The sequence below is a fragment of the Zosterops lateralis genome (assembly GCF_965231275.1).
Source record: "Zosterops lateralis genome assembly, contig: HAP1_HAP1_SCAFFOLD_57, whole genome shotgun sequence".
Classification (NCBI taxonomy): domain Eukaryota; kingdom Metazoa; phylum Chordata; class Aves; order Passeriformes; family Zosteropidae; genus Zosterops; species Zosterops lateralis.
Window position 1 is genome coordinate 59137 of NW_028154609.1, and position 72089 is coordinate 131225.

The 72089-nt window shown below is 39.4% G+C and overlaps 1 protein-coding gene and 2 long non-coding RNA genes across 3 annotated transcripts; 1 reads left to right on the plus strand and 2 right to left on the minus strand.

The window, feature by feature from the left end:
- Window positions 1-13830: 13830 nt before the first annotated feature.
- Window positions 13831-16120, minus strand: LOC310923458. The gene is made up of 2 exons (XR_014592593.1): window positions 15328-16120; window positions 13831-15233 (listed from the first exon to the last, which is right to left on the minus strand). It is a non-coding gene; the product is annotated as an uncharacterized lncRNA (long non-coding RNA).
- A 2323-nt stretch (window positions 16121-18443) lies between these two features.
- On the minus strand, window positions 18444-20143 carry LOC310923459. Its single transcript, XR_014592594.1, has 3 exons — window positions 20000-20143; window positions 18772-18834; window positions 18444-18671 (listed from the first exon to the last, which is right to left on the minus strand). It is a non-coding gene; the product is annotated as an uncharacterized lncRNA (long non-coding RNA).
- Window positions 20144-21576: 1433 nt separating this feature from the next.
- Window positions 21577-46360, plus strand: LOC310923461 (F-box only protein 15-like; the record flags this gene model as incomplete). The annotated part of the gene is made up of 10 exons (XM_083885458.1): window positions 21577-22108; window positions 25437-25550; window positions 27452-27556; window positions 31088-31321; window positions 31572-31781; window positions 33574-33703; window positions 35986-36068; window positions 37209-37354; window positions 42741-42865; window positions 46091-46360. Exons 1-10 carry the CDS (start codon window positions 22089-22091, stop codon window positions 46358-46360), a joined length of 1437 nt encoding a protein of 478 aa, XP_083741584.1. The 5' UTR covers window positions 21577-22088.
- Between the last annotated feature and the right edge of the window lie 25729 nt (window positions 46361-72089).

The following is a 72089-nucleotide window of genomic DNA, read 5'->3' on the forward strand; positions in this document are numbered from 1 at the left end:
TTGTTGATCACTCTATTGCAGACTGGCACCAGGAAGACCAAAAAGACAGAAGCTGGCAGAATAGGATAAAAATTTTATGAGATAAAACCTCTAATTCTTTACTTTCAAGTCCCTCTAACACCTGTATTTGTACATCTTGACCTAGCTTGAGTGGGGACCTTGGACATGGTGACCTCCAGAGGTCCCTTCCAACCTCAACTGTCATCTCAGAGCTTTTTACTTCAGGGACAAGGGTCAGGCACTTCTACCTCCAGTGAAGCCCTTGGAAGAGCTAAGTTGGGGTGCTCCTTCCATTGGCTCACCAGGGCTCCCCCACTGTAGTGTGGGGTGCCTATTTTCTGGGTCTCCATCTTTAGTACACTGGACCCACATGACACATAGACCCCGAGGTTCAAACCCACTTCCAGCACTTCTTGCTCCTCTATTCAGCTGTGTAGGCCTGTGTAGAATCCTTGTTGCCTGCCCTGGGACCAGACATACCACGAGAGCACCAGGGATTTCAGCCATGCCAAACATTGCCCAGATTTTCTGACCACCTCCTGAAGGCACACGCCCTGTGCTAATCCAGCTGGTGTCTGGTGAAGAGCACGGTGCTCTGGGGGCTTGGAGGCTCCAGCTCTCCCCTCATGTCCCCCCAACAGCTCTCCACAGTTTGCCCCAGGCATCTTGCCTGAGGGGGCTTGAAAGCTGAGGAATTGCTGAGGAGATCCATCTGGGTGTCCTCCACAGCTCTCTGGGCTTTTATCTGCTCCTCTTTTCTCAGCACCAGAAAAGCTCCAGCACTTTGCATGTCTCTCTTGGCAGGACATGACATTGGGCACCATTGAGCCAGACCTGCAGGAGCAAAGAACAGCAGCATGAGGCAGGTGCCACAGGCAGGCCTGGAGGAGCCCATCAATGCCCCCTCTCCCTGGAAGATGTCAAGGACTCGGCCTGTGTGCCCTTCTGCCTCCACGGGCTCTGCTCTGCCTGCATCCAGCACTGTTGCTTCGCGTATCTGTCTCTCAGGTCAGCTCAGCGCCAGCTGGGCCGCCCTGCTAGCTGTGATACACCCAACAGCACCTTCGCGTGGGTTTTTGGCTCCGCAGCCCCTTTGCCTTAGCTGTCTCGGCCGTGGTTAGAAAGAGGGGACACTCCAGGCTCAGGGAGAAAAGGTTTTATTCGGGTAACTCAGGGAGCAGCCCCTGGTTCCAGGCCTGTGCCTCTGGGGAGTGACCCCGGGCCTCGGTTACAGGGGGTTTTTGTTCCCCCAAATCTCAGGGGTGGACACCAGTTACAGAGACCAATCACACAAAACCAGGTGGGTAAGGTCAAAATGCAATACACAACATTAACAAATCAGGTGAATTTGGGATGTGGTCCTGTGAGACCCACCAATCCCTGTCAGACACCTCTCCTGAAGGTTTTGGGGCCTGGGGGATGGTGGACATGTGGGGGAGAAGTACAATGGGATGGGGGAAAACACAATAGGACGATCGAAACCCAGGGCAGAGGATTAGAGTTGTCTTGGCAACTCTTATCAACCTCTGATAAGCACATTCCAAGACAGTAGCTTTACCTGGCTAGGGTTAAAGTCCAATTTACATCAAACCTACAACTAAGAAACTTATGATACTATTCCAGCACCCCCACACCGCACTGGGCCAGACAGAGTGCGATGTGCTCGCTCTGCAGGCAGCTGTTCCAGCTGCTCGTGTGCTCGGTGCCAGCAGATGGCCACTCTAAAGAGTACACGGTCCCCTCACATGACCCCTGCCACAGCACCAGGCCCAGAGGGGAGCCCCAGTGCCCAGCTGGAAGCTGCACTGGCAGAGCACATTGGCAGAGTGCTGCAGCCAGCTTGGCGTTTTGCTGGCTCCCGCCCTCAATAAACACTCAAATGCCTTCCAAGAGTTGTTTTTTGTTTTATTTTCAACACCAGAGACCTACCTATTCTAGGCAATGCTTTCCAACACAGTGAGCTGCCCCAGGGTGTGTATTTTGCAAATGGAGAGCGAGCATTAGGAGCAGAAAGGTTGCACTCCTCCCTGCCACCAGTAGACACATATTAGGGCAGAGCACAGTACATAGGTCTGACTAAACTTATCTGGCTCCTTGAATTCCTGGAAGATGTCATCCCCATAACTGTGCGTGCTCTGGGGCCCTCTGCATCCAAAAAGATATAGCATTCCATTGGGTTCTTCACTTCTTAGCTTAGCTCCACTTTGGGGAATGGACTATTCTTGCAATATATTTTATATTGTGTCTAAATAGCTGTGGACACAGAAAGCCATGGAGCTAAAACTGCCACTAAGACAAGAATCAGATTTATTCAGATATTGTAGAAATACTATGGCATTTTAATTCTATCCTTAGAATCACTCTGAAATGAATGTGTAGTCCAAAGCAGCCACAGTACAACCTCTCTTTCTGCCACCACTCACCATAAGTCAGAAGATGACTATAATGCTTTTTACAGCTTGAAGGAATGACCCAAAGCCACATTTAGATTTTGTTGTGACAGACCAGGAGAGACAAAGAGCATGTCTCCAGCATCTTACTGCAACTGGCTCTTTTCTGATGTCGTTTTCTGACACTTGTTTTATAGCTGTTCAGCACTTTTGTTGCCCTCCAGTTCACAGAAAGGCTATTCCCTGTTGCTTGCTCTAAATGCTGTAGGAAAGGGTGAGATGCTGGAGAAAGGCTATTTACAAAGCTCCAGGGGATCTTCTGCTGCCCAGCAGGACATCTACATGGATATGACCCAGCAGCATGGGGCATGGTCACCCAGAGGTGCTTGGGTGCCCCAAGGCATTTGGCCTGTGCAAAGCAGACAAGTGCAATCATCACTTTTTTATTTATTGGAAAAGTTTACCTGGATTTTCATGAGAATAAAAGGGCAGATTTCTGCTGCACAAACTGTCTGCAGGCAAGTCCAAATCCCTACTTCAAATCTGAGGTTGCTGGAGCTGATAGAAGGTCTTGGTACTTTACATCAGGCAGAGGAAAAGCAGTGACATATTTTTTCCTCAGCCTTGGCCCCAAAAATGGGCCAACTATCTTGACTGAAGCTTTTGGAGTACGGGGGAAAATCAACTGATAACAGATGCTCATTGTGTAAAATTTAATTCCAAGTTGTTAAGCAACTGTAAGCACAACTTTTTCAGCTTTTATAGCTGGCGCTATTACTTTGTATTCATCAAACAATAATTGCTAATTCTGTTTGCCTTCTGTTCTCTCTGTATGCTTTTTGTTCTATTCCAATTTCTAACAACACACAATGCCATCAAATTTGAAGTGCAGCAGCTGGAGACAAAGAGAGTGTCATTAATGGAACGATTTTCATACAAATACCATGCTCAGGAGCTAATTGGGAAGTTCACTTACCTGAAAGATGGAAAACTGCTTGGCAAACAAATGTCTTCACCAGACATATCTCCCTGCTCACAATAGTTTGACTTCCTCATCTGTCACTTACGAGAAGAGATAGACTATACTGAAGAAAAGCATTAAATCAAAGTGACTGAGGTCCATAACTCCTGCTCATGGGCAACCCACAGATCCTTCTCCAGGCTCCTTTTTCACAATACCTCAGAGTCCCCAGGTGCTGCTGGCCTCTGGCACTGCCAGCAATGCTACATGTGAAGGAAGATGGGGAGGAAGAAGAAGCGCTATCAGCCCAGGGCGACTGCCTACTTGGCTGGCTGTGCTTGTGACTTTTGTTGGACCACAGCTGTAAAGGGCTTTTTTGTCCAGTGCTAATACTTCTGAGACACCTGCTGACTCACTTACAGAGCTAATGTTTTACAAAGAGAAGCCAGAGCCTACCAAAATCAGCTTCATGAACAGGAGATATAAATATTGTGACTGGAAAATGCCATGATGCCCTGAGTCCACCCCACGGCTTTTCTGACTAAACTACCTGTCCTACACTGTGGCTGGGCTGCATCTGATACTGGAGAATCTCAGAGAGGTTTTAGAGATAATGATTGGTGTCTGAGAAGGTCTGGACAGCCAGGGAATTACAGACAACTAAAACCAGTTTCCCTGCTGAATAGGAGCTAATCTGTTTACACTTGGCAAGTTTGCATAAAAATGAGTAGCTCCTGTGAAGGTAAATATCATATATGATATTTATATCATATATGATATATGTGTTATATAAGAATACTCTTATATAACACATTTTTCTATGCAAACTCCAGGCACAATTATAGTAAAATTCAAATTTTAACAGAAGCATAAAAAATACGTGCCATATGAACATACAGTTGCATGTGCTCATGCAGTTGCCTCTGTTGAGTAGCAGTGTATGTGGAAATATTTGTAGAATCCATTAAATAGGACAAAAATTAATATATATTTGTTTAGCATTGCACACTATCGTGACACTCTTCCCAGTAATGTATTTGTTATTTGGCTTCTCAGGGCTGCACTGGAAATGCAGCCCCAGGAAATTAAAGATGTGAATTGAAAAGTCAAGAATTAAACCTCATTTAAAAACATAACACAGACGCTCCTACCCAGAATTTCAGTTTCCTTAATACAATCTGCTTTAGTTCTCCTTGGAAATTAAATAAATTAAATTAGGGCCACTTTAGGATTTTTTTTTAAATTCTGAATGAGCATATCCAGATAAAAGTGTAAAGAAATTAAACTAATACACCTTAAAAGACTCATTCACATGCATTTTCTTGAGGTTGCTTGAAGCAACCTTACCTGATTCACATGTGGAACTCAGGGAAGATTTTAAAGACTGACACCTACAGCTCCTTTCTTATCATTTATTTTTCTCTGTGTGTTTTTGCCCACAGTCAGCAGATGTTAAATGAGTGCCCATTTCTCAACTCACTGACTTAATTAAAACTGCAATAATTTGCCACTGAGGTACTGATTTTGGGAAAGTGTGATATAAGGCTGGATACCTAGCAGGGAAAATGTTGCTTAATATGTAATATCATGGGGTTTTTTCTTCCCTCAAAGACACAAAAATGAGGTGTTGTTTTATATTCACAGTGTATATATACTCGTGTATATATACACTTGAGTAATTTCACAGGCAAAGAAATGAAGGAACAAAATGCCAAAAAGGTCTCCCCAACAACAGAAGTGTTTTCTAGTTGGTGAATAAAGTAGAGGGAAGCAAAGGCTTAAGAGGGGATGGAGCTTCAGTGTCCAACATGGCAGTGAGCGGCTTAGCCACTGGACTGTCCAGAGAATCATAGGGAGGATTGCTGGAGTCCAGGGCATCCCCTTGGATGACCTGGGATCCGAGGAAAGGAGCTTGAACCCTGGACAGGAGGGTGTGGAGCCAGTCCACAGGGGTTGGAGACCTTGGCACAGAGCCCAGGAAGACACTGGCTTTGATTTTAGTCCATGGGAGAGGCTTCCAACACTGAGAGAGGAATTACAAACCACAAAAGTGTGAAAACAATAATTTAGCACATCACAAGATGAAAAATTTAGTAGTTTTGGGGTTCTTAGAATAGAGGTAAGTGGAGGGACAAAATGGAGGAATTAGGGTGGTTCCTTGAGTTCCTCTCCTTCTTCCTCTTCCTCCATCTTCTGAGGTGATGATGACAAAAAGTAGTCTGAGACGATTGGGTCAAAGTAGAAATGACCCTTCTAGTATAGGCACTAGGCATTGGTATGAAATTGTAAATAACCAACATGTAGTTATCTGTATAAAAGCAAAGCGACACTCCATCAGCAGTCAGTCGCCTGGTGTCCCAGTCACTGTTCAGATCTTGGCTGGTGTGGAGAAAAATTTTGAGATATCAAATAATAAACAACACGAGAAACCTGAAAACGAGACCTTGAAGACTCCGCTTTTTTCCTTGTGACGCGACTCGGGGCTTTTAGAGGGCCAAGGACTTTTAATCATTTAATCACCTGAATCACCCAAACTGAGAGAGGATGGTGATGTGCCACCCAGAATTTTGTGACAACGTACTAGGGAGCACCTTCTGGGACTTCCTCATACAGTGCTGATGGGAAGCACCAAGCCAATTACCAAGCACACAGACCTCTAGCTTGTTTTCAGGGATCAATATGTGAGAATTTTGCAAAACAGGTCATGTCATGGTGGGTATTTGCAGCTTCTGGGTCACAAGATAAGGAGCTCAGTGTAGAAGGAGGTTTTGCAGGGGGTGACTGTAAGGTAATTTTGTGATTAAGCTTATTCTTGGGTAGCTGATCCTGGTCATACCCCATGCAAGTGAGGACATGCTGGGGAAACACACAGAAAGGGAAAATTGAATAATGAATTTTTAAAAAAATCTGCATGCTTTGCATGAATGTTCTTTGAGGTATGGGTTTGTCTTTGACACCACAGCAGGTCAGTTACCCATGTGTCTGTCACCTTTACCATTTTTCTTACCAACTCCTCGGATTATGGAAGAAAATATTTATATTTTGTACTATGAGGCTACAGACTACCATTGTCAATCCTGTTTTTCAAAGAGACATCAAAACTCTCTCCTTAACAGCTATTTATCATGAACTGCAAAAAAGAAGTTGAAATTTGTTGTCTATGAATGTTGAGTGAAAATACCATGTTCACATCAAGCATTCACAAGCTCATTTTTAAACATTAAAACACACTATATTCAGCATAAAATACAGTTTACATTAGAAACTTCAGTTTTCATTACTTGGAAACAAAAGCAATGGGCCCTGAAATTATGACAGCATAGAGCCGCAGCTATAGGGCCATAAATGAAGTGCTACAGGGAGCACTGGTCTGTGGTATGGTTTCTGAAAACTGATGAACTGCAAAAGTTGATGAGGACAGAGGATGCTATCTTGTTAAAAAGGTCTAATAATTAAAACAGATATGGAAATAACCACTGTGGGTTTGCCTCACACTCTGAGGGTCCAGCCTGGCAGAAAAGTGCCTGTAATTAATTTCAGTGAGACTGCTTCTCGAAGGTGTTTTGTAAACCAAAAGGTTTAATAAAGAAAAAATAACAAAATAACAAACTTTGCAGAAAACAAATAATAAGTTGTGCATAGGCACCTGAGAAACCTCAGACACCCTGCTAACACACCTTGAAAAGCCTAGAGTTCCCTTTTGTGCTCTTTCTTAAATTCTTAATATTTTAGGAGGGATAACCTGGCTTAGAGCCAATAGAGAGGGATAGAGGGTTTGAAGAACAGTGACAAGATCCAATAGATGCTTCTTTCTTGGCCCTCAGCCAACCCTTGTCAGAAGGGTAGGGAACAATCTGGGCTCTTTACCTTAAGGGGTGAGCCTTAAACTTTCCCTTTATGGAAAACACTTGCTGGGTGTGAGAAATGCTTTACTACAAACTACCTTTCTTTGCACTTTCCTTTTTGTTCTAAGGCTTTCAAGCCAAATGTTCTGGCAGTGCAAAGCTGCAATTCTTTGGTGTCTAGGAAGGTGGTGCTAAACTACAAATTATGGAAAAAGCTGAGGGAGCTGCATACCCTGCAGCTAAAGGACTTAGTGATGGTTGTTGCCGTTTCTTAAAATCCAGAAATCCAGAAAGATTGCAGAAGGAATGCTGTAGGAAGTAAAAAAAAAAAAAAAAAAAAAAAAAAGGAGAAGGTGAATAAGCTTAGGATACTATTATTTATTATCTCCTGATAAGTTCCCAGTCCAGTGTCAGGAAAGCTCAATCCTTCCTGCAGCATCTCTTACTTTTATTATGTGAGAATCAAGATCTGCTTTCAACTTTGTGGCTTCTAGGCTGTTTATAATGTAGAGTGATGTATGTGCACATAGGACTGTGCCTGCTGTTTGCATCATAAGCAAGCTGCATCCAGCTCAGGATAAAATATATTTTATTCTTCATATGCATAAAGAATTTCATTCTGTCCTCAAGTGATGAGTTTTGTTCTGCTATGCATAAAATTCTTCTGTTTGCTGTTTTTAACCTGAGTTTAAAACTGAGCTTCTGCTTCTGGTCACATTCTTTTTCAAGTCTGAAGATGTTTTCACTAAAACCAGAGATTAATTGCAGTGCAGGCATGTGGGATGTCCAGGAATACCAGGCTTGGGCTACTGGACACTTCCACCCTTCATCATCAGTGCTAATATTCTCAGTTTACTATGAAACTTCCTACATAACAATGGATTTTTTGGAGGAATGGCTTGAGATAAAGGTCAATAGTGTTTGTTTCCCTAATGTTGTGACACGTTATCAAACAATTTCTTTACTCATCATTTTGATAGACAGAAGTGATGAAATCTTCTTCCTGGAAAAATAGTTTCAGGTACTGACTTGAAATGTGTTTAGAAATCAAGGGTTTCTGAAAATTGATCCTTCTGGGGTCCTCAGACTCATTGTTTTCTCCTGCTTACCTGACCAGGCTGTCTGCAGCTTCAGTTCCTTACCTGATTCTCACAACATTTGCAAGAAGTGATTATTATAGCAGAGAAAAAGACAACAATACTCACTCCTGGTCCACAGAAGAGAAGGGTGATAGAATTTATCATACAATCAGTATTTTCTGAGTGCCATCTGTGCTCACTACCTATCTGTGTGATGAAAAAAAAATAAATCTGTATCATTACTAATATGTCCTTATTTCTACTAAGGAAATTATTTCAGTGTGAAAGTGTGATTTGCACATAACCCTGTATGAAGCAGTGGTAATGTACAGGCTGTTCCAAAAATACCCATGTTATTTCTGGTCTTTAAAATCCAGTGACATCTGCATGGAATTGCTTCAGAAAGCATGGCCTGAGGGACATGTGTGGTATGCAGAGGTCTGAAAGACCTGCCTGCAGTTGGTCGCTTAATAAGAGGCCAACCAGCAAACGGCTTCTTATTCCTTAAGAAGAGATGAATTAGAGAAGAATTAGACAAGAACCATTCCTGGGGCTCCAAGGGTGAGGAGAATGTACTTTTAGAAAGCATCAGATGTCTGCCATTTGAAAGCTGGAGACTCCCATGAGCAGGACACCAGCTGGCACAGCAGCAAAACCCTTTATAAAAACCATCACAATCACCTCAACATGGATATGTATGTGCTGGTTGCTCCTGAACTCTGTGACAAGGGACAGCAATGTAACCACATCCAAATGGGCACATAGCAGAGTATTTAATCCTCTCACAGAGCAAGATTGCTCACTGATTACAGCATTACCTGGTAATGTTCACAGAAATGTGCTAAATGTAAAAACATTGATTTCAGTCCATGGAATCCATATTGTTTTCTTCATGTTTCATTTTTTTAAAGCATTAGTTTTCCCTTGATTTTGTGTATGCATTGGTATTTATGTTGAGGTGTACAGTTATTTTAGAGGCATTATGCAGGAACACTGTTTAGGACGCACAGAGCTTGTCCTCTGGGAAAAGGAAGTCCCTATGTCACATCCCTTGTGGGAGCAGTACAGCATGACAGCTATAGCCTGTGGATAAATGGGGCTGACTGTGACATTGATGGTTGCTTTAGGATACTTCCCACACGAAAAATGCATGTTTTTACAAAAGCACAAAAGCCATGTTCACATACTTCCACTTCTAATCCCATCCCAAAGGCTGACAAGCTGACAACTACCAGCAAGGCAGGACAACTTTACTGGCCTTTACCATTATAATGCAGGATGGCTTATCAAGAAGGAATTGCCATCATGATTCACTCAGTACAGAAGAGATTAGAATTGACTGGCTCTAATCTTAGCACAACTCACATCCTTTTGCTTATCTAATTTCTTCATAACTCACCTTGAAGTATTTGCCACTGAGAGATACCTGGAGCTTTTGTAGCTGTCAGTCATCCAACGCTTGGATGGGGTGCGGGATATCAGCTAAAAATGAAGGTGTCAATCGGACCCACCACCCAGAATTCAAGAGTTGTTTGTTCCATTCCTATGAGGATCACAGTGCTCTCAGGACCATCTCTGGAGACCAGCTCTGCAACATGACTTGGTCAGTAATGGGAAGTGTCTGTTTTGGAATGGCCCTAGAAGCTGGTTTATTTTGATGTTACCTGAAAAGCTTTCGAGATGAAGTCAGGAACATAAATATATACATATATGGAGATATGTATTTTTTTAAATCTGTGTAATATATATTATGCAACATATATGCTCTACATTATATATTTATAATGTTTTTATGCATGGGTCTATATATGTATAAGGGCAATGAAGCTGACAAAGGGTCTAGAAAATATCTTACGATGAGAAGTTGAGGGAGATTAGCTTTTATTCTGCTAAATTAAATATAGGTAAAGGAGAGACATGCAGACACACAAGTTAAACACAGTAATTTGAAGGAAAAGAGAAATACATGCAGATGCTGGAAGGAGTCCCCACAAAAAAAGGTGTTAAAAGAGAAATTCAAGGAAAATAAGTGTGAAAAATACAAAAAAGTTAGCACAGCAGGACACTTTGCATAGATGTTTTCAGGGAAAAATAGTTGTAGATTATGAGGCTTTTATGCTCAAGGCAGTTGATAGAAAGCTGCTGTTTTAAATCTTGAGATGTCTCAGTTATTTCTCCCCAACACTATTATCCTAACTCCAGTGTCAGACCCCTGAATGTGGTTCTTTGCAGCCACACAGAGGAGACAAGGGCATCTGTACCTCACCAGGTATCACACCAAAAAGCAACTGGTGGCATTTTGCAAATCTGCACTCCGACACTGGGATTTGTCTCTGTTTTATTAAAACACAGGAAAATGCATGGTCCCAGACAGCATACAAGATAGCAATTCACTTCCAGCTCCTCTACAGAGGTTGTAGCACTAATGAAGCAAATCACATCTCAGGGAATATAGCCATGATTTAGTACGTGTATAACTGTAATAAAATGTTGTTATGGCTGAGATTGTTATGTTTTTAATGGAAAAAAAGAAGAATTAGGATTGAAATTGAAAAACAACCCAGTTCCCATAAAGGGTAAAAATGTGCTTGGATAAAAGGTTAATAGAGTTAATTGTGGGGAGTAATACAAGACAGCAACTCGTGCTAGAGAAGATAATTGTGATTCTGATAAAGGGGAATTGTAATTAAATAGAGGTTGGATAAACACGATTATCCTGAAAAGGTTTCCCAGCACAGTACGGGAAGGTTTTAAGATGTGGAGGCAGACGCCTGTACGTGATCTGGAAGTCGAGACACCACTGCTGCCAGCCCTGCTAAGTGCTCACCACTGCGGCACACTGCCCACGCTGCTGCTCTGGCCAGCAAAAGGCAATAAATTGAGCTCATTTTGAAGTTTAGTTCACCTGCAACACTTAACTGGCAAGTGATGTCCCTGTCTTGCTCACAACCCCCAAGATTTCTCATTTCTGCTGGTCCCCATTTCCACCCCCATCCTGCTGTGGGGGGAGCAGCTCTGGGTGCTGGCCAAGGTTGATCTGCTGCAGGGTGGCTGCGGGCTGGAGCAGGTGAGGGCATCCCTCCCATACTACGCTTTTTCCAGAACTGACAGAATTTTTTTACATGGATATTAAAACGAAATGCAGTAGTTTGATACTGAACCCTGAGAGGCAAACAGAGGCTTTCCACACTGATCTCTTTTACTGAAATGGGTATTTGTGATAAATATTTTTGATTAGCTGAGTTACAAATGTTCTACAATAACCTATATAGAGGAAGGGAATCAAATACAGCATATTTCTCCCAAGAAGAACAAAATTCCAAAAAGCTTTTTTGTTTCCTTTGTTTCCTTTAAATTGCAAAATATTTTCGCTACATTTTCAACTTTTAAGTATATATCATTAAAAAATATAAATAGACTGAATTTGAATACAGGATGGTATTAATTCACATTTTTCTAGAATTCCTATACATTATTTTACAGAACACATACACAATAAAAAACCCTGAGAATTTACTAAGAAAAACTATCAAATACTTCTGCTGTTCAATTATTTATTGTACTGTTTGGAATCACTGTATACCATAACAACATACATTCCCAGATGCCTAAGGAAAATTTCTACTGGAGTTCTATTATTTCCTATTTGGAGCAAGTGAACATCTCTCTAGGGACTCTCTAGGGCCTTTTTTCCCCCTCTCAAAAAAAGAGGGTGAAGATCTTTTTGCTTTCAAATTTTTTGGCTTTGCTTTCAAACTTTTGTTTTTCCAGTGCCAACTGTACCCCAGATCTTCAGACAGACTTCACAACCCCATACGCAGAGACCAGTTGTGAGCCCTGTCACCTTTAAGCTTGACTTCTGTCAGTTTACAAGCTGGAGTGAATCATAAAAGTGGGCTTGGGTTCAAAATGTGTCCTTGATGATTTTTGGGCATAATCTGCAATGTTTGGTTGCTGACAATATACACAGTGGAATAATCCTGTAAGTATTAGGGTGGATAGCATCTGTTGTGATAGTGAATGAGACTGAGAGCAAAGTGAAAGCTGAAAGCAAACTCCCAGCACATTTTCTTTGGCTTTTTATCTCTGCATCTGGCACGTGATACAGTAATTGTCTTACTCACATTCCTGTCTTGTTTGTTTCTTCGCTTGTTAAATGAGTTTGTTGAAGTTTCTTGTATCAGATATGCATTTATTCACAACCATTTCTAAGATCATGACTCCATTGCCTAAATCAGTTGCTGAAACTTGAATTCTGTGCAAGAAATATTTAGGTAACAAGGTTATTTTTAAACTCAGTCATGCACAACAACACCTTTGCTTCCCAATCTACATTCATTTTTTTTTTACAAGAGCTTCTGTTTATCAAAGCTTATTGAGTGTTTTTTTTTTTTTGTTATTGGTTTTTTTAATTCATTTATTTATTTAATTTTCTTATTTATTTATTTATTTATTTTTTTTGTTTGCTGCTGTTGTTGCTGTTTGGATTTTTTTTAATATAGATATTTTAAAGTTTCCACTCAGTTCATTTCCTAGAGGGATTTTCTTTTTGTTGCTATACAGCAAGTATACACAGGATCTAGAATCAAACACAGGTCATAGAGATGACACAGTAACATTATTCCCATAAACCACCTCTAAGGATATTGGCTGCCTATGAAGCATACATAGGGTTTGGCATCCACAAAAATGAATGTAGAGATGGGAAACTTAAGACCAAGTTGTACACCTACTTAAAAGACATTTTGAATAGTCTGCCACACAGTGTTTCTGGAAAAACAACCTTTCACTGGTGAGTAACATATTTCCGATTCCTAAAGGAGGGGTTTTAAGAATACTACTTTTATTTATTCTGCAACAATCAAAACTGAACTCTGAAAAATGTGTTTAATTTCTATGAAAACTTAATTTCTTTGGCTCTGACTTGCTAGCAGTGATTTTTTTCCCCAATACTTGAGTAACAATAACATGACACATTTACTTCAGAAAGTAACTGGCAGATGCTGTAATTTTGTTTTCCCAAGGGAAAAAGAAGTGAGAGCTTTAAAAAGGAAATAGTGAAATGGTTACTGCTTGTGTTTACCGACAACTGAAGGTGAATCTTTCAGTTATTTTGCTGTCTCCCCAGCCTAACAGCCTCCAGTGAGAGGATGGAACACTGAGCTCTGCCATGGAGAAGGATCTCTGCACGACTTTCTGGTAGTACAATGATCCAGTGAAGCAGGGGCAGCTCCATATGGAAAACTGAGGCTAACACTCTTTGGAATTACCAAAGCGGTGTTCTAAAACATTGTTTAAACTCAGTGAACACAGCTATTCCCCTCCAGTGCAAACTACCACCAGGAAAGATGATACTGCACAAGAGATCAATGTTCAGTATTCCAAATGTCTTGTTCAACTAATCTTCACCTAATTTTGATTACAGTGTCTCCATAGATGCATTTGTATGAAACAGAATTTAAGAAAGCTTTGTAAGCATGGGTGCCAGCCAAGTCCACAAAGCGAACTTCAGCCTCAGGAGAAATATGGAAAGAAGTAATCAGTTCACATATGACTTCTGTTAGCAAAAAATGTTTGACTTTTATTTCTGCAGACAATCTATATTTCTAAAAAGCTTTAACACTCCTGAAGTTTCAAGAGGCTTAAATAATCTTGCTGGTGATAGGTATCCAGCTAGTAGAAAGTTGACAAACAAAGCTAGAAGTGTTTTTTTTTTTTTCTTCACTGATGAGATGTTCCTAGAAAAAAGATTACAAAAAGCTTCCTGCAATGAGATTGGAAAGCATTTGAGCCTTGTATTTGTAATTCATTCAAATTAAGAACATTAAGGTCAGATAAAGGTGGATTTCTTCTGCTACTTTTTCTGTCTTAATTTTATCAAGAATATTCTCAGCTTTTTCACAACACAGGAGAAATTATGTCCTTCACAGCTGTGTCCCTCATTCATGAAATATAAAGAAGCATCCTGGTAAATCTCAGCTAGCAAGGTGATGCAGGCAGTAAAAGAAAATAATGTGGAACATTTTACGGATCAAAGATGCCATGATAAACACCACAGGTGTTTATCAGATGTAGATACAGACAAGGTGGCAAAGAGAAGTTTAAATTAAATATTGTGGTTTTCAAAACATTTTGAAGGTGATGTCCAACCCAAATCTCCCCTGACAGAGGTTGAGGCCATGTCCTCTTGTCCTGTCACTAGTTGCCTGGGAGAAAAGGCCAACCCCCACCTTGCTACAACCATGCAGAGCAGCATGGCAAACACCGGAAAGAGCAGATGGTAGTGATGTTCTGCTTGCTGGTAATTTATTTAGAAGACACCAATATTAAAGTGTTTATCTTCAGTTGTTTGCCATGGGTGTGTGTGCCTCCACCATTCCTACCCTTACATGCCTAGATCTCTTTTGCATCACTAACATTCTTACTTTACCTTTTTACTACAAAGGTATCCAAAATGAAAACAGTAGAGTTCTGTCTACAGTTAAACTACCTCTTTCTTTATTGCAGTGGTAGTGGGAAATCCAAGCCAAGGAAGACAAAAAACTCCCCATCCAAACCTAAATCCTTGAAAAACTCAGGTTTTGGGTGTGCAGAAGTATTATCGATCATTAGACTGTTCATTAGGAGGCATTATTTTCCTATGTCAAGAATATCTTCCATGATAGTTCTGCTATATTTCATTGGTTTCACTTTAAATCCCTTATCTGTTATTATCAAAAGTCCTTAGTGGAGGTCCTGAGAGGCTACTTCCCATAACACAGCCCTGAAGCTGTGAGACACAATTGGCAACACCACACAATTCATGTGTAGCCTGGCTACAACATCATTATCCAATGTGAGATAAGGCAGCAGCTTTGATCGTTGGCTATCTGTTGTCTTCTATAACAATGGTTCTTCTTGGATAGGTCTCAACGTCCACAATAATATAGTGAACCTTGAATTTTCCTGTTTCAAGATTCTGCAAAGAAAAAAATTCAGAGTGTTTTTTTCTCTTTGGTAGTTTAAATTCATGACTTGTCAGGTTGTCAGGTGTATCAAGCAATTGTACATACCTCTTTGACTTCCACATGGACCGTTCCCTGTTTCCCTGATTCAATGCCCTCAATATAGAACTTCAAACGCATATGTTTCAGTCCGTCCTTTACGTAGTCAATGTGACTAAAAACAGCAACAGAAAACAAAAACCCAACCACCCAGCAAGAATACAGATTATATGCTAGTTAAGACTTCAAATTTAAACTTACTTAGAGGAGTTGCTTACTTATTTTGTAAGAAAGTGTATTCCAGTGGTGTCCTTACTCTACCTTGGGTTCCTTCTCTACTGCTCCTCTCAAGCTTTACTGTCAGTGCCTAAGGACTAGTGGAGTTAGAAGAGCTAATTAGCTGCTGAGGATTAAGAGATGAAATGCTTAAATGTCCTCACCCCAGTCCTCCCCTCAAAACTGAAAAGCAATCCAGTGCTGAAGACTATGGAAATGCCTTGTATTAATTCTAAAAAACCCCAGATTTGAAGCCTGACATCTAGAAAGGGACCCCACATCACCAAGAATTCCAGAGTTATTTTAGGCACCTAAACTAAGTTATCAAACCGAAACACACACAGCATATTTTTTCAAATTAATTATTAGGTTGGTTAAACCACATCAAAACAAACAGTTTACTATGTGCAAAGTTACTTTGGCAATAATTTTGTTCTGCTGAAATTGTGTAACTTTGGCACTGATATGAGATCTCCAACCTAAATGCTGGTATTCAGACTGGAGTTGGGTTGCGCTCAAGTATTAAATAAATAGCACATCACTTTCAAAGTGACCACTTTGGGAAACTAATGACCCCATTAGAGTTCTGGTTTATGTTTCCTACTGAAAATATTAACTGCTGCTTAGCACCAATCTCTTATGTCCATCAGTCATGCCCAGGTACACACTGTGAAATAAACTTCCAATATAGTTTAAAGTGACATGATGGTAGAGAGAACAAATATGAAAGAAGAGCCTTACTGCAGTAAATTTACATTCAGGGTATTCATACACAAAAAAAAACCTGTAGATTTTTGAGACATTTAAGGTCATTCTTATACTGCAGATGCAAACTCTACAATCTTACACAGTTCTCATCTCAAAAATTTATTTAAGATACTAGTCATTCAAAATAATGGAAATTAAATACTAGGAAAGCTGATTCATAGTACATTTACTTATTTACAGACAGGTGCTCAAGATGTTTGTGCACATTGATTTCATTTAGCAGCTTTACTTTAAACATTTTTTCACTGAGTCTGGTGAAGAGATAGAGCTTCAATGATTAAAAGCCACTTTCCTCAGACCTAACAAGGAATCTCAATTTCATGGTTCAACCTCTGTCTGGGCTTATGTGTCTCATCCTATATGAAACCTCACTGAATATATTCCTGCCAAATAACCCAATAAAGGCAAAGCAGAGAGGACTTACGTTTTGTAAGAAATAGTTTTCTTGTTTCTTTTAAAAGGAAAGTAATAAAAAGACACACTCATGAGAGGTTAAGGTGATAGACGTTCTGTTAAATATGCAGTAGAGATGCTGCTTCAAGTACCAAAAAGCATCCTGTGTATCAGCTCAGTATAGTTTCAGACTGTAAACTTCTGTCAGATTACTGCTCTCCTCATGCAAGCCTAGGCCTCTGCACTACTGTTTTCAGGCTCATCCCATTTTCTGGAGAGCTCTATGTTTACCATGATGACCATTGCTTGTTCTGAGGCATTCAGAATTGGCATTTTATATTATATGTACACTGTACTTAGTGATATATGGCACACAAGAGGCACTGCAAAAAAACTTCTATGTTTGATCAAAAGTGACAGGATATGTTACATACAGTTCATCACTCTAGAACTAACTTGTGATCCAAAAATATCTTTGCTGTGCAGAAACTGATGTCTTTATGGGGCAAACACCAAGGGGTATCTGACATGCTGTAGTCTTCCTCTTCTTGTTGCCTCTCCGTAACCTTTGATAGATTCACCAAAAACACCAATTACCTACAAGAGAAAAGAGGTTTGAGCTGTCAGAAGGGATAACATACAAACAGGTATTCCAGTATCAGCTCACGCCTCTGCTGTGAATACACCCTCTTTTAACAAAATGCCCCTGGAGAATCTAACATGTCAAGAATAGGAGTGTTTATGAAAAAAAAAGAATTTAAGAAAAATGCCTCTGTATTCCAGTCTTTTTTTTACAGTTCTGTATTAAATGCCTAAAATAAATCCTATTGATATCTTCTATTTGTACTGTTCTCTGAGATGAAGATGTGGAAATTGACATTTTGTGTAAAAAGAAAAAAAAAAAAAGCACAAAATATTTGCCTATGTCTCCTCCAAGAGAATGTTTCAAAGTTTAAAATGCAAATGCATTCCCCTTCCTATTATCTAAAAACCACGACTGAATAAGAAATTCAGTAATTTTTTTTTTTCAGATCTATAAAATCAGAGTAGATCAACATAGTCTTAAACTTACTTTAAATTTGGTTAGAAGAAGAGAAGTTTTACTGTGCAAGTACTGGAAAGAAGTATTAATTCTACAAACTTGTTCCAAAGCAGTCTTTTTATTGTTACTAGAGCAACGACTTGTCACTTCATTTCTAGGTTACCTTCAAAGGCATCTGCTACAATCTTTTCTGAAGGATGTTTTGTCTGAAGTAGTGTTTTTTAAAATCTAGTTTCACACTGATTTTTTTGTTTACACCTAGCTATGATGACTGTGTGATCCCATGACTGTTCTCTGCCTGTTTTCCTGTTAGCCAAAGGAATGCTAACTGTGCTTCAAATGAAGAATTTCAATTCCTGGGTATCAGTGCAGTGCTTCACAGAATGACAGAACCATAGGGAAGTGTCACAATAGAGTAAGAGTGTTGAGAAAAGGCAGCAGGTTAGATCTACACAACTTAGTGGGACTAGTTGCCTCTCTGACATGGAGAATTCAAGTTCTATATTTAGCAGGCACTTAGGTAAGTCCCTAAGAGTTTCTGTATGGTGACACAAGCCCAGGCTCTGAAAGACAGACTGTATTTCCATCAGTTTTTATGCTGTGGCACACTCACTTGGCTTCTAGCAGGCTAGTTCAATGCTTGCACTGACCTGTCCTGATGAAGGCTCTGCTCTGGAGCTGACCCAGCCAATCCCAGCTAAAAGCACTGGCAGAACTGCTAAAGCACCACACGGGTCTTCAAGTAGCTTGTGAGATTCCTAGTGTGAAGTTTTGACTTGAAGAAAGGCAGTAACTACTGAGAAACACAAACTGATGACTGAAGTTCAAAAACCAACCTCGGGGTGAGATCTGCATTTCTCCAAGGCATCTCCATAGATCTTATTTGGACTAGAAGAAGAGAATAGCTCTTTAAAAATCACATAGAACAAGCCACCTGTAACAGAGACAACAGCAGATGAAATGAAAACTTATGAAACCAGATGGAATTAACGAGAAGTGTCTTCTGATAAAGAATGTAATTTAAAAAAAATAACCTGTAACACCAATTCCAACAAGCACCACAATAAAATAGGTAAAGTCTCTTCCAGCTTCTTTCACTGAAATAAAAAAGATAATAACACATAAGTTGCAGCCTTGGATAACACTTGTATGCCTTTCTTACATAAATGCTCTTCTGTTAGTCTGTAGTTCAAACAACGTTTTACCAGAAGAAAAAATTCCAGTAACAGTTTCCATAATGCCACATTGCTGTAAAACAGGCCAAGGAACATCTCTTACATTGTACAGGTCATGCTTACATGTCAGTGTTAAGCCTTATTACTTTCGGTTTGCCAGATGTTTGCAAGATCCAAAGTAGCAATGACTGCTACTTCTTGGGTACATGAGAGCTAGATTTTTTAGGAACTAATGAGGCATTTAGCACTGCAGTATTCACACTACCACCTAAACGCACAATCACTGCAATCCTTATGCAAAGAAAAGAAGTAAAAATAAAAAAGTGAAAGCTTAAAAGTCACACACACTGAAAATAACCGGTTTTATGAATTAGCAATCAATAGAACAGTAAAAGGGGCAATATTAGCCCCAAAACAATATTTTATTTATTAACAAAACTAACTGCTGTTTGATTAGTTTTTATCTTTCAATTTTGATCTAAAGTACAAGTGTCAGTATATACTTCAAAGTAAGTCATATGAGAGTCTCTCTTTCAAAATATTTGAGTATTTGGAAAGAGACTACTATCTTTTAGTGGCAGTGTGCATTTTAGTGGAGTACAAGTTAAGGAGGAAACGTTAGTAACTATTTCTCCTGCAGTCTTCTAATTAGTTGAAGGCGTTTTTTGTAAATCATTTCAAAGTACTTAAACTTTCTGAGGCTAATTATGCAGTAATCACTTTTCACTGAAGTGAATGAGTGAAGGCAATCCATCACGTGTAGTGACGATTTGGTTGGAGGTGAATTTATCCCAACAGCCCTACAGTCAGGCTGCATGTGATAGGTTTTCCTTCTGAAAAGGAAAATGAGAGTCTGCTACACCTTGTGCCTGATAATTACTTAAATCCACAGATTATTTAGAAGAAATCACATAATTTGTTCTGATTGTGCAACGCATATATAGAAATGTAATAGCTGCTCCAAACAATATGATGCGAAAAGAAACCGGCTCGGTGTGCTGAGATTTATTTTTTTTTTTTTCCTAGATACTTGATGTTTGGAACTACAAAACTTTAGCTGAGCAGCGTACAGCATCCTGCGCCTTACCTTTCTGAGCCGCCGACACCAGCGTCTCCTCGTTCAGTGCCCTTTGCACGGACACATCTTTGCTATCGCCGCCAGGCTTTGCAGCTTTCAGCCCTCCTGCCTGGGTCCCGATTCCCCGACGGGCGGCCCTGAGCAGCAGCTGTCCAGGAGGTCCAAGGTGGGCGGCGCCTTCCCGTCTCGGTCCTCTTCTGGGCGTGGCCAATCCCGGACGAGCCCCCAGTTGTTATGAATAAAAATGGGCGGAGAAAATACTAATCTCCATAAACGCCTTTATTAATCAGCTCTTATTGATATTTGCCCGAGGGGTTTGGTCGCCGTGGAGGAGGAGGGCTTTATCAGCTCTGCTGCATGCAATTCAACAGAGCTGGAGGACTGGCCCTCGCCTGGGGAGCAACCCCAGAGTCCTGACAGTTCTTTGTTTTCTCCTGTGGTCTCATCTCCGGTTTGGTCTTTTTAACTTACGGCTAGTAAGCAAAACCGGAGAAATTAGCTCTTCTGATTCCTCAGGGTCCACACGGCTGAGTATTAGTTCTTATCTGTTTTAATTTTACTTGGTTTTTATTTGATAAGGGTTTTTTTATGTCAGATTTCATCCCGAGACGCTTTTGGAGTCTTTAATTTGCATGCGGGATCACCGGGGCGGGCACTTGAAGCTCTTTGCGGCCATGTGGTAGTCTTTGCCGCAGCAATGGCGTTTCGGTCTCACGCTGCTTCACAGCGGCGGCAACGTTGTGGGGGTTTGGACCGGGGCTTGTGCGGTGGGAGGTGGAACGTGGCGGGTGTGGGGTTTTTCTCTTGAAGCGGGGCAGCGGTCCGGCCAGCTCGGGGACGCTTCATCTGGCCGAGGCGGCTGACCGCGTGGCGGCTGCGGGCGGCTCGTACGGGGAGCATGGCAACTGCGGGCAGACGGGGCGGCCGGGGCTCTTTTCTCCGCTCCGGCACGGGGAGCGGCTGCAGTCAGGCTGCTCTTCGGCTGGAACTCTTTGTGCTGAGCCTGGGGGGGGGAAAGCGGCCGGCTCCTTTCCGCTCCGGCGGCGGCGGCGGGGGTCGGAACCTCCCCGTGCCAGACGGCCGACTGCTCCGCGGCTGGAGCTCCACTGAGGCGGGCGGCTCCGCTGCGGCTCCCTCGCCCCATCTCTGACCCGGGGTGGGGGCGCGGCGCCTGAGAGTTCCTTGATGGGAACGGGTTCTCCGTTTTTAAGGTGGTCTGGGAGGAAAGGTGCCACGTGCCACTGAGGTGGCTTTCCACTGTTACATTGTAGGATAAACATTTTATTTTTATCAGGCACTGTTGAGGCCACACCACTGAGAGTACTGTGTTCGGTTTTGACACCCTCGATTTAAGAAGGACATTGAGTTGCTGGAGTGTGTCCAGGGAAAGGCAGTGGAGCTGGTGAAGAGTCTGGAGCACAAGTCTGAGGAGTGGCCGAGGGAGCTGGGGATGTTTAGCCTGGAGAACAGGAGGCTCAGGGGGACTTGATCACTCTGCACAAATGCCTGAAGGTGGGACTCGGCCTGTTCTCCAAGAGGAAATGGCCTCAAGCTGTACTAGGGAGGTCTGGGTTGGATATTAGGAAGAATTTCTTCACAGAAAAGGCAATTAGACATTGGAATGGGCTGCTCAGGGAGGTGGTGGAGCCACCGGGTCTGGAGGTGTTTAAGGAAAGACTGGAATCTGCACTTAGTGCTGTGGTCTAACTGCCGTGGTGGTGTTTGGTCATAAATTGTAAAGTAATCTCAGAGGTATTTTCCAGCCTAATTAATTATGTGATTCTGAGACCCGAGCCCACAGTGCCCGAGAGCTCGGAGCTCGCCGTGGAGCCGGGGCGAGGCTCAGGCACCTCCGCCGTCCCCGTTACCGCCTCCCCCGTGCCCGCCCGGCCCCGCTCCAGCCCCGCCCGCCCTCAGCCAGCGCTCCCGGCCCCGCTCGGCCCCGCCTCGGCCCCGCCCGCCCTCAGCCAGCGCTCCGGGCGCCGCCGTTCCGGCCCACCCCGCCCCAGGGCGTGCCCCGGGGGGTGGCTGCCCTTGTTCCTTCCCTGCCCTCCCCGCGGGCGGTGCGAGGCCGGCGCTGTCCCGTGCTGGAGCGGCCATGGCGACGGGCCGGGGCAGGTAACCGTGGGCTCTGCCGGCCCGGGGCCGCCCGCTCGGCCTTCTTCACCTTTAACGGGGAGGGGGGTTTAATTGTTTTCCCTCAGCTCCCATTGCTCCTCTGAAAAACTTATTTCACGTGTTGCACGGCTCTGGTTTCCAGCTCTCGAGTCTTCGTGGCGAGGGCTGTGGGCATGGTACTCTCCTCTCCTGGCCCAGTGGACGCCTTGCAGTGGAGAACGCTGGTGTTGCCAGGTGCACAGAGGCCTGGGGTTAACACTTTTTTTCCTGCCTGGGGAGCCTAAACTTCTGTGTCCTTCAGCTTGGAGGAGATGCTGTAATGGGTACCCACAAAGTTAGTTTAGTGGCTGCTTTATACGTCCAGGGTAGTTTGGGTTTTGTGATAAATAGGAGGGTTTCGCTGTGGAAGGTGTGATTACCATAATTCTTACAGTACAGGGTAGGCTTTCAAAATTTTAAAGCATCAGTCTTAGAGGCAAAGTTGAGAAAACAGATTTTTCTGCTAACCCATTTCTACAGCCTTAGGTTTCATAGCAGTTTCATTCCCCCTGCTGTTTTTTGGGTGGGTTTTTTTGCCTTTTTTCAACCTGCTAATGGATTGGGGTAATATCCACCCTTTAAAAATTAAATTGAAATAGACAGCTGAAGGAAAAAAAAAAACCCACAACCAACCCATCCAAAACATCATTGTAATTTTTCTTTTTCCCTGCATACGCTTACAGAGGTGGAGGAGACACGTTTTTTCACTACTTAAAACTTTGTGTACATCATTTGAAATGTTTCTCAGAAGACAATTGTTTGCTGACCATCAAAAAACCAAGGCACATTGCAAGTATTATAGGGTATGAAAATGAAAATACTGGAAAAGTGAGCCCCACAGGTTGAAAGCTAATGAAAAAGCAATTGAAGTTGTGCCTCTTGAGTAAGATCATCTCAGTTCTAGAAGTCTCTAAAGAGGGGGTGTAACAGCTGTCATTGACTTTCATCTTAGGCTAATCTGCCCAAACTGTGTCAATGCAACCTAAAAGCATTTTGTTAATGCTAATTTAAAATCTTAGCACACGCAGTACTTGAAAAGTAATTTATGGATTCGGTTGCTGTTTGTTTCTTCACACCTTGAGAATATTTTTGTTTTGGCGAATACAAAAGTTCAGCAGATTTTTTTTAAAATTGAAGCTTACAAAAACAATAGCTATTACATTAAAGTTTTCAAGGCACCCATGGGCAAAGTGTTTCTTCCCTCAGATATTTCTCCCTGGAGTGAAGAAGGGAGAGGTTAGTGGTTAAAATGAGCAAGAAGGACAGTCTGTGCAGTTTATGCTTGTCCAAGGTAGCTTATTTTAAAATCCAGAATCCAGCTTCGTATCTGAATTATTTCTGTGCCTGGAGTTTGTGAAATTGCATCCCTAGAGAGTATGCCCAAACTCTCTGCTTTCAGCATGGATTTAGGGCAGAATAGCCTGGGATGTGCTGCCCTGGAACATACAGAAGTGATGGCTCTGCTGCTGTTGAACACAACTTGTGTCTCTAAATCCCTTTAACAGCAGTTTGTTACTGCTTCATCATCTAAGTGTTTAGGGCCTCATCATCTAAGTGTTTTTGATAATGATACATTAGTAAAACCCTTTGTTTGATCTCCAGATTGTATTTATTACAAGACTACTTTTTTGTAGTTGTTAATGTAGTTGGTTAGCACCCAAGCTCAAATGTGCATGTCTTTTTGTTAAGCTTGTAACAATTCTTAGTAAAGTGTCTTGGATATTTTTGTTTTGTTTTACATAGCACAGTTGACAATGTAGGCCAGCGCTGTTAATTTATTTTGATTTTTTTTTTCTTTAAGCATAAATCAATCTTAAATCAAGAACTTATTAAATGTATATGATAACCATATACTTCAAAATTAGCTATTTCCCCCCCATATGGATTGGTTGCCTAGAAACCCCGAGCTGGTTTGACCAGGTGTTGGAAATCTGCTGGCAATTTAAAGCGTCAGTAATGCAGTGAATGGGGAGCTCTGCTTGTTCAGTGGCATCCGAGGGTATGAAGTGTAAGGATTTGGTTTAAGATTGAAACTCTGTCCCCATCTTTCTCTGTGGATTAATGATAGGATTTGTTTGCAATTACAGCTGACAAAGACCTTTCTATCAGAAAACTTGGAAAAATCTGTGAGCAGTTGGATTGTAAGAATTTGTGTTAGAAATATGCAAAGTTTCTTCCTTTTCTATCCCAACTGTGATGTGGAAATGTTGCCAGAGCAGGTTCTTTCACCATGGTGTGCAAGAGACCAATCCAGACATGGAGTTATTTGATGTATTTACAGTTCTGCACAGTGCTGGGTGGCATTTAGCAAAGGAAGGAATTAGTTCCTTGGCTACAAGCTACATAATTCTCTTATTAATTAATTTTCTATCTTCTGTTGGTTAACAATTCTCTTGCTTCTCATGCTGATTAGTTTGCATGCTCAGTCTTTCTCTTTTTTGAGTCAGTGGTGGCAGTCTCACATTTCTGGAAGCTGTAGCTGATTTCAGCACAATTGCTGAGTTGGCTTTAATAGTTTCTTCCTTATCTTGGGAGTTGTTCCAGGTATCCCTCTGGCCTGTAAATTCTGCATTCTTTGTGTCCACTCTCAGTGGTCATCCTTCTTCCCAAGCTTTGTTAACCTCTCACTACATCTGAAATCTTGGAAGCGTGTCAAGCCATAAACCTTACTAAAGCAATTCTACCGACAAGTGATTTGTCTGTCTAACACCTAGACATCCCTTAGACCTTGTTAGCTGCTCTCTGTTTCATGGGTTAAATCTCCTTTCTTTTTGTTTATGCTTGAAAGGATACAAATTCTTTTTGAACCTCAGCAGTTTCTGAGGAAGTTTCAACGTATTGTTTTTATCTGGTATCTTTTAATCGCTTAGCAAAGTTGAGTGGCTCAAAAATGTCTCTGGAGTAATGTTGTGAAACAGAAGAATAATCAGTGAGTTTGACTTGCTGCAGGGGCCTCAGTGGAGCTTGGCTGTAGTGGCCACAGGGGTGCAGCTGTCTAAGGGTAATAAACCTCTACCAGATTCAAACTGATTTGGGGGAGCAGCAACACTATTATTGCCTTTGCCTGCTGTGAGAGATCAATCACAGGGTTGACAGCTGTGAGTTTAAATCTGAATCTTCCTGATGCCAGGTATTTTAACTTGGGTGTAATTGTTCAAATCATAATGATTGCCACGTGGTGTATTCCCTGCATCCTGCCTTGGTTGAAGTGTTGTGTCTAGGTGTGCGCAATATGCGTATTTCTTCATTTTGTGAATATGTGTTAACAGCTTTTCCTTCTTACAAGTAGGTTAAGGACCTTTGCTGCCAGGCCTGGGGAATGTTCTGAAAGTGTAAATGCTGGCATTGAAAGTCTGTATTTGACACCTCCCAGAAAACTGAAACGAAACATGAGCTTTGAGAGGTGAGTATGTCTGTGAGTAAGTCACCCTGTAAACTGCCTTTTGACTGCTTGCAGTAATTGTATTCATATCTTGGAGATTTCTATGTCAAATATTCTGAGTTGAAAAGATTTTCTTTCCTGGCCTACTTTGGGATCCTGTGTTCACCTTCTAATGTTTTCTGGCATGGTTCTCCTTTGTGTTATTTGCTAGGTTCATAAGGATTATGTAGGTTTTCCAAGCCATGTGAAGCCTTCAGCAACTTCTTTGGAAGTCATGGGCAGTGTTGTTCCTTGAGAATAAAAATTGTTATTTTATTACTTCAATAAAAGCCAGATTGGAATTAAACTTCATGTGTTTCTCTTGGTTATTGGTTGTCATCAAGTGTATCTTAGTGTATGGAGAGGCTGAGAATGGTGGATTGGGATAAAAGGAGGGAGGAATTACTGGCTGCTGCATATTTACTGCAAGGTAAATGTTTCTCTTGCTGTTTGGCAGTGAAAGAGTAGTTTCAATATAATTATGAGTTGTTTTCTTTTTGAAAATTAGTTACATTTTTACAAAAAATATTCTAAGACTATGTTACCTGAAAAAGCAATTAGTTTTATACATTTGATCACTACTGTGTAGTGATTTCTCTGTTTTGCATTGGATGGCCAGTTCAGCACCTCTATGCTGTCTGACTGGTGTGATAGTGAGAGAAAAAAGAAAAAAAAATCAGCTTCCTTCAAAGGAGAAAGAATACAGCTGTAAAAACTGCTGTTGAAAATTCTGGATCAAGTATATTATTTTAGCTAATTTGCAGCTTTTTAAGGTATCACTTCTAAATTGTCTCTGGAATGAGTGCACTAATTGCTTTGGACTTAGAGTTTATGAGTTATTTCACATAATAACAGTGCAAGTTTTTGCATGTTATTTCTATGTCAATGTAACTAAGATTGTGAGTTTAATACAAACATTGAGGTATTGGCATTGTTGTGCTACCCTTTAAAGCTCTCTGCTTCTGAAACAGTGTCATAAATCAACAAGTGTTGCAAATAACCCCTTAGTAAAAGGACAAGAGGCACAGATGGGGTGTTGACTTTCACAGCACCTTTTATTTTCAGCAGTGATTTTGATGTGGCCATACTCAATGCTCAAAAAAATTAAGAGTATAAAATGCGTGTATTTTAAACTCTGCAGCTATGAGCTACTGCTCAAATTGTATGAGGTTCATGTCTGCTAATGCAAAAATCACTTTGGCTCAATCCCAGGGTATGTTCTGCTTGTCATGCCTAGACTGGCTCCTGCATTTCAGGCAGCCTTCCAGATGCAGAGACATTGGCATTTTCAGGATATCACTTGGCTCTTACTTTGAAGTTCACATCTTTCTGCTGACATAAATGAAAACTGCACAAGACCCCTGAGCACGTACAGTTTGGAGATGATGATGAGGTAGAGCATGATCTTGCTGTTAGACTAGGACATTTCTGTCCTGGTGCGTTCTCAGGCCAGACGCGGCAGTCAAAAGGGAGAGTGAATGTATCTGCAGTTTTGCAAATGCTGGTGATTGTGGAATAAACGTTAAAATCATGGTACAAGCAGTAAGGAACTGAAGCTAAATGAGATAGTTTCATATCAAACATAGTTAAAGTTAACAAAGTCTAATAAAACCTCAAACTTACAACTTTTTGTGTAATCGTGCTGTGCCACTGGAATAAGTTGTGATGAATTATTTTAGGCAAATGCCACATACCAAAGAGTGAAGTTACAGCCCAAACTCCACAATTTAACTCTTTAGGTGATTTTTTGTTTCATCTGTTTACAACCTGCTGCTTTCCACCTCTTCTGTTTTTGTCTGGTTTGAAATTAAAATTCTCTGCCATTGTAATTTCTGGAGTTTGCAGGCAAGTCTAACAGAATTCCTCTTTCTCTTCTTTTCTAGCATGCCATCAGAAATGCTGCTGAAGATATTTTCCTATTTAGATGCTGTGTCCCTACTGTCTCTTGGTTGTGTGAATAGACGCTTCTATGAGTTGGCCAATGACAAGTAAGGAAGAGAGAAGATCTCAGTTTGTGCCCTAGTTGTGTTTACCTGAATTATGAGTCTTTCCAGTTCAGTTTCTCTGATGCCAGAGCACCTCTGGGCAGTTACTCTGCTGAAATTGCCCTGCACAGCGTACAGTACATGTTGCATGCAATTCTAGCTGTGCAGGGCCTGTTGTTTATTGGGGGTTATGAGGCAAAAACTAAATCCAGTGCTTTGAAATGTTGGTGTTAGCACTTTTTTAATTTTAAAATTTCTATATATTTATTTGTATTCACATGGACCTGCAGAAACTTTTCGGTTCAGGTGATCCTTAATGGTGTGTTGCCAGTAGCTTTATGGAATTGTAGCTTTGACAATTTTGAAGTCCTGCATACTTTATTCTTTCATTAGATTTTTGAAGAGGAATTGATTCAATCAAATGATCCACTAGTGGTTTTTATCTGTTGCTCTGTTTGTGACTCTTTGGTGACGTCTAAATGAGAACAAAAGAGACAAAGATAAATACCGACACGTTTTTTAATAAGGATTGCTTATACAGAGTTCATAAATTGCTCCAACCAATATCATGATAATTTTGTGAAAGGGTAAAGAGGAGAGACTTGGGTTGGTGTGTGATAACTAGGATCTGGGCATCCTTTTCTTTGTAGGATTCTACTGCATTAGTGTTGTTTGAATGAGAAAATGTCTTCCTCTATAGGAAGTTGCTGTACCAGGTATGAATCTATTTCTCCCTTATTTACTAAAAATTGTGTGGTGAATTAGTTGGTTTACCTTGGCATTAATACCTTTAGAACTGATGAGTTTAAAGGGAAGATCTGTAATCCAGATTTAGGTTTTGAGGGTAGATAAAAATTGCATAGTTGACACAAATTATCAATCTTGGTATGTGTTTTCCACTTCAGGATGGTGAAGCAGGATAAAATCACTGTGGCTGTCCAGGGGAAGATGATTCATCTGTCTCCATCTCGACAATGTCTGTTTCCATTTTCTAATCTCAATAGAGATTAGTGTGCGTGCACAAATGAGACTTTGGAAAGAGTTAGTTTCTCTTATCTAGGAGCCTGACTGGTTCAGGGGGGACCAGGTAATTTCTTCCTGATGGATTTTCCTGGACCTTCTCAAGACCCTGAATCTTGCAGTGAATGAACAGAAGTTTTAATGGGAGTCACTGCATATTTCTGTGACAAATCTGACTGTGGTTTTTAGGATATTTCTGGTGTCCTGGATGTACAGGGAGCTGTCCTTGTTGCAACAGGACCATCAGTCTTTCATTGTGCTATGTCTGTGCTGCCTAATGCAGTGATTTGTCTTTGGGCTGTTCACTTGAACAGTTCTTGGCACTGATGTCTCTCCAGTGTAACTATTGAGGACAAGGAAATGTTTATGACCCTCCCTTTCTGTACCCTCCTTGTCACAGCATGGGATATTCCAGCCTTCCTACCATGCAGTGTGGGAAGTTCATGGGTATGGTCTGCCTGTGAAGGCCTGAGGATTCTGATCACCAGCAGAACGTGCTTGTGTGAGAGGAAGTGAGAGCACAGGGCAAAGTCTTTGCCACTGTGGTCAAGTGATGACTGATGATGATGTGTCTGATTCTGGCATCTGAGTTAGCAGTAGAAGATTTGTTTGGTTTGTTGTAGTCATGTTCAGTAAGAGACCTTGAGATGAGTATTAACAATTTGAGGCAAGAAGGGCAGGGCATGTATTCTGCTGTGAAAGAGGCAAACTTGTGCTTCCCTGTTGGATGCCTTTTTGATTTATCTGCCCTGACTTCTTCAGAAGTTGAGGATGAAGGGGAAGTGATACCTTCCTAAACACTTGTGATTCCAAGTCCTCCTTCATCTTCTTCTCTGTCTCCCTGCCCTAGCTGAATTTTTGAGTTTCTTGAACTAATTTCTTTGCTTGCCCAACACTGTTTTGGGAAAGGAAGATGCAATATGTTTCTGAGAGTGAGGATGAACATGGTAGGTATTTGTCCTTAGTCTATCTTCAGTCAACTAAATTGCCTGAGCCTGCAACTTCAAAATGCAGGAAATGCCTAGTACTAAGCCCTGTCTTTTCAGCATCATACAGTAAGGTGCAGAGTATCTCTCTCCATCAAAGGATATCTTTTTTTGGGAAGGAGTTTCTAGTTATCAGGAAAGTTTTATAGGAGGTTATTTTACTGGGTGTTTTAGGCTGGTGAAGACCAATTGGATGATACACAGCTCAAATTCCCCATGTGATGTTATGTTAAGGACATCTCTCCTTTTTTCATGACTGGACAGTTCTAAACTGCTTTGGAGTTAAAAAAAGAACTTTCCCCCTCCATCAGAAATGTTTTTATACTGTCTGGTAACTTGGCTACCCTTTATGGTCTTAAAGTAGAAGGATTTTAAAACTTTGTTTCAGTTATGGGGATTGTTCTTTATGTTACCCTTCCCACTCTGCTTTTGGTGAATGGAAGGTTGAAAACTCATGTTGACTGTGAACCCACCTTTACCAGTTATGGTAACTTATTGGTCTGTGTGTTTTAGACACTTTTGTCTTAAAAAATGGCAGTGGGGAATTCTGTCTATATCTGCAGAGCAGCAGGCTGGAAGGTTTTTGCGAAATTCCTGGGTCTGCTTGCATCAATAACCAGAGCTGGCTCTCAATATGTGGGGAGTTATTCTCAGTAGCTAATGAATTGAGAATGCTTTTGATGGGTAGGAGGCAGTGTGGGATGGATCTAGTCCTTGAATACTTTAAGGAGAAGGGAAGATGCCATACCATACATGCTAGTGTAAGTTTGCCTGAGGATAAGTGAGAACTGGTAGCCTTGCTGATAAATGGTAGAAAATGTCTCAACTATTTGTTGCCCTCACTAGTAATTTTCTTCAGTGCAGTTATGTACACTGTGTGTCTAGCATTTCAAAATTAGAAAACTTATTGGCAACCTATATTCACAGATTATTGATTGAATTTTTGTAGGTTCCTGGACTCAATGTTCTGTGAATTGTCCTAGAGATACTGGGGTGTGCTAGAGATACTGGGGTGTGAGGGGCTGAAATGTGAACTAATAGTTTTCCTGGCATGAAAGAGATGAACCCATCATTACAGTCACATATTTCTTTGACTTCAGAAAGTCATGTCTTCTCTGGGCTTTTCCAAAGAGAGTGCAGAAAGGATTGAAATTACATTAGTACCACCAAACAAAGGTGATTCTAATTGTCCTCCTCAGCTGAACTGAGAAACTTGAAGTCTACAGATGGTCTTTGTTGAATAGGAGATATTAAACCACTTTTTCCACTAGCTGATTTTCTATGAGGAGGACACATCATTGTTTTAGGGTGGAATTTTCAAAAATTTCTGCTTAACCTTTATCAGTTTTCACTTACTTGCTGACTGACTGTGCTGTCACAGAGCTTCATCCTGGATCCCATATTTTTGAGAAGACAGACAAGACTGGTTTTTTGCTAACACTGTGCTCAGTGGTAGCTGAGATGTGCATGTAAAAATGAAGTGACTATTCTTGAAATTTACTCCTCTTTATTCTATTTTTATTTTCAGTGGAATTTGGCTGAAACTTTATTCCAATTATTTGCAACCAAAATGGAAAATGAAGTCTAAACAAACAGAAGCTGTTTCTTTGGGCCGTGCTGCTCTACATGATAAAAAGCCTGGGTACTGGAAGAAAGAATACATCTTCAAACAAACGTGTGCCTTCAAGACTAGAGTAATGCGACTCGTTAAATTTCTAGATCCTTACACAGGTCTTCCATGTAAAACCAAAGAAGCTATGAAGTAAGCAATGCCTTGTCACAAAGATTTACTTCAGAACAATGTACAAAACATTAATGGCTTGGAGTAGTATAGAATTAGAGCTATAAAATGTATATCATAATGGAATGATACAATGATAATCTATAAATGACTGAAACTGAGTCGCAGTTAGTAGAAATGTAAAAATTCTGTTGAAAGCATAGTTTAAATTTTATCACTTTGAGAATTTGTTTTTAAACACTCCTCTCCCCTCTCAATTCCTAAATAACAGAGTCTCTGGCTTGAGTTGGATAATTGTTCTAAAGGACAAAAATGGAAAAGAACATGTAGTAGAGAATCCAAAACTATCATTTAAGGACACATCTGTTACCATACTTTGGTATGGTACAGACTGGCCATGCTTGGACATCCTGTCAACCCTAAAACTGTTTGGAGTTACACCATTGCTTCCTGACCAAAACAGACCTCCCAGCAAGAATGGGTGAGTTTTAATATAGGATTTTTGAGGATTTTTTGGGTGTAACTGATTGATAATATGTCTGTAGGACCTATCTGACATTTGTTTGATTCAATAAGTTAACCCTTCATTTGAAAGCCTCCCCGCAGTAGTTCTTTCTATGTTCTTCTCTTTGGTAGAGCTTTTTAGAGAGGAATAGTAGAAATAGTATAATCCAGCAAGCTATGGCATTAATTCATAGGTTAATTGGCATGTGATATGCAGGCTGATAGGTCCTGACTTGGAAAGCTGAATCTAAGCCCTAGAGCATGAAAGAAAAATGTAAATCTAGAAGACTTTATTGTGAGAAATTTAGCTTGGAAGAGTTAATCAGTATTTATGTGGCTACAGTCAGGTATTCTATGTTGTTAAAATTTATTTTCTGTCTGGTAGGTGTGTATATGAATTTAGGGAACTTGATGTTTAACTATGTGTGCAGTCTTCAGTACATGCATATGAAGTCACACAGTCCACAGCATGTCCCTTGTTTTTTAATTTACATGTGTACAGTGGTTTTTGTCATTATATTCTAAAAAATAAATGAAAAGTGTTTATTTGAGGTATTTGGTTGCTGTCAAGGAGTTTTGCCCACATCTGAGCCTGTGTGTATAGTAGGTACAGAGTCAGCTGCCTGCTTCTTACACAAAGCCCCTGGCCATAGAGCTCTGAAAAGAGGGAATTGGTCACCTACAAAACATCTGGTTCTTCAACCATGAGCAGAGTATATACTTATAAAACAAATAAATCAAGAGAAGCCTTTTGTATAAAGTTAACTGAACAAGTCTTGCAGTCAAATTATGTGGGAAATGTAGTTGTTTTACCGAGATGATGATTCATATGTAGAAAATAAAAAAGCTTGCAGGCAGTTGATGTGTTTATTTCACAGAGTTACAAGTTTTAGAAATTGTGACTAGAGATGAAGTCAGTGGTTTCACCAATTTCAGTATGTCATTGTTTAGACTATAAGGCAGTAGTGCAGGGACAGGCCTGATTGACTTAAAGATGGAAAAGGTTGATGTTGATCAAGAAGAAATGTTTTACTGTAAGGGTGGTGTGACACTGGAATGGGTTGTCCAGGGAGGTTGTGGATGCCCCATCCCAGACAGTGTTCAGTGTTTGATTGTAGGTGGTATTACAGTGATACTATGTGGAAGTCTAGGAACTGTTTTGAATATAGTAAGAGCCTGAGTCTGAAAAGGATTTGAGGAAGACTTCTTCATTCTGAGTAGGTAATGCAAACTCTTACTTACTGCCCTTTTTTAAAATGCATCATTAGTTAATAAGAGTGTTCATGAACTTATATTTAAGATTTTTTTGGAGCTAATGGCTTTAATTATAGGTAAAATATAGAAAAAAAATCTAAAAAAGGAACGCTTCCTGTAGCACATACTTTTAATTTATTATATGTACAGTTTGATACTTTCCTTTGAATTTTGCTTCTCAGTGATTTCATCTAGTATCAATAGAGTATGAAAAACAAGTTATAAAGTAATTCTGTATCTTGAAAAATTGGGCAAGTACGTAAGTTCTTTTTTTAAGCATGTTTTAGAAGATCATAGTGTTTTTTATTTCTTTTCTTGTTAGGGGTTGAGATCCTGCTAGTACACTGTGGTTGTTCAAATGTATGGTTTATGATTCTGCATGGCAAATGCTTTCAAAACCATTTTCATCATGTGCTGCTGGTCAGACTTTACAGTTAAAAATGAAATTAAACTGAACTTTTACATGAATAAGGAGACACAGCCTTTTTACTTCATTCTGTATGTTCTTTTCAAAGACCTCGTCGATTTTCCTTGATTGCTGAATACCCTCTTGGCAACCTGACTGAAAGTAGTGTCGCAGTTGGTGCTGATGAGCTTGTCCAGCTCTTCAGTCTGAGTCCAGGACTCTTAGTAGGAATTTGGAAGGTAAGATAACATTTTGTTTCTGTATTTTATTATGATTTGAATGAAAAAAAAAAAAAAAATTGGCTTGTAGTTTGGGTTTGAGGAGGGCTTTTTTTTTTTTAATCTTCCTTTTTTTTCCCCTTTGGATTTTGAAAGATCTTGTCTAAACTAGTAACCACAAAACACATGTAGGGACAGTAAGTGGAAGATTTATTGTATCCTGAAGAGCTGTCACAGGAGTATATATACTTTTTTTAAAAATCCACTTCTAATTAAGAGATCAGTTATCTATCATTCCATATTAGATGCTGTGTTCAATTTTATTTATTTTACAGTCTTCACATGCCCAAGTTTGATATGCTAGAATAATTTTAAATGGAATGGTTTGAGAAAAGAAGTGCTTCTTCCTCTGATTCGTGCCATTACCTGCCCATGCCACTCAAAGTGATGAGTTCCCACATAGCAACTTAATTTTAATCTACATCACCAGGTAGCTGTATCCTGCTCCAGCAGCAGGAATGCTGTAAATGGTGCCCTTTTGGAGGTATTAAATTCTTGGTATTAAGAGTCTAGGTTAAGCAGTTAGCCTCTGTAGGGTAAGTGTAGACGTGAATGTCTTTAGAGGGCAGTGCCGAACATCTGAAGTCGACTTCAGAAGGAATCTGCATCTTTGCATGGGATGCACTGGCACCTCTGTGTCTGCCTGTGGCTATGTAGGTCTGGGTGCTATGGAGGCCTGTTTCAGGTGTTCTGCTCTTGGTCTGAATTGAGAGGTGGTAGCCCTTTTTTCCTCCCCTCAGCCATGCTCTTGATGTAGACTTAGGTTATTTGGAACTTTCCTAAGGGAGGCTGTGAGCAGTTCCTCAAAGTTGTGTCTAATCTCCAGCTGCAAACATGCTGCCTCAAATGTACACAATCGCCAGAGGCAATGTTTAAAAGTGCAGAAGGACTATTTCTTTCACTCCTACTTAAAGGTAAGAGTGAAAATCCATTTCCTGGAAAACTTGAAAACCTGACTGGCATAAACCCATTATTGGTTGTTTCAGTCTGTGAAAATCTCTGCTAAGTGAACAGCCATTTCTCTCTTATCTTCAGACGTTTTGTAGATGGGTGCCCCTGTATTGTTGGCTCTCTGGTCTTGCTCATGCATTGGCCCCATCCATGCTCAGAAAGAGAGATCTTTCAGCACCTGGAAATGGTTCAGTCATAACCAAGTTTCACATCATTGTTAAGAATCGAGTGCCTCACTCCAGTATATTTTCCCTGCTTGCTTTTCTGAACAGCAGTTCTTATTCTCTGTGTAGGCAGAGTAATATGAGGTAGTTAAGTGTCAGTGGGTGTAATAATTGTAAATGCCACACGTCTTGTTTTTTGCACATATCTGCATAACAGAAACCAAGGGCAGGTTACGTGGGCCTTCTGGTATTTGGACAGAGAAAGACTGAGAAATTATGAGATTGATAGATCTCCCTAGTTAAATCTTTTATAGCTGTAATTTTGCACTTTGAAAATACAGGAGCAGTTAAAAAGCCAAAAGTCTGAATAGAGGATGTCATTTTCTGGTAACCCAGAGAGATGAAAACAGTAGTTGCCCACATTTCAGGAGAGTAATAGACTTCTGGCAGGGAATTATTTTCCTATTGACTTCTGTGTTTGGAAATGCAGGATTTAAAAAAATGCATTTAAAGAGAAAAAAAACTTGATATCCTAGTATTGTGTTCTTGAAGTAAATATATACCTCTGTCTCTAGTTTTCGCATTGATGTTTTCTCTGTATAGACATCTGTAGAAGGTTATGTTTTTAATGTTTTCCTAGGACTAAATAGTCTGGTGAAGACATGTTTTTTACTTTGAAATTCACAGTTTCTATTGAATAATTCTGTATTCCTCACTGATGTTAGCCCTCTTTGGAAATAGTTCTTTACATGGGAAAATAATCTTGATGTTTCAGCAGTTGGGAGTAAGTGCAGTTTGATTTTGTTTAGGTATCTTTTTAAAAGTGGTTATTAGAAGCTAGGGGCAATTCTTGGAGCTCTCATAATTTTTGCCTAGACATAGGTAGTTTCCCTCTCTTTCCCTGTAATACAGAAATTCTGTAATCTTTTATGTATATTCTGTACTCTTGTGAAAAAACAGTAAAGGTTTTAGGAGTCCAAGTATTAAAGCAAGCCATTACTAACATTATTACAGTAACTGGCAGAGTAATAAGCGGCAGCATTTATCTATGAATTTTAATGCTCAGAAAGACCTTGTGAAAAAAAGAATTTCCAGATAAAAATACATATACTTTAATTAACTTTTCAGGAGAAAAATGAAATTGCTTTTGTTATGGCGAATCTTCATTATAATCAACTTCTTGAGAGAAGCATTTTGGGTTCTGCTACTGTGTAAGTTTGGTTTTCCTTTGTGGGAAGTAAAGATAACCTTTTGAATAAAGCTTTGAGTTTTACAATTAAAATTGCCTGCTGGTAAGATGCTTATGTTTAGGCAGTAATTAACTATTCTTGTGTAATATAAACAACAGTTACAGTAAATACAAAAATGTAGAAGCATTTTCATACTAAAATATTGCCATCATTATGCTATTGTGGAGATAATTTAGTTAAAAAAGTGTACTAGTACTGGCTGTATTGAGAAAGTTAGAAATACACTGCCCATACTTTCTCCCTTTTCATAAGCAGTCTTTTTATTTCCTCTTCCTATCTGAAACAGTGATAGAAAAGAGGGAGACATTTCAGGAAGTAGAGAAGTAATCTTTGGCTGTGTAAGAGGGGAGAAAAATTCTGGTAAACTGGTGAGGTGCTTGCAATTATCTTTTAGTCCTATTCAGAGAGTAGCAGGGTTTCCTATTAAGTGTTTGTATATGTGTATATTGCAGTGTATAATGCAATACCTGTTTATACATTATAAACTGTTTAAAAATACAATTTTTTTTTTTTTAGCTTTAGAACAGTATTTGGGGAATTTATTTGCCACTCCGCTTTCTAGTCAGATACTTTTGTATCTACCAGTAGTCTTAAATGCCCACTATAACTCAGTGTGGCTCTTCTCTCACAGAATGTAAGATTTAACACCTTCTCTCTTAGTACCAGATTGGATCCTGTGTAGAAGTTGCTCAGTTGCCTCTGGCATGTGGTCACTTCAGGTCATTTATGTGCAGTAGTTATTTAGTTAGGCACAGGCAAAATAATTTCAATATTTGCTATTTCAGAGAAGTCTCTAGAGCTAGTGGGCTTTTAGATTTGTAGTTAAGCTGATGCTTTTTTCTTTGTTGAAGACAAATCCGTGTTTTGAAGTTTAACAGATGTACCTTTTAAAGTTGACTGCCATATTTTCTCCCTTTGGCTGGGCTGAACAGCTGATCAGCAGTTTTAGACACTGTATTAGTTTAAAAGAAGTGTGATGAACTAGAGATGTTTGATTTCAAAACTGTCTTAAGATGACAGTCTCAGTGTAGGGCTGTATGTTACATCTCTATTAAGTCATGTTCCCCCTTGCTAAATTCTATTATTTTTCTTTTTTTCAAGTCAATATACTCCTCCACCTAATCAACCTTTACTGGATGATATTGACTCAGAGTATGGACTGCATGAGTACAACCTGCATCTTGACCTTCATGGCAGAACCTGCATGTACCTGTGTGGATCATTCAAGTGCCTCTTCTGCAGAAAACGTAAAGTTGACAGAACAATAATGTTTGTTTTAGAAATGATCCCTGTCTTTCCTTCTTGTATCCAGTTTCTCTCTTTTAAGGGGTGAAACTGAAATGGAATTTTAAGAGTAAGATGTCTGTTAGTTGTGTGGTTTCTTTATATCTGCATGGTGCTTTGTGTGGCATCCTAAGGCTGCTCTGTAAGAAGTCTGCCCATTGTTACATTTTTATAGTGTCAGGCCTGGGACTGAATTCTTCAGATTGTCAGGGTCTTTTCTTTTAGTTCTCTGCTGCATTAATAATGCAGTGGCATAGCTCTTGGTGCAGGCTGATGTTTCTTTCAGTTGTATTTTATAAAGGAGAGACAGTTTGTCCTCGTACAATTTGGAAGCTTATTTCTGTAGAATTCGCCTTGAGTATACTTTGGATGCACAGACAGATTGAAAATATAGATAAATTTGTAGAAGTTACTGTGAACTTTAAGATCTATAGTTTTTTTTTTGGTGAGCTTGAGGTTGCCTGTTCTGGCATCTCGTCATTGTGTGGTAAACAATTTCAGTCATTTTTTTTAACTGCTGCTTCATTCTGTTTTCAGCACTTCTTTCCATGAGACGTGATTGACCATCCCTGTTATTCTCATACAGCCCAAATTCATAATTGTACTGAGGTTTTGAAAAATACATGTGTGATCTCTCTTTTGACATAACTTCAGCATAAATTCCTACAGCTACATAGCTGTCTTTCTGTAAGCAGAGACAGATTAAAATATTAAAATTAGACATTGTCATGAATTTAATTTAGAATTAAGTACTGTAAATTAATTATTGCTCCCAAATAATTTTTTTTTGTATCGGCAGTAATTTTTTTTATCCACACTCCTGAGCAGTGCGGATTGCAGAACATGTTGTTTTTCGGTCAGTAGAGGGCACTGTTGTCAGACGTGAGCGCTTTTACCGGGCTACAGAATTTCCCCGTGATTTGGTTTGGTTTTTCTCGTTGGTGTTTGGTGATTCCAAGAGCTGTCATTTAGATGGCAGCCTTGTGCAGTGTGGAGTGTAGTAGTCCTTGAACCTGAAATACACCTGAAATACATTTTTCAGATTCCAGAAAAGTTGCAAGCTTAAACTAAATGAATAATTCTACGGCTAAAACTTCAGTGAAAGTCTACGCATGTAGCAAGAAATCTTACCTGAAGTGTTGTGTAGTACAAGAATCCTCTTTATATTATCAGAAAAAACCCCAAAACGTCTCAAAATTGGCAAGAGGATTGAGTTTTTGGAATTGTGTTGGTTGTTCTGGTTTAGCTGAATGTCATATTTTGTTTTCTAAAATGAAAATGTTATGCTCCTAGCAATACAGTTGCACAAGAAAAAGTATTATGTGGCATACTTCCTTTCTTGATACCACTTTCTTGCTGCTTAGAAGCTACTTCCACAAAAGATTAAGCTGATAAGCTGATCTTTATGCAAATTTTAGGAAATGTCCCTGAGCTACAGTTGTGATGCCATCTCACTTTGCAAGTTACAGAATCTGTTTTATGCTCACGAGTGTTTTCTGAATTACTGGTTTTGTGACCTTCAGCAGTGTGACAGCCACCAGATTCTGGTCTCACAGGACATCAGGCAGCTGAAGCCATGGTTCTGCAGACAATAAGCTCATTTGTCAACTTGTCCCTTCCATGTGCTCACACAATAATTCCTTGTGGAAAATGCTTGACTTCCTCCTGAAATGGTGTAGTGATGCAGCATATGGTTGTCTGCTCTCACATTTTTCATTCTAAGTTGTTGTTCATTTTTCTCATTTTGGTGAACATGGTGTTGCTGAATGTGGTGGCCAGGTTTGTCCAGACTGGTTGTGTTTGCTGGTTTGTGTTTTGGTTTTAGGCTCCCTTCTAATAATATTCTTTGTCCCTTCCTCTGGGAGGACTCTGAAGCATGGAAGTCTGCAATGTTCTTGTCTTGCTATTTTTGAAAATTCTCTACTGAGTCCAGTTTTATTTTAAATTATAGACATGCCCATGGCAATTTCTACAACTTGAGGCACAGATCAGTTGTCAGCTATTATACTGTTCTTTTACTTATTTATTGGTTTTCGTTAGGGAGCTCTAGGCCTTCCTAGGTTACCAGAGAATGCCCATTTGTATTTTGCAGAATAACTGATTTATTTGTTCAATATTAATATTTATCTGCTTTTTGTTAGTGTCTATTAGTATTGAGCTTCATTTTGCTACTCTGTTTGCAATTCTTTTTGCAGAATTCTTAATATTAAATTAAAAAAGTTATGTCACACTTCATTGAACCAAGTAGATGGAGTGTATATGGCTTCAGATTTTTTTTCTGTTATTAATACTTACATTACAGTAATTAGCTGGTTTGCCACTGTTTGGGCTGGGGTTTAGCATTTTGTTTTATTCTCCTTTTCATGTAAACAGAATTGGCAATATGGTCTCACTGGCAGATAGTGTAGGGTGAATATGCTAAATACTTTGTAACTGAATTGAAAATATTTAGAAAACTTTCCTTGTTTTCAGGAAGGTATGACAGGCTTTTCTCCCAGAAGACTCCCAGAAGCTATGAATCCAGCTTCTTAATAAATACTTTTGAAGTGTATTTTTACCCAGGTTTTCAACTTTTTAAGCACAGCTTTGTACCCACATGGTAGTTTAAGCTTTGACTTTTCAATGTCATTTCTTGTTGATGTAAACTGATGTGATGTGCTTGCAAAATGTGAGAGTTGATTTTTGTGTATTTAGAGAGCTTTTAAGATTTGTTTGTAAAATTTCATATCAGGCTTTTGAAATGTTTTGCTTGACCTTGAAGATTGATTTGCAAGTTTAAATAACCGTTTCAGTGTCTTAAGGCTGGTTGTTGGCACCAGAATTAGTGTTAAGCACAGCTTTTCCTCTGAAAATACCAATCAAATGACAATTTGCAACAAAGGCTTGGTTAGCAAAACAAACTTCCTTGGCTTTTAGCTAAAATAAGTACTCCGGAACTATTGGTCTATTTGTTTCTTTCCCCTGAAGTTTGTCTACATGATATATGTTCTTTATTACCTTTACTTGGAAATATTTGTTCCCTATAACTTACTCTGCTGCTTTGCTGCTATGCGTGTCTTGCATAAACCAAGGACTAGAGATGTTATAAGGGGACAATGAAACAAAGTCTGGATCAGGCTGAAGAAAGCCCTGTCCAATTTGCTTTCTCTGTGTTTCTCTTCATATGTTTAACATAGCTTGTTCTGTCCTTTAATTTCATTTTCTTATGTGACTGGGGTGAGGAAGGGAAGACTTCAGTACTTAGCCTGCAGTTCCTTGCTTGTTTCTAGGCAGACTTTTCCCTCCTCTGGAATATAAAGACTGCAATGGAGCTTTTATATTAAAAAAACCCATATATAAAGACTGGATTAACCAGCCCATGAATAATTAGCCTTCAGATTCTTGATCTGTTGCCTATTTCCATTCTGGCTAAAGTTAAGAAGTAACTATAATACACCTTAGCCAGCTGATCTATCTAGCAGTGGTGTATTAATGTCATGCAGTGGCAGTGATGTCCTGGGCTTCATTAATTTATTAGCAGAATGCTTTTTTCAATCCATTTTTAATCCATTCAAACTTCATTTGATTTGAATGAGTAAGAGAAATGGCCACTTCCATTCAGACTGGAATTGTGGATAACCAAATAGTCATCTTAGAAAAAAATGCTTGTTGACTGATGTTTTCAAATCTTGTTCAAAAACTCAACTTTAAATGTGGTCTTTCAGTGGTTAGTTAGTAAACTAAGTAAAATATTTTTACCTTGAATGACATTTTGTCATTGAATTTGATTTACTGAGGTTTTGGAACTGAACCATTTGGACAGGTATCAAGTTAATGCCCTTTTTCTACTTTGAGCTGGGTCCTGGAAAGGAATTCTGCTTACATTTTTCTCACTGATTTCTTTTGCACTTCACTGCAAAGACAGTGGGTATCATGGTCCGGACGATTGCATTTTCCTTCAACCATACAAAGTATTTCCTACAAAATATTTCCTGGGCATGGTCATGTTGGTTACTGTATTCACACTCCTATTCCAGACAGTGTCTGTATTGAAAAACCTGCAGCTGCTGTTCTCTGTCATGTGCTGGGCTGCTTCCTCCCCAGAGTAAGTATTCTCTGGACTCCCCACTGGTGAGTGATGCCTTTCCAGCATTGGTTTGTGCCTTGGCTCTACAGCACCAGTTCAGAGAAGTTTTTGGCCTCTGTGTTGAAGTGTGGGCTTTCTTTCTCCTTCACTGCCTCTAACGATCTGCTTCAAGCAGCCACCAAGCAGAGGTTTTGCTGGCACTGCCTGCTGGATGCAGCCATTTAACTCACAGCCAGCCTTTCTGATGTTGCTTCTTCTGTCTGTGGCCTCATGCTGCTACTTCAGCTTGATCGAAGGAGAATCACAGGCAAAACACTTCCTTTTTCACTCTGTCACTTCCATCTTAAACCTCTGCAAGCCCCTTAGCTTGTTACCTTACCATCCAGGACCTGCTACTGGATCCTGACAGGCATTATATTCCTGGGAATTCCTTCTCGCCCTTCTCATTTGTCTCCTGCAAGTCCTAGATATTTTCTTTTTTGCACTGAGGTCTCTAGTGCTTTTGTTTTGCTCTTTTGAGAGAGAATCTCTTGTTCAAGGAAACTTGTCTAAGGGATGTCCTACCAAGAAATCTGCTTGTGTCATGTGATGCTTTTATTTTCACTTTTCTTTGTAGTCAGATTGTGTTCGTTATAATGTTCCCAAACTTATAATTAGAATGTTGGAGTCCCTGGTTCCTCCTCTGATAGCAAAGGAAAAAAAAAAAAAAAAAAGTCAATCTCTTCTAAGAGAAGAGATACCAAAGAAATATGGATATACGTAGTAATAAAAAAATCACAAATCATAGTAGTTCTGCCAAAAAAACCCCAAGAACCAGGAGTTTTGGAAAGCTACTTTAAAAAAAATTAAATTCATAATTTAAAAACTTGATTCAAATCAAATCATAATGCATGTCAATTTAAATGATGCAATATCCTTTCTAAGGAGAAATTGTTACCTGTATACCCTTTTTATTGGGTTGAGTTTCCAGTTAGAGATGGAAGTGTTGAATATGAAATTTACTCCTTGCATCCTTGTGTAAGTTCTTTAGGTGCCATTCCTATTTTTATGCTAAAAAATACAAAAGAGTTTTTAGCTGCTATTTCTGCTGTGGATCACAGAATCAAACTTCGAACTGCAACTTAATTCCTCTATGAAGTGCTTGATATTTAGCTGTTGGTGTATGGCAGGGTTTCTTATTGGTGAGTGAGATGAAAAAGACATGAAAAGGAGAACATTTACAGCGTACTTGGACTGAATTTGATTTATACTGCTGTAATGTTGTATATTGTTTATATTTTCAGGTGACATTGAAAATGGATACCTGAGGCTCAGAGTTGTAAACTTGAAGGATAATAGGAAGCACTTTCCTATTACTGGGACACTTGGCATATGCTGGGAAACAGATGTGTTTAAAGGCAATGTAAAGGTCAGAAATATTTTTTTGTTTGTGGAAATGCTTATCTCAAAACAGAATTATGTTTGTGCATCTTAAATATGCTAATTTTAAAACAATTTTTTGATATGTAGAAGGTGTCTGTTACTAGACAAGGACCTGTGTTCCAATATTTTAAAAAATAAGTGAATTTTGAGGAAAAACATTTTCTGCTTTCTCTCATAGTGTGTGGATTGCATGCTAGACTCATTCATGTAATGTGTGTTATCACTCCAGTGCTTTCCACTCAGCAAAGATGCTGTGGCTGACCAGCCTTGCTTGTAAATGCTGGACAAAAAAAAAAAAAAAAAAAAAAAAAAAAAGAAAAAATACTGCAGATGTACTTTTTGTGAGGGCTTTTTTTGGGTTTGATGTGAGGGTGGGTTGGTTTTTTTTGTTTTGTTTTGTGGTTTTTTGTTTGTTTTGGGTTGGTTGGTTGGTTGGGGTTTGTTTGTGAGCAATAAGCCTTGAACCTCTGGGGAAATACTCTGCAGTTCTGTGGTGTGTATGCAGTGAAAGTTAGGAACTGCTGGGGAATGTTAAAATGCCAGTGGCCACAGGGAGAAACTACAGACCACATCCACACAGTCAGCACCTAGCTCCAGTCAGGTACATCAGTCAGCTGGATTAACTTTTTATTTTTTTAGAGGAATGCTCACACATTCTGTTGGATAAAATTCCTGAAAGAGTTACTTCAAACAAAGCTTCAGATTATTTCTGTACCTTTTGCAATAGTGGTGAAGGCACATATTTTTAAATGTACTTTATCGGCGTGAATGTTTCAGAAGTTGTAAAAATTCTGATGAATGTAGTTTAAGCACTACTGAAAAATCACTTAGTTCAACACTTGATTTCAAATTTGGCACGTCTTTTGAAAAGACCCTCAAAATTAATAAAACTGCTGTTTCTGCCAATCATGTATAGATGTGGAATGAAATATTGTTTGATAAGGTGAGACTTTTTTACTGAGGCATGTGTTGACAAAACAAGGGACAATATTTTTAAACTGAAAGAGGGTAGATTTAAATTGGACATTGACAAAAAAAGGCAAAAAAATTCTTTCGCCCATGATGAGCATGGTGAGGCAGGGGAGTTGGAATTAGATGACTTATGTAAGTCCCTTCTAACCCAAATCATTCTGTGATTTTAACCCGAGTCTAATCTGTGATTCAGCTGCTTGGCAGGATTTTTTTTTTCCATGAAAATACTCCTGAGTAGTATATAAGAATTTAGGAAGTTATCTGACAGAGGAAACAGCTGTGGCTGTAGTCTTTAGTTTTTCAGTTTTAGTCTCCCTCCTATGTGCATACGGCATAAATTATATTGAGTGTTTGTTTCTACGACAAAATAAAGAATACAATTTTTTTAAATGCCTCATTTTGGGGTGACAGATAGAATTTGTCAGCATATAGCCATGGGTTGAATTCACTGTGGTCTTTACCATAAGTGTCTAAAATTCTTAAAATGTGTGGAGGCCGAATAACATCAGCCACAGAAGTAGGACATTCCAGTACTTGGAATTTATTTGAATTTTGTTTAATACTCTTAAGGAAAACCAAAAAACCCAAAAGCTTTCTTGGCACTTCTGGGTTTTTTAGTAAAAAATTTAATTGCTGAAGTACAGATAGTTGGAAATTGTCATGGCTTAGGAATGGTATTCTCCAATTTAATGTTCTCACTGTAACCACTCCAAATCACACTCTCTACTGGCTCTCTCCCCTTCCTCTGCCCTGTGCTGAGCTGGAGGGGAGAACTGGAGGCACAAAGGTAAAGGTCAAGGTTGAGATAAGAGCAGTTTACTGGAAACAGCAATGGGAGAAGAAAATGGAGAGTAGCAGCAACAAAATTAATAATAAGAAGGTACAAGAGAGGCGAGTGATTAACATGCAAACATGCATGTGAAGGGAGGAACTCAACCTGACCATGCCACAATAGTCTGACTGAGAAGACAACCTTTTCCTTGCTCCTGGAAATGAGATGAGGTGGTATAGAACAATGTCACTGTGTTAGCCACGCTACCTCCTGGCTGCTGCAAAAATTAACCTGATCCTGACTAGAACCAGGAAGGAAATGCATGGAAACCTCACCATCCCACCACCCAACACCATCCCACTTTACATTTTGTAATTGGCCTTATATATGCAAGTTGTCAGACCAGAAAATTGTAATTCTTTCTGGTTTCCAGTGATTCTGTAGCTCATATAAGTTTATGATACCATCATTATCAGGTTTGGTTTGAATTTTGTATTTTCAGCATAGTCTGCATTAAAAGGCTTAGGGAAACTGTGTGTATCATACTGCCTCATGTTTGTGCCATCTGCCCTTATGTTGTTTGATTGAAGTAAAGTAATAGTGAAAGCAATGTTAGAGCAACAGAAACACAACTATGTAGTACAGAGAAATAAAGCATTCCAAATGAATTTTTTTGGCATGGAATGTGTTGGTTTTGGTTTATTTCTGCTTTTGGACCACAGATACAACATAATTAAGATAATTTGATTCATTTAGTGATTCAGAACTCAAGAGAATAAGGAACAGCTGATACTAACCATGACAGACAACTCCTGTGCTTCTAAGGGATATGGGAAACTATCAGTTTGCAAAGACAAAAGAATTGGCATTAACATTTTTAAATTATCTAGTTGTGTAATCTTGTAAAGAAATATTTTCAAGAATTTGTAAGAGGAGGAATTACATCAGGATTATTACTATTACCTTTTTGGGAACTGAAGCTGTGAGCCTTTCAAAAAGTACTGTATACAGCTGGCTTGGAAGGGTAATTTTGCGTGCTCTGCCTTGAGTGGTCCCTGAGTATCTTTGCAAACATTGCTACATTCACACAAGTTTAGCAACTGACATTAAGCTTAGGTTGCTTACTCATATTGAAGGGACTATAATCATTTGAATGGTAAAGTAACTAATAATTGAGAAAAACAGATGTTAAGGGCTGAAAAATGTTCAAGAAATAATGTCTGATTTGGTTTGGCAGTGGTACCTTCTGTACTGCAGTGTTTCATGTCTATGGGTTGCAATTTTGATTTCTGTAGAAAACCTCTAAGTAAGTATTTCTTGCAATAGGTCAGTGAACCATTATCAATTTTATTTTGAGGTTTTAACCTTTGTACAAAACCCTCTGAACCCTTTATATTTCTTCTAACATCAGGGACAGATCTACTTACTGGGCCATGGGGAAATAATCTCTTCTGCTTGTGTTTGTAGGACTGCTTTGTGATGGATCTGACTCTCTTGGATGAAACTGGAAAGCCCTTCTGGTGTTTTAGTGCTCCAGTCCACATGGGATTGTCTACCAAGTCATCTGGCCTTTATGACTACATGGGTCATATTTATACTGCAGACTATGCAGATTCAGAGGGTAAAGTCTGTGTTGAGTTTGTGTGGTTGGAAGAAACCAAGGAATATATTGTGGTCACTTTGGTGCTTTATGTAAGCACCAAAAAGGTAAATAGCTGGTATGGAACAAATTACTGACTTAATTAGGTCACTAATTTCCTTGCTTTAAAAACCAAACAAACAACCCTCCCACAATAAAAAAAACACAAACTGATATTTAAGATTGACACCAACGAGCAAGACTGCAAATTTTCCAGTAATAAGCGCAATTGCCTAAATTTTTTTAATAGGCAACTGAGGGATCAAAGAGACATATTGATTTATGTGAGAGGCTTTCTTCTCTGTTGAACATTAGTCTGTTTCTCGCTGGCTATATTTAAATTATTTTTAGGAAGTTTTTTCTTTATAGACACATGTTACTGTCATTAAGGAATTGCTTCTTTTGAGAGCCATACGGTGGAGATGCCTTACCTTACATAAGCTGCACTGGTTTTGAGAACGTTGACTTTTAATGCTTAGTAATAAAACAGCATGTGTGCTGTTTGCTCCAGGTTTGTTGGAGTATTACTGGTAAATTACAGGCTTTGTTAAATGCTTTTTCCAGAAAAACGTCACTTAAATATATTTTAGTAAAAGATTGAAAGGGTAGATGGGAAGTCAGGTTTGAAAAATATGTCAGTCAAGGCATTTGTTAAGGAAGTAATGTGTAAAACCTATTTATGACGTTTCTTTAAATTCCTGTTTGTTCTGTTTTCCCATGTTCTAACCTTGTCTGATTTGAGCCTAGATACTTGCCTCACATATTGGCCTCTGAGTAAGTGTCCCAATTATAAGCTAACCTCAGCTGGTGTTTGTTCATACTGAATTTATGTAACATCCAGTTGTTTTGGAAACAATGTATATCTGATAGTTTATCTAACAATATGAATACAATTGAAAATTGAATATATGTGCCTGGTCTTTCCAGTTCCTTGGAGTAAGTTTAGGATCAAATTTTCTACTTCCTGTATTTAAAAAACAAAAAAACCAAACAAACAAACAAACAAACAAAAAAAACAAACAAAAACAAACAAACAAAAAAAACAACCAAAACAAAACAAAAAAATTACACGATACTGAGAGTCCAATGTCATTACCTGTCAGGGACAATTACATAGCTGACTGCTCTGACTTTATTATGGTAATGATTTCCTTAAAAATAAATACTCTTTATTTGTTTACATACGTTAATTGGTTTGTACAATGTTTATATGTAAGCATGTCTTCCATGCTACAGAGGTAGACAGATGTTACAGCCACAGAGTTGTATGTTAATTTGACTTTCAAAGGCAATAAGCTGAGGCTGTTACTGTTCTAGTTCACCTTGTTAACTTTACCCAAAGAGACAGTGGAAATGTTTCTACCTTTGGTCGTTAGCCAGAACAAGAATGATCAGCTGCATTTTGTCGTCTTTCTTACTGGATGCTGATGGGAACAGGGATCCCTTGAAGTGATATAAAGGTTTTAACATGTGGGCTGGGTGTGATGAATGCCAGAACGACGGACACTGAAAGTGATCTGCACAGACAAGCAGCCAGTCTGGATATTTGGTTTTGCCCAAATTTAACGTTTGAGATACCAGTTTTAGCAAGGAAATGGTAGCTCAGTCCTAAAGTTTTCTTAGGCATTGGCCTTCCTGCTAAGCTTGTAAACAAAAATGTAGAATTATTCTGGCTATATTGTTCCTTTGAAATGTGCAAGTATGTTCTCTTCCCTGCTGTGAAGCTATCAAAGTCAATGGGCACCCAGCAGCCATCAAATGGTGAGAGGTCTGTCACTGTTCATTCCAGCTGAATTTTTATTGTATTGCCAATGTTTCTGGGTTTAGAGGTTTTTTAATAAAAGTAAAATACTTCCTTTAATAAGCAATTTCAATTTATAAAGTATTTGAGTATTTTATACAATTGAATGTTTTATAGAAAATTCTGGCATCACTATTGGAAGTGAAAAAAGAGAATGTGCTGTCCCTACCCCTGACAGGCTAATCTAGTAGCCTGAAAGCTTACTAACTGAATTGATTGGGATGAGAATAAGTCTTTAGCAGCTCTGTCAACCTAAAAGGTGATACAAGGCAGAGCAGTTTCCTCAGGTTATTGCTGGGCTGGCTTATTTCTGCTGTTCAACAACGTGTATTCAGCAAAACCCAGGCAAACTGTTCCAAGATCTTAAAAAATGGACCCAACTGTTGCAGAGCTATTCTCCTGTATCTTCACTGACTATAATTATATGAAGGATGAAGGATGTGTCCTGAAACAGGCCTCAGATGGACCTAAACTTGATACCATATTTATGCCACTTCTTTGATTTCAGTTGGTTTTAACTTGCACAAATTCAGTAGGTACCACCTGTATGATCAAACCTAGTAAGTTACATATGCCTTAACTGAAGCTTCCATTTCTTCAATTTGCATCTTCTTTTCATTATATATGTAAGGATATACACTCCACAACCTCCACAAAGGATAAGAACCTCCACAGAGGAAAGGGTTTACATTAGGTCAACTGCAGTGGTCCGTTTCGTGAAAGAAAGCATCTCTTCCAAAAACTGATGCTTTGATAAAATCATCTAGTCTTCTAAGTTCCTTTTTATATACCTGGTACAAAAGGTGATAAGAGTGAGTTGCACTCTACAGTAAAAGATTCTTGTTGTATCAAAGACAATTATTAGAACAAGCAGGAAAGATGGAAACACCAGTTGAAATCTGGTCATGTCACAACTGGTTGTGACAATAAGCCTTATAGCACGTTTTTTCTTTAATGCCTCAGGATTTCTTGCAGCTGCTTTTAATAATTTTGTGTTACGTACTGAAGACGGAACAATGTGTTTGTTGTAGTTTTATCCTTTATACAAGTAGTAAGACAATTTCTGTGAGAGGAAGTATGAACACCTGCAGTTAAAGATTTTACTTGTATCTGTACACTTCAGGTACCAACTCATCCAATTAAAAATAGAGCAGCCCCTACCAACATCTAAATGTGTATGTTTAAGTACTCTGCAACAGATAGAAATGTGATATTTTTAGAAGGTGATTTGCATGGTAGGCAAGCATATAAACAGTACTTATGTTTATTTTAGTGCAAATATAATAGTGCTCATTTAACATAAGGAGTTTAAATTGCATTGAAAAGGAATCAGTGTGAAAGAGTGATTTAGTGAAAGGGCTTTCATTAGATTATTGTAACAGTAAAGGAGTTGTCATTTAATAGAGTTACATCTAAATGTTAATCCTGCCATTTATCCTTGTTTTGCCAGATGTCTACTGTGTACCTAAATGCTTTTGTATTCTTTTTTTTTACAAAAATATTTTTAGGAGGTGTTTCTAAAGAGAAAATGTCTTCAATGAGCAATTCATTAATATTTTTTGGCATTTAATGTGATCTTCCATTGATACAAGCTGGAACTGTTGGTTTATATCATCTGAACAATTGTCTTTAATTTTAAGAGTGCCACTCTGGAATCAGAGTGTTCTTTACTGCAGTTGGCTTACTATAGTGGGAAGCTAATGGCAGCTGTATATTCTGAAGTCTTTGTAGCATAGGCAAGTAATCGCAGTATTTTTCTTCCAACTGGCCTTTCAGTTGCTTTGTTTTTATTTCCCTTTTTTTGCAATTGCTTTTATAATACATTTCAGTTCCAATGTGCTTTTTGGTACCTTTGATTTAATGTGGAAAGCAACTGTATGGTGGATAGTTGCATTGACTTTGCTTTTCCCTGCTTGGCCTCTCTCCCTCTTTAGGAAGTGTGTTTTGATTTGCATTCATCTCACTTCGTGTTTAGGTATAGTCTTGATTTTGTTGAAATCAACACCATGTTTTGTTCTCATTGTCAGTTCTTGCCTCAAAAAGCAAGTACATATCTTCCTTTTTTTTTTTTTTTTTTTTTTTTTTTTTCCCCCCCAGGTACATGGCTACCTGATACTAGGGATTGGGTGCTCAACAGAAATTCTGGAACAGGATACCATCAGCTGAAATGCTTTAATTCTGTTTCACATTAAGAACCTAGGCAAGTGATCAAGTTTTATATGTTAGGTATATTTGAATGATTTACTGCCTGGCAACAGTTATGTAGTAGCCTACCTTGTATTTACCAGACTGTTCAATGTATTCAAACAGTTGGAAGGAGATTTAGGTAAAAGCATTTGGTCTTTTGCCTTTGTTGTGTATTATTATGGCTCAGTTGATCTGCTGTATCTAAGTTTTGATAACTGGATCTGAGCTCAAAAGTAATTGCATTAGAAACTGTACAGAAAAATAGTGTTTCAAGAAGTTAAAATGAGAACAAGTGATGTGTTTTAATGTCTGTTTGTGTGTAGTGAGTTGGAAGGACATTAGTATGAAAAGTTAATTCCTGTCTCTTGCATCCATCATAAATTAGAGGGAGAAATGGTGGCAACAAGGATGACTAGGGAGTTGAGTGTGGTGAGGAATTTAGCATTCTGAATGTCAAAGCACTGCTTATTCTATTCTTTCTCAGACTCTAAAATGGCTTAAATTTTTTTTCTCAGTCTGTGCCTCTAAAAATGTTAGTGAAAAAGGAGTAATGACACTTTGCATTAATGCCACTCCAGTTGTAGAAGGGTTTGTAATGAAGTTTAAAACTGTAAGGCTTTTAAATATATTGAAGAAAATTAAAATGGAAGTTATTTTTCTGGGTTTAAGTTGAAGAGAGATGAACCTATTGAAGGGAAGTGTGCTTCTGAGTCAGACACTGATCATCTCTTGATAGGTGGAATTACTTTTGTTCTGCATATAAGCCACTTAGAATATGTGTTTACAATTATTTCCATCCTGAATGAGTCATAAAGTTAAATTCAGCTGTCTTGATGAAATGTTACCCTAAAAATGCAAGGTAGAGAAAAATATGTAATCATCCTGTTATGCCCTGTTTATTCACTGAAATACTATAAAACAGTTTAATCTGCAGGGATTGGAAAGTATTTAACCATTGAACAAAAGATACCACCATTAAACCCCTCAAGCTAATGCAAATGCTTAGCATATCAGAGCTCAGAATCATCAATATCTCCTCTGTACCAAAGAAACAATATACTTAGAAATAGGGCAGAAAACCCCCTCTTGATTATTGTAATAAGTTAGCTGAGACTCCATTTTCTTCATGTGGGAAAGGACAATTCTTTATTCACATCACTTATTTCATACAGTTTTCACAGACCTCGTGTGCAACACCTGTTGGCTGGTTGTTTTCTTACTACATTTCTTGGTCAGAAGGTGATTTGTGTGTACATGCTAAGATTCAGGTTGTTTACTTTTTTCCTTTATCGGTTTCCTCATGGAACAGATCTTACTGCTTACACAGATGCACTTACTTTGCAACCCAATAATACGTAGTCGTGTTAAAGAACTTTTCATACCAAGATTGTTTTCTAGTGGGAACTTGAAAATTGCCTAATTACGATTAGAAGAGATGACAGGCTAGCTATTAATTTAATAGAGCAGGCCTGATTTTATGAAGCCTTTCTTTTATAGTTCTTCTACCTCTCAGAACACTTGATGTTTGGAAGAATCTGAAAATAAAGATTATAGATTAAAACAAAACAAAACAAAACAAACCACCAAAAAACCAAAACAAACCAAAACAAAAAAAACCTCAAAGCCTTAGTATACTGAAAACTCTCCATGTTTGGAAAAACCTGGAAATAATGAAGTTAGCTATTCTTATTTGTGATTGTCAGTGCTGCTTTGTTTGTTGTTTTCTCATTTGTTTTTGATACCTTGGTTTACAAATTCACCTTTTCTGATAGAAATGTGCAAAGACAGGTGCACATGTGTACCTGGTGAAAATGTTCAAGAAAAACTTTGAAAGAATAGTAAAGTACTCTGTAACTAAAAAAAATTTATTCTGGGCTTGCTACCTGGATGAGATGGTAAATAAAACAAATTTTTTGAGAAAAAACCCTCATCAGCGCAACTATACCACATGTCCACCATGCTTTGTTCTAATGACATGTATATAAGGATCTTAAAATTTCAGTTTTAATTCTACTGCAGCGTAATTAATGGAATACTTGTGTGTGAGGAAAGGCAGAACTTTGTAAGACTAGTCTTCTGCCATCCTGAAGAGACATGTAATGAACAAGTAATGGTGTAATACAATTACTTAGTAATTTTTTAATTTCAAGTTTTGCACCTGCTTTCACATATTTTAGGACACATGGTAAAGACTGAATTGGAAATAAGACTGTCTTTAAAAAACAGTAGAAGTAATTGATAGTGTGCTCTTTTTTAGAAACTCAGAATTTCGTGTTTACAACTTACATACTCAAAGCATAAGCAGAAGGCAGTTATTTTAGCCTTCAATTTTCACTAGTTTTTGTAACTATGTAGGAATTTGTGGAGCACACGGATTCTTACCCATATTCCTCAGTATTTCTGAAGGGTCATAACTGGAGTCCCAATCATAAGGACTGGGACTCCAGTTTCATGCAGCTGGAGACTTCTGTCTGTGGGTTGGTTACCTCTGTCTGTGGGTTGGTTTAGGGTATTCTTTTTGATTGAGATGGTAGTTAACCTATTTGTTGTTAAACAGTATGTGATCAAGTTTGCTGCATTATTTTATGCAGCTCTGTTCTGTTAAGAGCCAACCTGCAGTGAATTCTTTCTAAAAAACATGGATTCAGAATGTATCCATTACTGATAAGTACATTGCCTCATTCTCATTAGCCAGCAAGCAGAACTGGAAAAAAACTGTCACAAAGTTTATCACTTTTGAGAGGCAGAAGCTTTTTTTCTGGCGTCTCCCCACAATCACTGTTTGCAAGTAGAGCATAATTGCTGATGTATGTGGGGCTTTCCATTTTAGCTACTCGGTGCACTTATATGTGGAATTTAAATTTACAGTCACAGAGCTCTCCTTTATTTCTTCTGTTATGCCTTGGTCCCTCATTTTGCACCTGCAGTGATTTTGTGCAGATTGTGTACTGTGATATTACAGTGCAAAGAGGAAAATGTCTGCAAATTTTGAAATCCAAAGAGAGTCCCATCTGCAAGTCAGACTGCACATCCATATTTGTGTTACATGGGACATTTATTCCAGGATTTATTAAAACTGGAGTCTTGGTTGGAGCTTTAGCTTAGCTCTTTATGTTTATTCCTACTAATTCAGCAGTAAGGATTTCCAGTGTAGATGCCCTTTATAATGGCCTATCTCTGTGAGAGCTCAAATAAATTGTCTTGAAGTGAAGCTGGAAAAATTACATTCAGGAAGAAGAAGCTTAAAATTTTTGATTTGTGTTGATAGTTTTGTCTTGACTGTTGAAAATTCTATTTAAGCAAATGGTTTGTTTCCAAATAATACATGGATAGCCAAATAAAAACAGTCTTGATTTTTGCTTTTTTTTTTTGCCCAGAATCTCTGTAGAAACTTACTAGACTACCTCAAATTTATTACTTAGTCTACTGAAAGCATTGTATACCATCCAAATGTTGTAGCAGCTACTGTAGCTTTCTTTGAGATTTCTCTTCAAAAAAGTAATTTATTCTGTTCTAAAAAGAATAATAACAGAAGTTGATTTATCCCTAATGAATAATTATAAAGTATTTCTGTCAAGCACTTGTTAGATTAATATTCTCATAGTGTAGACATTCTTATTTAGGTAGAGCATAGATGTGTGTATCTGTTTGTGAAAACTGATAAACAGGTAATCTTAACTTTTTCTCTCTGTAAATAATTTGCTGCCTCCTTTAAATCTTCAATTTGAATCTTTTTCTAAGGACCGAGTTTTTGGAAGTTGTTTTTTTTTTTTTCAAAACCCCAATGTGATTTTAAGCTACAAGATGTCTATGTCTCCTGCCTACTTCCCCCATTTTCTCTCTCTCTTTTGTTTCGTTTGTTTGTTTGGTGGGGGTTTTTTTGGTATGTTTTTTTCGTTGTTTGTTTGTTTGTTTGTTGGGGTTTTTGGGGGTTTTTTCGTTCTCTCTCTGGAGGCCTATGTCACATCATTGTAGCAAACAATTCTTAGTTTATTCCCTTCGTGATTTTTTATTCTAGCCCTGTGGAAGCACCAAGCATTAGACATTCCCGGCATGTCAGTGTAGAGCAATCTAATCCTTTCATTCCCCTTTTCTTGTTTCAATGTGGTGCAGAACATACACTGGTGTGCACACAAAGCCTTGCTCATAGAAAATGGCCCATGACGGTTCACTCTATTTCTGTCACAGGCAGCAGCTGGCACCTGTATAAGGTCACCTGCAGGTTAAGCATTCATTTTTTCTACTATTAGGGTGCTTTGTAAGACACCTAAATAGCTGGTCTAAGATAAGATGGTCTGGCCATCTGTAATCTCTTTCTGTTGAATGACTTTGTCTTGCAGATGCTTGCTTGCTACTTTCATTTCCTCCTATTTCCTGTAAAGATGGTGTGAGAATGCAAAGACCTTCTTTGTAACTAAGGGGTTATAGTGTAGGCAAAACCTAAGAACTTTTAGACACAAGTTACCAATGTTTCCTGTGGTATGCTGAGACTTACTTCATCTGAAGAGCTCAAGTTCCAAAGTTTTGCTCTTGGAGGAAAAGGAATGTTTCCCCCCGCCTTGGCTTCCTTCAGGTATCTCTTTCCCGTGAAGGTGGCAAACGACTGTAGTAACAGGGAACTCCGCTAAGGTTCATGGCAGCAGGTGAGATACACCTAAGGTTTTTGAGCCTTAGACATGAACTTTCTTGGATCAAGGTAGAGTAAAGAGCTTGTTGTGGGACAAGTCCCAAAAGAGTGAAGGAGTTTGAGTAGAAGCAGAAAGTAATTTTGGATAGCCCATGGAACACACTGGTCTGTTGTAATCCTTATGGAGGGGTGAATTTCTTTTATTTCCAGCATATCTCTCAGAATGCAAAGTTTGCCGAGAAGCAGTTTACTGAGCAGTAATTTGATGGATTTTTTTGACAAGCCTTTCTGTGATTTGCGTTGCCAACAACCCATCTCCTTTGCTGTGAGCCACTCATAAGAATTCAGGGAATGTGATGTAGGACTGGTACAACAAATGTAGCCAACATATGCTACTCTTTGCAGCTTGGAAACCGCAGCAGGACTCTGCAAGATACAGATCACTGTATGTAACAACATGGATAAGGGCTGCAGCTGAAGGTGGAAAAAAGTTCTGCACTTCAATCCCTACCTCTTCTCTCTTATTTTGTTCTACTACTTTTGCTTCTTTACCTGTTTCTTCCTACACTTACATCAGATTCTGCCTTTGTCTTATCATAATCCTGGTGGTATTCATAGAGGGGATTCATGGAGGGGTTAGTTTATCTGCTGAATTATTTGGCAGGTTTGCTGCTGGGAGCTGCCTTATCTTTTTTAGCCTCATCAGTGTCAGGCAAATTGTCTTGCCATATAGCAACTACCATAAATCTTGTTTGATCTCTTCCCACAAGCGTGGAGCTGTCTTAAGCAGTTGTGGGGGCAATTCCAGATGTCCTTGATGAAAACAACGGTAGCTGCCCAGTAGATTACAGCAACTGAGAGACAGAAGATTGCAGTATAATATAAACTTTTAAAACAGTAAAATTTATACAGGGTATGTCACTTGGGTAGCATCTTCTTACTACTGGCGGAATTGGACAGGTTATGGAACAGATTTCAACCATTTGTAAGGAACATGTGAACTGAAACATTAATTTAATATATAGCTGCAATCTGGCAACAGTGACACAGTGAACTTTCTAGTCATCTGTTCTCTAAAGAACATAAATCATAAACCATCACTTTTCCCCTGAAACTTCAACTAATGCTCATTTTCACATTGTACTCCATAACTTTGAGAGGCAGCAAGAGAAGTCACACAGGCATGTAAGATTTATCTCATCTAGCAGAACAGGGGAGAGAGAGAAATGGAGAAGGAATAAAAGATGGGATGCTTTTGTGAAGAAGTTCTATTTAGCTTCTGTGGCACCTTCCTGATTGTCATGGAGGTACACAAAAGCAGTAACATTCCCCCTTCTGTTCCCCAAGCCCCTCTCACTCGGGGGTGCCTGGGTTTGCTTTGCCCAAAGGATCACTAAAAGGTATCCAGTAGGAAAATCATTTCCACAAGAGGAATGTCAAAGACACTCAGTCCCGGGAAAGTGACCTTGTCTGGCATCCCAGCCAGGATGGGTTTCCTCTCACAGACCCACTACTCCCAGGAAAAACCACACTCTGGGTGGGTTTCTGGCAGGGTGTATATAACCTGGTCAGACTGAAGCTTGTCATGCATGGTAACAGTCAAGAAACTTCTCTGAGACTCTCTGTGTCTGTGTCTGTGTGTTCCTGCCACTAAAAAAGGTTCGCATGAAGGGGAATTTAATGGGAGCACATAAGTGAGTTTAATGAGTTAGCTTAAAAGGAATTTTGTAATTGACACTGAAATTGGTTAATTTTATTCATTGGATTTAGAAAACTCCTGTTGATATTATAGGTGATGCTTTTCTTAGTTTGCATTTTGAGTGAATGTAAGGCTGTGGAAAGTACTTCCTTTAGGCAGAGAGACTCTAAGTGGGTCAAGAATGGTGTGGGGTGTATCAGCAACTTCACCCTGGGAGTGTCACCTTCAGACACAGGCAAGTAGCTGCCCAGTGATGTCCTTTCAGCTTTGCTTTTAGAGATAGTAAGGATGATGAATCAAATTAGATCATCATCCAGAAATTCCACTCCACAGTAGTAGAAACCTGCAGGTTCATTACTTTCTTCAGTTAACTGTGGGGAGAGAGGTTTTGGCATGCAAGCAGTTCATGCCTGTGTTGCCTGCTTTTCAGTTATGTGGCCTATCTTATTCTGCTGCCTTGAAATTTTAGAAGTATTTTATATATATTTTAGCATATTTTATCTGATAATGAAAGAAATCTATATTGAATTTCTTTGACTAAATTTTAAACAGTGAATTGAAAGGTGTTTTCTACAAAATCTCTTTGAGTATCTATGCATACATCTCGTTTAGATTTTTGTGAATGAATTCACCATCTGCTTTTCCTCAGGACCCAGGGGTTTTTTCAGTGAGAATATTGACAGAAGCATATCTGTGGGAAAGGGTTTGATCCCAGCAGGGCTTAAGTGATAAGCATAGTTAAATATGTGAGCGTACATTTGAAATGTCTGAAGTTCAGTCAATACATAACTTACTTTCTGTGTTCACGTTTCCCTCATTGAGTTTTTGAGAAGGTGTATCCTTGTGTTCGTTGGAAATTTTTTTTATCTTTGTAGCATTACGTAGGATGCATTGATCTTGTCTTAAAGCACCTGCAGTTCATGTAATACAATGAATGGTAAAATACATCTCCTTGTAATGGTTACCTTCTCAGATTATTATGAGAAGGGTAATTTTGTGGAGTATCTCTGAAAAACACTTCTTTTCCCCTGAGCAGTGAAGTTTAATGATTGGAAATTGATGCTGAGAGGAATTCTAAAAGTAGCTGAACTGCTGCTCCAATTTTTCTGGGTTAGCTGGGCAAAGCAAAGTGTTAATGTCCTTTTCCATTTTCTTTTTTTCAGCCAATGTATCCTGAAACTGCAGCAGTAAACCCAGGGGTAGTCAGGCAAATGTCCTTTCTGCTCTCCCCATGTGGTTACGTAAATGCTCTCCCCGTAGGGTTGCACTGGTGAACAATCTTTAGTTTGTAGGTCAGGATTATTTGGTGATACGTGCTTGGTTATCATTGCCCTAGAGTCACTCATTGAAGAGCCACTTACTGAGTGTGCAGTTCTAGTGCACACTCATTGTTGACTCTGGGGATTTTGCATTTTTGTCTTGAATAATGTTTTCACAGATTTCAGTAAATATTCTGAGTTGGAAGGGACTCACAATGATCATCAAGTCCAACTCAAGTGAATGGCCTCTATTGGAATTGAACCTGTGATTGAGCCTGTGACTTTGGTGTTACTCAGCGCCATGCTCTAAACAGCTTTTTTCTAGCAATCCATCTATCCTCTGGCAGTTCCTCTCTATTCCAGGCTCCCTATTTTCATTATACCTGAGTCAATGCCAGTGTTTCTATATCCTGCTGCATTAATTTTTATGGGATATATAATGAAACTTTCTTTGGGTGGAAGAGTTGAGGTGGTTCCACTGTAAAATGTTTAAGAGAGGTCAGAGTTGAACTTTGCTTCTAGGTATTGCATAGAAAGTGTTTTGTATTTCACTTCCTATTGTTTCATTATTATGGTTGCTCAGCTAATTTGAAGCAAACGATTGCTTTGAAATGTTTCTTTTGCCAGCAGATCTTCATCTGAAGTGAACCAACAATTTGTATAAATTTTAAAACTCTTCATCATCCATGCTCTGCAAATGACTTAGATATTTGTCTTTGATATCATAACTTTTTTTTTGTCTCGTTCACCCTTAGAACTGCTCAGTTTTCTGTACCACGTGAAGCTGGATAGATTCAGGAATTGTTCTGCTTCACTTAAAAATCTCAAAAAGGCAAAGTTTTGGGGGAGTAATCCCAAGTGTTATTTTTATTATGGATTTGGAAAATCTCATAATTTGTATTAAACTTTTGGCAGTGCAACCTTTGGCAAAGTGGTTCCTTAGTATGGATTTGTAGAACTGTGTGCAGCCTCGAGGAAAAGTATAGCTGTGGCAACACAGGGCTAATGTGTTGGTATAGGACTGTGTTGATACAATTCAGGAACTGGAAACAAAATGTTAATTTGGGTATTCTTCTAATGGATCTGCACAGTGCACAATGAAATGTTAAATAATTGGATTAAAAGAAAAAGCAGCCCCAAGGCTGAAAATTTGTAAACATTCTGAGATGTTATTAAAAAGTCCTCCTCCAGAATTAAAAAAAAAAAAAAAAAAAAAAAAAAGGAATTAAATCTACAGGCTACACTGATTCTGAAATTGATATGCAGCATCTGAAGGTAGCCAAGGGACAGGGTATTATGTATGTGATGAGGTTAAATGAGGCACAGCAGTAATGTGACAGAATTATACAATATTTCATATATGTGATGGACAAGAATAGTCCAGTTTATGTTGAAGCCCAATAAGATGGCATAATGGATGTAACTTGCAGTAAGCAGATTAACCTTAAGTAGTATGCAATGCTTGTGATAGCTTAAAGATGATTCTAACAGGTAGTAAGAAATAAATTATTTTCTGAAATAAAAAGCGAGATGTGCACTGCAGCAGCAAATTTCTGATAAGATGGAAACGTCATAAATCATTATGGTGCTAGAGAAAATGCTCAAGAATAGATTATAAATATTACTGTAAATAGTAGTAGTAGTAGTCATAGTTGTAGTAGCAGTACTGAATTATGATAGTTGTTTGGCTGCACTGCTTCCAAAAAGTGACATACTCAGTGTTCCAGTGTTAGGGAGTCTCTCCATGCTGTATACTTCACTCAATCAGGCATTTGCATGGCTTGATTTGTTTCAGATGTTCTCTGTTGTGCATATGAGAGTAATTTATTTTGGCAGCTGGAAAATACACTGAAATCTGTGGTCTACATTGATTTGTAATTTTCTATTTTCTCACATGCTGATGGCATTTAAAGACTTTGAATTGTTCACAGCAGTAGATGTTTATTCTAGGGGAGTTATAATAACATTCTTACACACTCAGTTGGATCTCGTTAGTGCACCCTACTGCTTTTGGTATGTGTTTGAATAAATGGATAGATATGGACAACATAGACTTGTGCAAACTCATAATTACTGCGCTACGTGAGACGTTTTAAACAATATTGTCTCAAAAACCCATTGTCAGGCACTGCAGGGAATAACGATAAAACTGCAACACAAAAGAGACTGCTTTTGGCCAGCAGGAAAAAGGTGCATTTGTAGAAAACAAAAAAACTGCATCAGAGTTAGGGGGATGACTCAATGAAAATACAGTCATCTGTCAGCCAAAAATCACAGCTCTAAAGGAGATAATCTAATAATGTCTCTTATGCAGTCATTGTGTTTCAGAATGTGACTGCGTAGTGCATCTTTCTCAGTTTACTTTGTAATCTTTTCCCTGTCTGGCAAAATCTAGAGAGGGGAAGAAGAATTGCTTTCTTGTTTTATATTAATAATATCCCATTTCCACTGTCTGGACAGCTTTATTTACCTAGGTAGCTGTGTTTAGTCATGTTTACCTCTAAAAGCATAGGGAATATGCTGTTACATCACACATTGAGTACAGATGATTATTTTGCCACTTCCTGAGGTATATCTCTGTTCTGGGATCCACAGGACAAAACCACCCCTTTAAGAGGAATGATGAAGCTGGAGGTGACTGGAAATTGTTTTATAAAAGCTGATCTGAAGTTAACTCCAAGAAAGTAGTTATAAGCATGGTTCAAGGCTGTGATAACTGCAGTGTTTACATCCAGTCACCCTATCAAGTGACCAGGCTCTGTTGTAAGCTAACTTTTCCTGTGTCACTGTGCTTCTGATGCTCATGCCTTCAAGATGTTATGGAGTCCTCACAGAAAATACTTGAGTTATCCTGAATCTTTAAAATAAGTAGCTTTGTAAGGAGTAGTTGAGGGTGATGGTTGTCACGTCTTAAAATTTGCCATTTTCTGAAATGTCAAGACAGAATTTTATCTTGCAGGGTTTCATTTAACATTTTTCAACCCTACCTTTTTGTTTTTGCAAGGTACTGCTTTACACTAAAATGGCTAACATAATTGCTCCTTTGCCTATCCAAAAAAAAAAAAAAAAGCCATTGTCATGCAGGTGCTTTTGACATTTTAAAAATATAGGTGGTCAGAATGAAAAAATACTTTGATGTAAGTAGATCAACTTAATTTAACCTGTTCAGCTATTCAATTCTGCCTTGTTAAGATAAATAGATTCTGAGAAGTCTGACTTGGAGGAGAAAAAAAAAGATATTGATGTCTAGTACAATGTACATGACATCAGTGCAACTAATCTTTTCTTGGCGCTTGTATTTGTCACCCTCTATTTGCATTGGCAACAATTCTCTCCAATTAAAATGAGTATTTTAGCATGGGCAAAGAAAAAAAAATCTTTGTATTGAGGTAGATTTCTCATAGTGCTTAATACCTTGTGGTTTTAGAACCTAATTGCAGGAGTTGTGCAGTGACAGGCAGATGACATGTATTTTTCTGTTTGTCATTCTTATGTTATGATAGTTGAGGAAAAAGAGTGAACTTGTGGAAATGTTTGTTGATAAGAGGTACATATTTTAGTCCAGTATTTTGTGCAGAGCCTTTTAGAATGTAAATATATTAAAAGTAGCTGCAATGATTAAAAGTAGTTCTTCCTCTTTATGGCAATTACTCACCTTTTCAGAATGACTTCTATGACTTTCACCTCAGCATTAATACTTTAGCTGGAGGATATTTTATACTACATTTCCCAGAACACTTATGTGGGTCACATCTGAATATTCTCCAAATAAATGATAATCCCTCATTTTGATGCCAGATTGATGGCTTACGACTTTCTCATGTAGTGTCATGATCAATTCTTCTACAAAGTGCCTTGTTGTATAAAGCTGCATAATAATGTATAAAATTGTGTATTATTTATTATTTCCATCCTGAGGCTCTATTATTTCATTAGCTCTTTGACCTTTCCTGTCAGATCTTATTGTTTAAGCAGAATATTTCTGCAGAATTAGAATTTTGATCTCAATATTGATATGTGTTCCTACATTATCCTATTTTTATGCAAATGGAGTTTCTTTAGTGTTTTTAGTAGGAACTACTTTTTTTTTCAGTTCTTTCAATTTCTGGTACTATTCCCTTGCTCACACCACTGAGACTGACAGAAGCTTTGATGTTTAACAAATAAAAGTTCTTGATAAGCAAGGAGTGAAGGTCTGCTTAAAGTTTGTCTTTAACAAAACAAGCAAAATAAAATTGTTGTAGTTTAGGACTTAAAATCTTCTAGCACAAACCAGTATTTTAGTCTCAAAAATGCTGTGCTAATTCTAGAAGTTTTGATTTCTGAGCAGATTCATAATTTAGGCATCATGACTTTTTCCTTCAATAATTCTTAGTTTATACTAAAAATACAGTAATTTGTGTATAAATGTTTTAAGGTGGCACTGATATATCGTTACTTAGGACAATGTAGATTATGCTGATAATATAGTAGTCTCAGTGTGTCAGGGAAATGAAGTGCTAGGCCACTGTATTCTTGAGTTCTTGTACTGCACAAAAGTACTGATGTTACACATGCTAAATTGTCCTTCAGACTGAAATTACAGCCATGATCTGCACAGTTCATTGGATAGTGCTTGTCTGTGTTGTATTTTAATCTGTAGTCACTTCTGGGAGTATTTGAAAGCTTTAAGCTGGACCTGAGGTTCACTGGAGACCCAGTCTTTGGCAAAAGAAAAAAAGCTGTACTGCAACCAGGCTCTGCAGTGCCATAGTATTTGCGCATTCCTATTGAATCAGATTCTATAAACATCTGAGTCCAGTCACAGCTGATAATATAGAAGCTACAGTTGCTTACTTTGGTCTTATCAGATATAGCTCATTAACAAAGTTGGAGTGGGAAATAAACACCAAGTATCCTCAAGAAAATACTAAACTTTACTCTGAGGAAAGTGGAATGAATTTTGATTTTTAAATGAGAATATTAGCAGAGCTAGACTTTCTTACAGACTTCCTGTTTTCTATAAAGTTTTGCTCAAAGCAATATACTGTAGCTGCTATTTAACTATTTGTTACTTTGACTATAATCTCTCATACTTTATAATGTGAGTATGACAAGCTTTGTCTTTTCTTTGGTGATCACAGAATGAACTTCATTGCAAAAAGGCATTTGAGATCATCAGATCCAACCTAAGACCTGACACCTCCTGATCAACTAAACCATGGCACTGAGTGCCGTGTCCAGTCTTGTTCTAAATGTGTCCAGGGATGGTGACTCCACCACCTCCTAGGGTAGATGATTCCAGTGCCCAATTACTCTTTCACTGAGGAATTTTTTTCCTGATGTCCAATCTAAACTTCCCGTGGGTAAGCTTCCCACAGCTTAAGGCTGTGTCCTCTCGTTCTGTCAGCTGTTGCCTGTGAGAAGAGACCAACCCCCACCTGATTACAGCCACCTTTCAGGGAGTTGTACAGAGTGATAAGGTCATCTCTGAATCTCCTTTTCTCCAGGCTAAATAACCCCAGCTCCCTCAGTCGTTCCTCACAGGGTTTGTGTTCCAAGCCCCTCACCAGCCTCGTTGCCTCCTCTGGACACTTTCAAGCATCTCAACGTCCTTCCTAAACTGAGGGGCCAGAACTGGACACAGCACTCAAGGTGTGGCCTCACCAGTGTCGAGTACAGTGAAAGAATGACCTCCCTGCTCCTGCTGGCCACACTATTCCTGATCCAGGCCAGGATGCCATTGGCCTTCCTGGCCACCAGGGCACACTGCTGCTCATGTTCAGCTGCTATCACTAGTACCCCCAGGTCCCTTTCCTCCTGGGCACTATCCAGTCACTCTGTCCCAGTGTAGCACTGCAGGGGTTGTTGTGGCCAAAGTGCAGGACTCGGCACTTGAACTTGTTAAACTTAATTTTACTGGACTCTGCACATCTCTCCAGCCTGTCCAGGTCCCTTTACAAGAGCCCTCTTGCCCTCCAACAGATTGACACATGCTCTCAGCTTGGTGTCATCTGCAAATTTACTGATGGTGGACTCAATCCTCTTATCCAGGTCATCAGTGAAGATATTAAACAGAACTGGCCCCAGCACAGACCCCTGAGGAACACCCCTGGTGACTGTCCCCAGCTGGATGCAGCACCATTCCGCACCACTCTCTGGGCCCAGCCCTCCAGCCAGTTCTTAACCCAGCAAAGAGTGCTCCTGTCCAAGCTGTGGGCTGCCAGCTTTTCTAGGAGTATGCTGTGGGAGACAGCGTCAAAGGATTTGCTTGAGTCCAGGTAGACAACATCCACAGCCTTTCCCACATCCAGACCACCTGGTCATAAAAGGAGATCAGGTTGGTTAAAGCATGATATCCCCCTCCTAAATCCATGCTGGCTGAGTCTGATTCCCCCGGTGTCAGAGACTGAAATAGTTCATGCCTTAAACATTGGTAGAAAATTTTGCTCATTATAGCAAAAACTGTATAAAGAATCTACAACCACAGAAACCTCCTTGAAGAACTTTGGACTGTAAGTCAAACTATTGAGATTAGATGAAGAGTTTTCTCTTCATCTCAGGCTTGGGGAGAAATGAACATGGCTGAGGGAAAGGAATGCATCTGCAAGAGAGCCAAATGCAACAGAAACTCTCTCCTGTCTGGTTTAGGGTGGGGGAAACCGCAGCCCACAAAAGGCAGATTTACACTGCCTCCCCCTGAAACAGGCATGGGGGGAAGAGGTTGCGGGTGTAACTTCTGGTTAGAGTCAATGACCCATCCTCCCTTACTGTAAAACCCCCACCCCAGGAAGGCCACATCCATGGGACATTCATGTGAGAAGCAGCTGAGGGGGTATCATGATCCATCAGAGGCCCCCCAAAGCTTTCCCCAGAATCATTCCTGAAGCCTTGTGCCACAGAACTGCGTGTGATACAACAAACTCAGAGTCTGTTGTAAGAGACAATGACAAACTCCCCCTTCCCAGCGTGGTGCCTGGGTTTTCCTACCTGGCCTGAGTGTATATATACCCATCTAATTCTATGCTTCTTGGGGGGATCTTCACCAAGGGGAAGACCATCTGGAGAGGATTAATGGAAAATCGTTGGATCTACAGAGTGGTGATATTTTCCTTATTCTGTCTTTGTCACTCTCTTTCTATCCCGCCCCCCCCCCCCCCCCCACCTCTTTTCTATTTTTTTTCTCTTGCTTTTTCTCTCTCTCTCTCATATTTCCTATTAAATAAAATCCATACTATTGTCACTGGCATATGGTCTTATTTTCACCTTAATTTGGGCAGAGGCATTTCTAATAACTTTAATAATTGGCTCATGACACCTGGCCATCCTGTAGGTGCCATGTGATGGCACTCAAGATGATCTGTTCCATAATCTTCCTGGGCACCGAGGTCAGGCCGACAAGTGTGTAGTTTCCTGGATCCTCCTTCTGGCCCTTCTTGTGGATGGGTGTCACACTGGCCAGCTTCTGGTCATCTGGGTCCTCCCTGGTGAGCCAGGACTGATGATAAATGATGGAAAGAGGCTTTGCCAGCTCATCTGCCAGCTCCCTCATCACCCTAGGATAGATCCCATCTGGCCCCCTAGATTCATGAACACTCAAGCAGCTCAGCAGTTCTCTGACTGCCTTCTCCTGGGTAACAGGGGAACTGTTCTGCTCCCTGACATCATCTACCGGCCGAGGTGGACACCTGTCCTGGGGACAACCTGCCTCTGTTGAAAATTGAGGCAAAGAAGGTGTTAAGTACCTCTTCCTTTTCCTCATCTTTGGTTACTAAATTCCCTCCTGCATCTAATAGAGAATGGAGGTTGTCCTTGCTCTTCCTTTTTTCATTAATGTATTTAAAATAATATTTTTTTTATTGTCCTTCACAGAAGTGGCCAGGCTGAGTTCTAACTGGGCTTTTGCCTCTCTTTTTTCCTACGTGACCTAGCAACTCTCTTAAGCATTTCCTGAGATACCTGACCCTCCTTCCAAAGGTGATACACCCTCTTTCTTTTCCTTAGTTCCTTCAAAAGCTCCTTGCCCATCCAGGCCAGTTGGTTCCTCATTGGTTCATCTTTCACCTCATAGGAACAGTCTGTTCCTGTGCCTTCAAGATTTCTGTTTTGAAGCACACCCATCTCTTCTGGAGTCCTTTGTTTTTAAGGGCTACTTCCCAAGGTACTCTCCAAATAAGTCTCTTGAACAGGCCAAAGTCTGCCCTCCAGAAGTCCAGTGTCTAAGTTTTATTGATGCCCCTCCTTGTTTCACCATATATTGAATGTTCTAGAATTTCATGATTCCTGTGCCCCAGATGGCCTCCAACCACCACATGTCCCACCAGTCCATCTCTGTTTGTAAACAGCAGGTCTGGTGCAGTCCCTCCCGGCAGGCTCGCTCACCAACTGTGACAAGAAGGTCTCCTCCACACACTCTAAGAACCGCCTGGACTGCCTCTTCTCTCTGTGTTGGGTTCCCAGCAGCTATTTGGCAGGTTAAGGTCACCTACAAGAATAAGGTGATCTTGAATCATCCTCCAGCTGTTTGTAGAATAAGTCATCCACCTCTTCATCCTGGTTGGGTGGTCTGTAACAGATTCCCACCAGGATGTCAGCCTTGTTGGCCTTCCCCTTAATTCTTACCCATAGGCACTTGACCTCATCATCATTAATCTTAATTTTCATGGCATTGAGAGCTTCCCTAATAAAAAGAGCCACCCCTCCACCTCTTCCCCTCTCCTGTCTCTTCTAAAGAGCTTGCAGCCATCCAGTGCAGCACTCCAGTTATGTGAGTTGTCCCACCCCGTTCCTGTGATGATGACTGTGTCATAGCTTTCTTGCTGTACCATGGCTTCCAGCTCTTTTTCTTTGTTACCCACACTGCATGCATTAGTGTACATGCACTTCAGCTGGGCTGCTGATTTCACCCCTGCCTCTGGCTTACCACCCTTGGGCTTGTTTCTGGAGAACCTAGTTGCATATCCTTCCCCCTTTGAACCTTGTTTAAAGTCCTCTCTTAAACCTAAATTAAACCTGTCCTTCCAATTCTTGGGCTAGAATCCTTTTGCCCTGGATAGATAGCTAGCTAGCTAGCTAGCTAGCTAGATAGATAGATAGATAGATAGATGGAGCCCATCTAGCTTCAGGCTAGGTGCTATAAAAATTGCCCCATGATCAAAAGACCCCAAATTCTGCTGATGGCACCGGCCCTTAAGCCACTTGATGATAATGTGGGTTCTCTTGTTCCTTTCGTCATTTCTCCCTGCCACTGAAGGAATGGAGCAGAACACCACCTGTGGTCCTGCCCCATCAACCGCTCAACCCAGTGCCCAAAAGTCCCTTTTAATTGCCCTAGTGCTCTTCTTTTCAGTCTCATCGCTGTCAGCCTGGAGTTTCAGCAGTTGGTAATAATCAGAGGGCTAAATCAGCCCAGGAAGTTTCTCAGTAATATCCTGTACCTGGGCCCCAGGGAGGCAGCAGACCTTCCTGTGGGATGGGTCTGGGCAGCATATAGGGTCCTTTGTTCTCCTCAGAAGGGAGTCAGTTAGGTTAGTTATAGAGGTAGTGATCCATCTGACAGATGAAGTGTAATTGGGAGGCTCTCCATTATTTTCTTCAATGTCATCTGTCTGACCCTCAGGATCCAGGGCCTTATACATATTCTGAAGTGCACCTGGGTAGGTGATGGGGGCTAGGAGGAGTTTTTGTTACCTCTGTGAGTAGGGAGCCATTTCTACTCCCCTTCATCTACTAGGTCACGTCCTTCTGCCTGATAGTAGGAGGCATGGGAGTCCTCTGACTCCTAGTGGGCTTCTCTCAGGGATTGAAGGGTGAAACTCTACCAGTCTATTTCTCTTTCACTTTCCCTACTCCCCTTAGTCTTTCTACTTCCTCCTTAAGCTCAGCCAACAGAAAAATCATTCACCTTGCACTCCAGGCAGGCATATTTTGCATTGTCCCTGGTGCTGCTGACAGGCTCAAACACTCCTTACAGGAACGGATCTGGATAGATGCATCCTTCTTAGGGCGTTCTGTTTGGGTTGATACTTTTATAAGGTATGGCTTTTGATTGTTTGGAGACCATTGCTGAAAAAAATAAAATAAAAAATAACTTAAAAACAAACAAAGCTCCAACACAAAATACATACCCTGGTAGCAGGAGGATGGTTGCAACCCTGCCTGCTTGCCCTGTCTCTGCAGACTGTTGTGCCACGCCCTCAAAGATGTGCCACATCCGTTTGCCTGCTCCTGCTCCTACCCCCTAGAGCCTTCTTTTAATTGCACCTCCGATGGCTGGAAGAAGCCCCTGAATGGCTAATGAGAGAAAATCCACATTTTTCAGCATTAGGACATGACAGAGCTTTCAAAATCTCTCTCTGACAACATTCCCTGGTTGAATTCTGTGAAACGTCTGTATTCTGTTGTTTTCTGTATTAGGTGGAAGCCCATGTTGTAACAGTTCATTTGAAGTTTCTAAATCTCTAAAAGAATATTTCTAACAGAAATATTCTACATGCCCAGCAATATGGTGGTTGTTTAAAAATGCATGTATTTTTCTTCTATGAACTTGACCAGATGAGTTTGCTTTGTGTCTGAGTAAAATTAATTAGAAGTGAAGGCATTCTGAGTGACAAGTTGGGCATGCCAGGATACTGCAGATGTAGAGGTGATGGACATGTACTATTTATATCCATTGTTAATTCCAAAGTCACAACATGCAAATTTCTCATGGGCTTTTGTGAGACATCAGTTGTGAAATGTTTTTGGGGAGGTATTTCCAAAATTGTCAAGGCTAGGTTAAAAAAAAATAATGCCAAAATAATAGCTTCCAGGGTGTGGGTGTTTTTGGATGAACACTTGGTCTATATTGATTTACTAAGCTTTTTATCACTGGAATGGAATATTACATTTTAGATAAGTTAAAAGGAATTAGAAAAATCCTGGCCCACTGCAATGAGCCCTTACAGAGCTGCAAAAAAAAAAGGCTCTACTTCAACTAACATGCAAGGTGAAGTTTTTTTCATGGCACAAAATATCTGTCTTGTGAATTTGGTTTAGTTATGGGAAACAGGAGAGCAGGTAGTAAGCTGGAAGGTACCTGTGGAGAAGCTGGTAATAAATTTTCAAACAAGAATGGAAAGAATATATATGGGCTGGTTTTTGTGCTACAGCTACCCTAGTGAATTTATAATTCATGACACATTCTCACAGTTGGAAGTAGTTTTTGAAAGAAGAAACCACTTTTTCTTTTACAAGATTATTAAAAAAGACATTATGACTTTTGAAAGCATAACAATGTTCAGTTAAGAAAGTACTTTCTTGGAAAGTAACTGCTGTGACTCAGCATGTTGCTACAATGTCCTACTGGAGCTAAATATAAAACAATCAGTTGATGGCCTTGCATATCCTAAATTGTTACCTCCTGCAGCCCTTGTAAAGTAGTCACTGTGGTGGCAGCATTTCTACTGGGTTTAGAATCGTCAAGCACTGCTCAAATGCAGGAGAACCATTGGTGTGAAAGGGATGTGTAAACAGACACACAGCTTTGAAGTTTCTTTGACAGTATGGCAGAACTGCCTTCTGAGGTGGAAAAGAACTGCAGAATTGCCACTTTTAAAGTTTTAGGTGAGACTCTCAGCTGTTCTCACCAATAAGAGTGGAAGTGCAGGACTTGCCTGCAAGACATTGCTTTGGGCTGAATTTTAGTCTGAGTCTGGCCTGATCACAGAGCCCACTTTTTTTTTATTTTAGAGCATGTAATACTTAGAGCCTGTAAATACTTTCTCCTAATTTCTCTCAGACCTTCATGAACTGCATTACTGCTGCTTGATTTTGTTCTTTTCCTGTGTGGTTTGTTGGGTTTTTTTATCAGCTTATGTAAACTTGAGCTAAAGAGTGTAGCGTGGGTTTTGTATTTTATTAAACAGCCTAAGGCAAAACCCCTTTATCCGATATCTAGATTTCCTGATCTTATTAGTAGTGCCTTGTTCATGCATCACAATATTTCATCATGCAATACTGATGTACCCTGTACTAATGTTGCTTGTTTATTCAGCTTTTACTATAATACCTGTTAAATTGTAATGAACTCTTTGAACTAAGTTACCATTTTGGTAAAGCTATGCCATGACATTTAAGACACAAATCTAATGCCTTAGAATGCATCAGCCAAAGGCAGAATTTGTATCCCTGCACAGCATTTATTCCAAAAGTAATAATTTCTGGTAATAAGAAAATGAAAATGAGATGATGTGTATTTAAAGACATTAGGGTCGTGGTCATGGAATGAATTGTTTGACTATAGTCCAAGTCTTTTTCAGCAGGCTGTCTTTGAGAAGTCTTTTTTTCTTCTATTTTTCTCCCTTGACAGTGGCTAAAAGAGTGAGCTTTAGAGAGAGCAGAAGGCTAGAGCAAGCCTGTAATGATTATTTGACAGAATATTCTCCCTCCCACTAACCATTTTCACTGTAGGGCTTCTAAAGCTGAATTTGGTTCTATTCATTTAATAGCTCATTTTGTTGTCAGGGAGCTGTCTGTGGAGGATCCACTATCACTGCCTTCTGTTGCAGATTTCTTTTGAGTCTCTCAAGCAATACTTGCAACACCTCTGATTTCAGGGCTTCTCTGAGGAGAAAGACACTGACCTGATTTCCTCTGATATTTAAAGCCTCCCCTGTGAGTCCTCTGATACCAATACATACACCACTGAATGGATGAAAAGAGATGAGAATAAACATCCTCAAAAACATCATTACAGCGGATTAACAATGAAGCCATGTATTATTCAGTGTTTGCACACAGTAGAATATTGTACTTGTGTTCTGTCATTCTCATTGTAGTGGATAATTGTGTGACATATGCAACTAGAGCGAGGGTGAAATATAAGTGTATGCAATATCTGCAGTTTCAAGAAGAATGAACGCTGTGTTGAGTTAGTGAATTTAATTCTGATTCTGGAATAAAAAAAAGTGTGAAAAAATACTTTAATTTAGGAAAGTTAACAAAACCCTGAATTTCTTTGGAATTGAAGTCTTCCAAAGTTTCCTACTCTAAATAGTGAGTACAATAAATACATGACTACTGCAGTGATTTTTTTTTTTTTTTTTTTTTTTTTGTCTTTGCCCTTCAAGCATGGCTATATGCATATAGATAAAAAGAGTTTGCTACTTTTAAATGATACTAGTGAACTGGTGATCTGATTTTACAGCATGTGCCCACCATGTCTAAGCACACAGGCCATTTGTTGAAGTGTTAATGCACTACTTATTTTCTGAAGTTACATGCATATTCTTCACTGGAGAGCTGGCTGGGGACCTGAATCTTAGTGCTCAGTGGTTCCAGGAAGGTGTTGTGGATGCAGTCTGGCATCTTTGTAGTGCCAGATGCAGGCCCTGTGTATCATTAGGAATAAACAATGAAATGGAAATCTTCCTTGCAAAAAGCAGAGAAAAACACTTAGCATCTTTTGAAAGAAGTTGTAGATAGCCTCTCTTATAGGTTAGCAATAATTTACAAATTTTCTGTCTTCTCTGAGTGTAGGATTTTCTTAGCCTCACAAAACAAGCTGTGAGAGATGAAGGAAGGAAGCATGAGAAATACGAGTAGATTGTTTTAAACCATTGTGTTTTTAAGCTTAATTAAACTCAGAAATTCATTTTGTTCTGCTAGAAATAAGAACGACTAACGTACATTCCAATTTATTGGGGTTTTCTTTGAAAATGTTTTTGCATGAACTCAAGACAACTGTGCATTTCCTAGTCAAGAAATAAATGAAGCGTTTTTCACTTGGATTCATTATCCAGCAGATCACTGCAGTTGGTAGGGAAGATACAAGGTAACAGTGCACTTTCTAAGTACGTCAAACCCTCCTGAATCAATTTTTTAGACCATGCTGTTTTATTTTCTTGTTATTGGTGTCATTCTAGGGTGCTATGTCTATTTATTTGAAGTAGCATGCAAATTTTACCTTAAATAGTTTGAGTTCAAATAGTTCCAAGAACAACATTGATTGCAGTGAATTCTGGCCACTCTTTGCTTAGGTTTATCTATAAAGAAAATGTTTCCTGAAGCCTCTTATTTGAGAGGAATTAATGGCTACTGAATCTTTTTTGTTTAAAACAAATAAAAACCTTACCCCAAAGGCTACACAGTTGCTTACTTGCTTACTGATTTGGGGGAAGTAATGTCATTGGAAGGAATATTAAAATATATGTTGAAATGGTTGCTGTTGTTTACAGACAGGGTTTTTTTAAGTCTACTTTTCTCTTTTGGACATGGTTTAAATGTTTTAAAAATA